Consider the following 70452-nt stretch of genomic DNA (forward strand, 5'->3'; position numbering starts at 1 on the left):
GTCCCAGACAGAGGTCTGTTTGGGAAATGAGAGCTGCCACGGGCCCAGTCTCACAAGAGGGTGCTCGCTGGAGGCTTTCAAGAAGGACATGGCCCCCGCTGAGGGGTGCGATTCATGGTCACCCTAAAGAAGAACCAGGCCCTGTACAAACAGTACAGTCACCCTAATTCTCGCAGTGCTTCTTAGCTACACCGCCACCATTAGAAGCAATCTTTATCTGGTAACTAATCAGCACCACAGTTGTGTCTGTGCTTCAAACAGGAAATTAAGAAAACACCACGCCGGGCTCTATGAACAAACAGTGACGTCTTCAGCAGCCGCTGCTGCTGGTGTTTTCACACCTCCCCTGGACTGCTCTTTTCCCTTGCTATTCTGCTAAATATTTCACCTGGGGAGATGGGTAGCACAGGAGATTTGAAACAGTTCCTCATAAAAACCACACGGTTCTGTAGTCCCTGCTCCAGCAGAGAAATTTCATCTGGTAGAGCTGAACAGACAGTTGCAGCTGGAGTGGGGTGAGCAATGGCTCCAACAGGATATGTTTTTACTGGCTTTGTCTCACTTGACAGCTACAGAAAGAAACCTAAGGGCTCTAGGCAAGGACCAGAGATCAAGTTTACTTCCCTTTCTTGCAGGGTTTAAAGCAAAAGAACGTTTCCATGCTCTGTCATGAAAACATATCAAGCATTTTTTTTCTTTTTGCATTAGCCATGCATGACTGCTCTGGATAAAGACCAGAGTCAGGGCCTGGTATCTGTCTGCATCATTGACATTACACGGGATGGGCTGAGCCACATCACAAAGTTCCAGAGATACATTAGAGGACACGTTCGCAGGAAAAATTTAACCAGCTCATTTATAATGTGCTTGGCCAGGGACCCTGTGAGAGGCCTCTAGGCCCCTTACAGAGCTGATGAAAGCTGCGTGTCTCAGCTTTACAACAGAGCCAGAACTGCGAGGTGCTTATCAAAGCAGTCAGATTGCGCAGCTCAAGGTCACAGCTTTGCACAGAGCAGCAGTCAGGTTGCAACCTCACACTATGGAAAGAGACCTCCCGCCTCAGTTATTTCACAGGACTAAGGAAAATAATCCTTTCAAAACCTCTATCTCCCCAGTCAATATTGCAGCAATGAAGCTCAGCCTGCCACACCATTTCACACAATTCCTGATCCCAAAAAGCTAAAAACAAGTGATTACTGAGTTTGCCAGATTGCCACTTCTCATGGAAAAATATGGTTTTAGGTAGCTGTTTTGATTTGTGCTACTCTTTACACTGGAAACATGAAAAGCAAGAAAGAGAACTCGTATTAAAATATTTTCTATATGGGCATAAGGGAAGTTGAAATACAAAGGGATACAGATAATCCAGGAATTGAATCGTTAGCTAGCAAGTTCCATCCTAAAAAAGGTTATTTATTCCCAGTACCATAGCAATGGAAAGTTAGTTTGTGTTGCTCTTCTTGCACTGCAGCCACACTTGCTGTTCTGTGCCCCGAGCAGAAAAATCAGGGAAGGAATTTTGATTACAAGTGATCACTGCTGAAGATGTGTATTTGGATAAAGAGACTTTTCATCCAGTTCCTTTTGTTTCTTGATTCGTAGTCAAGCTCTAATCCCATGCATATGGCCTGGCAAAGTTGAATTTCCATAGCAACTCTTTTTAAGCTAGCTTCAGGACAGCACACAAAGCTGGCAAAGGGAAAAGGTTGTTATTTAAATACCTTGTTACTGCTGCTACTACTACAAGAAATCTGATGCCAAACGTGCAAAACCGTGTTTTTTTTTTTTTTTTTTTTTTTTAAGATCAATATTTAAAAAGAGGAACTCCTCTAGCATGAAAACCCTTTCAGGATCTGCCCATTCTTGGTCTGCTCTCACTCTGTGAGAAACATTTCCATACATCACTTAAAGCGCTGTTTCCTGATGGAAGAGGCAAGCTTTCTGCTGAAAGTATATGGCAAGCTGGCTTTATTTTCAGTGGTGAGAAATCATGCATTAACATTTTAGCTAGTCTACTGTGCTGTAGCAGTTGTTTTATGGTCACACCACTCACCAGAGGAAGAGGCAGGACAGATGGCTGACACAGAAACTAATCTGCCTTTGATCAGCCCAGACTTTCTTCATTAGCTGGAGGACCAACATTTACACTGTTTAGAAATAGACAGAAAAGAAAACTTGCCCAGCATGCTACACACCTTCACTTCTTAGCTTCTGAAAAAGCACAGCCCCATCAGATGCTCCAGCTAAGACATAAGTAGGACTGAAGCAGGCCCCAAACAAATTTCACACCCCTTTGTCCCAAAATCAAAGGGAAAAAACAGCTCTAGAGAGCTCCCTGCTCTCCTGTGAGCTATTACAGGCTGAAAGAAGTGAGCTTTAGTTCAGGAGTCATGCAGAGATGCCCATTCCCTGCACACTGTATTACTGTATCTGAACTGAAGTGGTTTGCATAGGGTGTTTTTTCCACCAGCCATGGAAGTGAGACACAGTTTTTCCCTAAACACCAACAAAAAGAGCAACAAAAACCTGATTTTGGATTGTGCAGTCAAACCAAAAAAAAAAAACAAGGCATAGTCTAGGGTCTGCAAACTTACAGTTTGGACACCTGAAGCAGCAAACCACTGCCTGCACTAGCACAGGGCTTCATGCATGAGTGCTTCCATGGCCACCTCCTTCTCAGCTGAGTGCTGACAACATGGTTCTTCCCCCTGAAAACTCAACACAAACCTAGCAGCAGGAAGGAGGCAGCTGGGCATTATTTGGCTGTGAATATCCAGGTGTGCTGGGTTTCACTTCAGAGGGCCAGTCACCCTACCATGTCCATTAAACATGCCTAGCCATGTGATGCTAAAAACACTCTAAGCACTTTTCAGTGCTTAGAGCCTAAGGCAACAGCTACACAACTATTTCAAAATATCAAGACTTCGGTTTATAGACAATGCCAGTATTTCTCTTTGGTCTTTGAAGCACTTTGAAAGCTCATTTCAAGTGAGAGTTGAGGTTTGGATACTGACTGATACAAGGCCCAGGGACATTTCTAAGCGTGCTCCCATGCACCTTCCCCACTCTAAAGCATCACTGGGATAGCTCATTAGACACTGTGACAATTAAAAATGCAGATTATGCTGTCTCAGAGGACTATACAACAGAGCACCTTTTCTTTTCAGCTTTTGTGAGCATTAAAAGCATGGAGTATCTGAACAGGAGTGAGATCTGCACAGCCAGCCGCCGTCTCCTTACCTCTGATCCAAAGTCACGGTGCTCAGCAAGAAAGGGGGATGCGATCCTTGGGTGATGCTGGCTGCGGGCAGGCACAACTCTGCACACATCGCAGGACTGGTGAGACAGGGTCAGGTAGGACAGTCATCACAACACTTTTCTGCCCACCATCCAGAGGGGGAATCCTGAAACAGAACATGTTCATTAGCCACTTGCATCTGGACACTTGTCACTTTGCAGGCATAGAGATGCCAGCTACTCTCAGGCATGTGCTGCTTACAGCGTCTTAGGCCACCTGTGAAGGTAAATTCATCCCTGGTGCTGGCTTTGCAGCTTCCTGCCCTTGGAAATCCACCTGGATATTGCCTGGCAACTTGTGCTCCCCAAATGCATCTCCTCAAGCTGCCTCTTAGCCCCCTAACCTTGATGTTACCTAATTAAATGTATTACCCTGCAGTAAGGGATCAGAACTGAGGCTTGGATCAACTAACTGCCTGCTGTAACAAACCGCTATCTGTTTTAGGGGCTTAATGCAAGTCGGGCTGGACTAGAATCATACCCTCAAACAGAGGCAGCAGCAAAAGATAAGCAACGTGAAACAAAATGCACGGTAACTCCAGGCTGAAGCCTGCAAGCCATGCAGCTCCCCAGCAGCAGGACCAGCCCGTTAGGAGCCTCAGCACCACCGGGCGGCAGCCGTGGGACACAGAACACGACCAGGAGCTCACAGGAGCCGCTAAAACACAGTGGGGTCAGGGTTTCCTTCCATAAACCCACCTCCTGATAGGAAATTGAGGGTATCCTTGAAAGAAAAAATTTGTTAGCACCTATGTGACCCTGTAAGTAAAGGAAAGGTAAGGGAAAAAAATAATGACAGTCCTTCAAAAAGCTTAACTCATCTGAAATCTTCTCCAGGACAGGCTAAGACACTTCAAATCCTTATGACATCCACAGCCAGAATTCATTTCCCTACAGCTGTTAGGGTGAAGGTCCTCATTCCCCAAGCTGCTGTCTTTGTCCCACCATTGGTAGATCCCTTGGATGAAATGTTTGCTACTCCAGAGTGAGAAATTGCTTTTCCCACTGCAGCATTTCTTACACGCCATTGTAAAGAAAAGGATTAGAAGCTCACTCTCAGTTATTTTAAAAATTAAGTATTTTAACTGCTGCTTAAGGCATATACTGCCACCGTGTGTTCAGAAGGGAAACACAGAGAAAGCACTGACCTACACAGCTCCGTAGGTGAGAAACCACTGCTTGGCTAGATTCTCAAGCCATCACGTATCATCTACTCCGAGATATTAGTGCTTAGCTCTCATTCACCACTCCAAGTGGATCAGCTCATTTTCCCAACTAAGCTCTAAACTACTGCTGTAGAAATAACACTTACCAACAACACTGTATACACTTCCTCAGCATACTTACTGGCATGCAATAGAACATTCTCCTCAAACAGGAATTGAGATAAACAAAACAAAAGTAAGAATATCAGGAAAAAAGTGCTAATCTAAATCAAACTATCCAAGCAGCTCCTCACACAGGCTTGCCCTCTCGTGGCTTCCCCATGTTGGTTCAGACCTTGGAACAAGGCTCAGGTGTGAAACAAACTCCAGCTGTGCCCACTTTTTTTCTTTTGATCATGGGTTATTGAATTGAAATTACAGTTCAGAGCCATCATCTGATAATACTCATTATGATGGCAGAGACAATTCTGCAGGCAGTGACCTCTAAGTGCTGGGAAATAGCAGTATGAGGCTCTTTAAATAGAGGTACTGAATATGTTTTTAGGTGGCTCTCCTTATTAATCCCCTGATCCAGAGTGTCATTGCCATGAAAGGGAATTTGGTCATTACAGGAGATTTTTCAAACAATTATAAAAGGCTTATTGCAACAAGATGGACAACAGTGGTGATGACCCAAAAGGCTAAACCACTTATCTTTATCTTGAAGAAAGATGATCAGGAATATTAATAGGAGAGGCAATCTGAAAGAACCCTAGATTTGAGAAAAAAAAAAACAAAACTGATGTGAAACTGAGCTTCCAAACAGACACAGAAGTGGTTAAAACTGAGAGAAGAACCATCTGTTAAAATGTAAACCTAAACCAAATTATTTTGGTTCTTATAAACCTCAAAGGTTTATAAGAACAAAGCTCTTTTTGTCCCCCACTTTCACACCTCTTAGAAAGTTATGTTACTCCAAATTGAAAGCACTGGTGGTTCGTGTGGACCCCCACAACGACACCGTCAGATGGTAGGCTTTTTCTTTTCCTAATGAAGCACAGGCACAGCCCTGAGCACCTACCAGCAGTGACCCAGCTTGTCTCCATCCTGTTCTACTCATACACATGCTGAAATGCTTTTGTGGTTTACTGGAAACTTCAGGGACAAGATTAGCTTGCATGGTTCTTTCCAGGGAAGCAGGAGCTACACATTAGCAGCCAGAAGTCTTTTGTGGTAACAAAGCTGGGTGTTTTAGATAAGACCATCTCGAGGTGAGGAAGGTGAAAAACTGGGAAATTACTTGCTTGGAGGTCAGTCAGTCATTACCATCAGCTAATTACTAATGAGTCTCCATTCCTTCAACAACCCAACAGAAAAAGGCCCTGCTTTTACTCAGGCATGTGAAAACCCTAATGAAGAGATGGCCAGCTCACTGCTTTCCATAGACAGTAGGACTCATCATGGACTTCCAACAAGCTTGCTAAGTGATGTGACAGCTACAGCCATATCAGATGATAGATAAAACCACCTGTGCTACCTCCTGTGACAAAAAAAGGATGCAGTGATGAGTTTGAAAAGGCAGTGCAAGGACAACACTGAGTTGAATGGGCACCTGAGGTGCTAATTCAGATGAGTGGAGTCAGGCCAAAAACACTAGAGGGGTTTGGTCTGTACATTGCTCAGCATAGAGAAAGATTTTATATTTCTAAGTGAGATTATCTGCAAGAGACTGAAGAACAGACAAAGATGCATTCAGAACGACTGGAGACATAGAAGAAACCCACATAACTACGCAGTTCTGGCTAAGGGAAGACAAAATTCAGGCAGAGCACAGCTGGAAGCACTGGCTGATGGGGCAAACCAAGACAGAAGACAGGATGGTAGTTAAAGATATATGGCACTTGGAATAGAATATTATCATGAGCAAAGGAAGGGTTAGAGTACGTAATAAGGCAGAACTGAACAGGCAAGGTAGTCTCAGCTGGTAGTCACATTTTACAAGGGAAAAATAGAAATGTCTGAAGGCAGGAAGAGGCTAGAGTTTGCAGGATAAATCAATGTGACAAGCAGCAGTCAGAACTGTGCATTTGGGATTTGATTAACCCAGAGAAGATTCACTATATACATCAGAATTTCTGAGAAAGAAACCACAAAATGCAGTGGAGAAAGGCAATGAGATTCTTCTCAGGTATACATGAAAGCAGAAGAAGGGGATGGGATGAAGGGCAGAGCCTGGAGCTGTCAAACTGGACTATGCAGCATGGAAGGAGCCAAAGTGCAAGACAAATCTTTGAGGTCATGAAGCACAGGAGGAGGAAACTGCAGAGAAGACAAAAATATGAACTGACATCAGAGAACACAGCTGGTGAGGAAAAGCTAAGTGAAGATCCCTGTCAACAACCAGCGGGTGGAGGAGGAGAAAGGGTGTGTGTGGGCTGAGCAGAGGTGTGTGAAGGTGGGGTGGGAAGCAGCAGCGAGGAGGTGAAAATGAACCTTATCGAGGGCAGAAACAGCCTGGAGGACTGAAATTTGAAGTGGCTGTGAGGGAGGATGACTTTATCTAGAGACAGATTAAAGATTTCAGAGACAAAAGGAAAAGGTAGGGGAGAGGTAAAGGAAACGAAGCAGGAAATGAACAAAACAAGAACCAAGTTTGCAAAAATGGTAGTGGAAACAAGTGTGGGAGATGACCTGCCTACATAAGAAAAGAGTCTTCAGAACCAAGAAGGACAGGGAGACAAAACTATTGGCTAAAAAGAAAAAAAAAAAATAGAACCAATGGGAGGCTTTTATGAGGCTTGGACATTGATGGCAGGGGGGAACAGTAGAGAATGAAAGGAGAGAGGCAGAAAAAAACATCTTTATTGTCAGGAAGTGTGTACAGAAGGCAAAAGCAACACATGGGGCTGTTACACTAGTGGAGACAGAAATGAGAAGTGTTTCTGGGTTCAGTTAACAAACAGACACCTTCCCTCAGCAACCGTTGCTGAAGCACAGGGGCTGCTGGCAAGGATGAGACCACTGGCAGCCCACACCACAGACACCCAGCTGCTTCCCCTCTGCCACCACAGTGCTGCCAAGACGTTTCTGCCCCAAAAGAGCCCCCCACAGGGGAGCACCAGGGCTCACGGCAGCATGAAAGCATGAAGTCAGTGTGCTGTGCACCAGTGGTCACAGCACCTGCGGGGAAGTGAGCAGGGACAGAGGGCACACCACCCGCCTGCACTCCCTGTGCCTGGGGGATGGCAAGCAGCACAGCTCAGCCCACCACTTTTGGTCCAGTCTACACAGGAGAAAAAAAAAAAAAGCCAAAAATAAGAAAAGTAGTAACAGTTTGGAAAAAAAAACGAGGAGGATAACCAAAGAATAAGTCCTCGCAACATCACCCACCATGTGTGTCAACAGCCTGCAGCTCATTCATGAGAGGCCACTAGGCTCCAGCACAGCTGTGGTTCCTGGGACCAAGCAGCACCTGAGGGAGGACACACAGTCCCAGGACAGTGAGTGGCATGCACAGAGAAGGCAGTGACTTCTCTCTTGCTGCTGGAGGCAGCTGGGAGCCCCACCACTGCCACAGCTAACAGTGCTGCCAGCCCCTCAGCTGCTGTTCCCTGAGAGGGAGAGGCCAGGCAGCATGGAGGCACCACACTGCATCAGCAGCAGGAAGAGCTTGTTCTCAGTGCCCACCTGGTTATACTTTTAATTAAAATAACAGCAGCTGCACAGAGCAAGAAATAAGGGGAAATGAAGCACCAGGGAGATGCAGCTCTTTGTGAAGTGAATTTTGTTTAAAACCTTCAAGTACATATTTACTGCTAAAAGCAAGTTCAGGTTGATGGAAATGGCTCTAATATCTGTAAGAAAATGGTTCAAGTACCTTGTACCAAAAATTCATAAGGGTCTTTGTTTCAAAGTGACGTCTTTTCCTCATTTTACATTTAATGAACAGTGGAATAATTCTCTGCTTTCCCTACACATCTACAAGAGTTTTTTTTTTTTTCCCCACTCATCTTCATTTCAGTCAGAAAACATTTAAAGGTAATTTTTAATTACCATAAATGATTTTTAGAAATGAACTTTTTTGTATAATTCCACATGCATTTTATTTCCCACTCCTTAGATTTCTCAAGGAATTAATGGCAGGGCCCAGTCTTTAATAATAGATTTTCAATGTTATATGTTTAAATTTCTTCATTTCACTGCATTTCAATAGTAGATACCTTATAGCCTGAGGCAAATAACTGCCTACAGAAGAAATTTTAGTATCTGGAGTGGAACTGAAGCTTATTGTTACAAATAGTCATATAATTAGGTTAAAGGGGAAATAAATCTTTACAAAGTCAGGCTCCATCCTGTTCTGAATGCACATTTTCAGTAAAGGAAAGTCTATTTAGCCAGGGTTTGAAGCTGCTGAAAAATAATCTTAAAATAGCAAGAAGCTAATAAGCCATTTATAAAATAATTTACCCTGTAAATACATTGTATGAAATTGAAATGAACTCCACAGCCTTAGTGCCACAGAGCAAGAAATGGGTCAGAGGTTGGCAGGGAAGGTGCCTGCACAGCCCCATTAGCAGTGGTTTCATAGATGAAAGGAAGAAAAAGCAGTTCAGCAGCTGGAAAGGCGCTAGGTTAAAGGAGAACAAGACCCATGTCTTGCTCTGACCTTTAAACCAGGTATGCCAGGGTAGATCCAAAACAGGATTGTGGCAGCTCACACAGGTAGAGCCTCTAATCCTAAACTGAGATCCTGCAGTTTCTTGTACTTGTACTGCCTGAACTCTATAGACATTTCTGATCTTAACATTTTAGTAGTTCTAGACAGGGAATGGGGCACAACTTGCTTAATCTTAAATATTAATTAGTCATGTAGACTTCCCTTTAGTCACTGTAGGAAAAATAGGCACTTACAATAGCAAAGTTTTATCTTCTAGAACAAGCATCTAAAACTATCACACCCTGACCACACATTTCTTCTTGGTAGCCAAACAAGGATCCTAAAGCCCTGCTGCATGCCTCAGGTCACAGGAGATGACCCACTCAGCATTGCCTAAAGCACGGTTATCCTGATCTAGGGCAGATTGTTCCTTTGGGCTCCAGAAAGATCTCTAAAGACCCTTTAGAGATCCAAGCCCAACAGACATGCTTTGTTTATACCCTCCTGATGGCAAGAGCCATCAGACCTTCAACACAGCAACACAGGCAGTGTTTTCTTTAGAAGTAAAATTTGAAAAAGGCCTCTAGCCTAAGTGCTCTTTACAGCCTCATCTCAGTCTGCTATCTGCACAGGGTGCTGGCTGCTCCAGATGCTATCATGCGATGCTTTGCTTTTGCCAGGGACTATTTAAGAAGATCCAACACCTTATTCAGTTCTGCATCCACTCCAAAAACAGAAAAAAAAAAACAACCACAAGCTAGCCACTCTAACATTGAGATTTAAAGCCTGTAAGCCTTTTGTTTGCTCTAGCTCCTTTATTTGAGGAGCAGGAGACATTCAGGCATTCTCAGGGAGTTGTACAACCTCAGGCTACAGAGGACACAAGGGTAGCTATTCCTTAAGGTCAGCTGAGCCAGGGGTGACCCCAGCAGAGGGGGTGCCCTCACCCACAGGGTGCAGCCCCCCAGGGCAGGCACAGAGGGATGCTGGCAATGCAGCTCAACTCATCCACAGTCCCAGACAAGGCAAGCACTGAGCCAAGCCTGAAGTCTATTCAGCAGGCCCAGACAGGAACAAAGGGAACCAGGGCCAGGGCTGGAGACCAGGCTACAGCCTGGGTACAAAGCCCTCCCTCAGGAGCTCCGGCCAAAGACAGGGCTCAAGACAAGCCACAACATGCATCCAAGGGCCCTCCTCAGAGAGGAATTACCTGCACAGCATAGCTGGTGTCCACCCTAGAGGCACAGCCAGAGGCAGGGCTGGAGGCAGGCATGCCTGCACTGAGCACAGGAAAGAGTAGAGGGTGCTGGCCTGAGCTTAAATGGAGCTGTGGGCAGGTGTGGGGAGCCCAGGTGAAACTGTTCCAGAGCTGTTAAGGAGTATTGACGTTGTGTAATGATTTAGTAACTGCATGTAGCTGCTGCCAAATAATGCTTCTCTGAGGTTGTTGCATGTGGAGCCCTGCAGCCTTCCAGACTTATAGTAAGACACTGAGTCACCCTCGCAGCAAGCTTCCTTTCAGCAGGCCCCTGAAAACCCTTCTTCCTTTACCAGTAAACCAATGCTCTGTCTGCACAGCAGAGGCCTCTTCCCTCTCGTCACCACCACCGTAACTGGTGACCGCAGTGTGGGAATGTGGTCTTGCAAATCCTGGTCTGATCTTCACCCCTCAGCAGGTCTCTGCTGGACTTATCCAAGTATGGGGACAGGACATAGCAGCTGATGGTCTTCACCTCCCGTCCCTGTGTCTCTGCAGCCCATCTGCATGCTATTGTGCACCCTGTGGCCCTATGGTGTTGAGGAGGGCCTAGAAAAGCGGAGAGAGGATTTCCACTGCAGGAGCCATCAACCACAGCTTTGGCAAAGGCAAGAGCCAAGGCCCCAGCAGCGCCTGAAAGAGCGGTGAGGTTGGTGTGAGGAGCAGGTCCACGTGAGGTGGCTGGCTTGGTTTCCTTGGCCATCCCGCTTCTTCCTGGCCAATGCATCTGTGCCAGGGCTGGCCTCTGGGCAACTCCCAAATTCAGTGGTTCTCGGCACAAGTCTTTCCTCCACCTCATCTGTAGCCCTTTCTCACATGGACTGCTTGAAAAGTCAGGTCCTAGGTGATGGGAGCAGCCTCGTCTGATGTGACAAAAGTTCACCCTGCTGAACTCAAGGCCCTGGATGTGAGCAACACAGTGCACTGAGTGTTCATCACAGCTCTCCATCCAGCTGCCTTTGCTGGCCTTACCCCTCTCCAGGACTGCTTAGAAAAAACAAAGCTCTAGGCAGAGTGCTGCGTCAAAAAGTAAGCAGGAAAAAGATGGCACAGACTAGGAGCCAGCCCTAGTGATTGTGAGGTTTGGGGCAGAAAGCACAGAAATGGCACGCCAGCTGTCTCTCTCTGGGTGGAACAGTGAATGGATTGAGAACAAGCTGCAGTTTCAGAAGTGTTTGATTTGAGACTGCCATGGTGTGCAGGACACCATGTCTTTACAAATTCTTTACAAAGAGTAAAAGGCCCTAAAATCTGTGAGGATCTTTTTGGAGGGCAGTAGGCTGATTCGCCCATCAGCAATGCTGCAGAGCAAATGGATTTCTCTGGCTAGGGCAGGCAGCTACAGAGGCAGAGCTGAATAAACACTGACATGAAGGGCTGTGCAGGTAAAGGGACCAAGACCAACATGAGAAATCAGAAGCCTTTTTTTCTGATTCCTGGTCCCTCTTCTATAAAACAGAGCTAATAACACTGACCTGCCTAATGCTGAACATGTTAAAGGCCACAGGGTGCTCAAATAAGTCATCAGTGAAGTTGCATAAATATACAATCGTGTCTCTGCTTCATCTCATACCTCAGGAGCCTTTAGACCTGCTGTCTGGGGAACTAATAACGGTCTAGTCACAGCTGCACGAAACAGTGTGGGCTATAAAACCTGCCCACAAAGCTGTGTAAATATTAAGACAGCTCATGCAAGGAACTACGCTGTTACAACCACACTGCTCTCCATGCTGGAGCTAAGAGGTCTGAAGGTAATGCATGCTGCAGTGACCGTGTGAAGGAAGACGAAGGGACTTGGACACCATGGGATTATCCAGCGAGCCAGGGTTGGTTCGGATTCTGCCTGGGGTAGTCACACCTCAGTCAAATAAATCAGGATGTGCAGTGGGGAGTAGAGGACAAGTTTATACAAGAGGACAGACAGCTCCCAACCATGTTGCTCCAAAGTGAAAATTTCAAGAATGTGAAACCTCAGTGAATTGGTACTGGGTAGTGCTGCATGTCATGCAGCTGCCTGGTTGGTATTCTAGTATTAGCAGCCTTTTGTCCAAATTTACTCTTTTGATCAGAAATAGATTGAGATCTTGATGAGAAATAGATTGATTTTCTTGATCTCTTGATTTTCTTCACCGGGGATCAGCTTTCCATCAGCAACCACTCCCAAACACTCGAAGATGAGCTTGAACAAAGGATTTGGGCTTCTTTAGAGTGGGTTTGGTAGAACAAAGGTACCAAAACTGCAGTCTCATGCAGGCACCACTTCCCTGGATCAGACCAAGTGCTGCAGCCACTTTGCAATCCACTTGTGCTACCAAATGGCCCTGGAACTGTATCACAGGCCTGGAGCTGACCCTGTCCAGCTCAACTCCTGCCTCAGTGCAGCTGGAATCCAGAAAAGAGCTGCTCCGTCAAGCCTCACAAAGAGCGAAGAGCTTAGGCAGCCCAGTCTCTGTGCTCACAGTACACTGACGGGAGCAGGCTATTCTCAAGCAGCAGCTGCAGAGGTGCTTAAAATAAACAAACAGAAACCAAATGCATGCACGGCTGTGGTAGTGCTACTGCTGCCCCTTGTCTGTAATGTCCCTGTGGCTGGAGGCCCTGCTCCAGCTCTGAGCAGGCATTTAATGTGAGTTCCCACCCATGTCTCATACCTCAGGGGAAACTGCCCCAACTACTGTGCTTGTCAATTATTCCTTGTAAAAATGAAAGGTGCCTTCTCCACCCTTCCTTTCTCAGCTCTTCCACTTGTGCAGCCAAGAATACGAGACACTCTGAGTTGAAGGAAGGAGGGAAAGATCACATCATGGACTCAGCTTTTCCCCTGAGCTCCTCCCTGCTTGCAGCGCCTGCTCTCCTGCAGAGCCTACTGCCCCGGGGCAGGAGGAGAACCCATGAGCCACAACGGAGCTTCTGCATTTGCTTCAGTGTTCTGACATAAGGCAATGCCTATGGCCCAAGGATATTAGATGCATTGGCTTTAGCCCCAGCATGCTTGAGCAGGAAGCAGTCATATATGCTCTAGCCTGGTTTCAGAAGAAAGTTATATATAGCCATGTCTGAAGACAGAGCTACGAGATGAAGGATAGCTGAGTTTTGGCATTAGACACGTAATTTTCAACATACAGATGTAACAGAAGAGGCTGTTGGATATGTGAGGAGATGAGTTCAGAGCTCAATGAGAAAAGGCTCACATTTTAGCAGCACAGCAGTGGAATTTAAATGCCCTCCCTCCATATTTTGGTAATCTTTTCTCAACAGAGATGATTAAATTAGGACAGAAAAACAATGAGTTCCCACAACTGCAGAGCTCCTCTGGCTTCTGCAGTAGCTTTAATCTATGTTTCAGGAAGCAAAAATATTATTTTTGCCATTGCCCACTCACCACCCAGGAGAGTAGGTTTAATTACTTCTGCCAGTTTTAACAAGAAAACATATTGCCAGCAAATAGCGAGCATTTCGTGCCTGCAGATTTGGCCGGACAGTGCATGAAGTCAGTCCTGTTGCTCTCTCCCTGCTCTGCATGCCTGTTCTGTGGTTCGCCTATCTCAGCACCAGGCGCTATGTGGTCACCATCCCTCCCTCCTCCTGCAAGCTGGTCCATGAACTGCTCAGGATGTGCTTACCCCTTTCTGTTTCCTACACCTCTCCCACAGCACCACCTTTCAGGGCACAGCACTTCTTGTCTGAGTTGTCTAAACATGCACTGGCCACCGCACGGCTGCAGCAGGAGCAGTGAAACCCTCCCCAGCCCTCGCAACATCCCTCTCATGCTCTCATTGGAATTTTCCCCCCACTTTAACGCATGCAGTCTTGCAGCGCACACGCTGAGGAAGGTGTTTCTTTCCTTCCTCTGAAGCATCTGTTCAGACTGCTGACAAAAGGCAGGATATTGCTCTGAGGAAGGCTGATGTCTTCTGCTCCATGTCAATCTAATAAATACATAATAATGGAGCTAACTTGTAATTCATGATACAGTGACTGTTCCGTGCTTCTTCCAGTTATTACTCTCCTTCCAGTTAGAAAGAACGGAAGAAAAAAGAATCACCAGGGCAGATCTTTGCACCCTGACACCTTTGTTCTATTGAGAAAGGTTCTCATATCACTGTGCATGCCTTGACCACAAACCAGTGTTGTTTTTTTAACCGTCTAATAGTTCTCAGAATAAAAAATGGCTGCACAATGAGTTTATGAGATGCAGCTGTACAAGACAATATATTGTAACATCTACTGTGGCTAAATAAATAAATATCTAGATGCAAAGATGCTAAGAAGCCCTGGGAGAAATAGAGATGGGGGTGATGTCGATCTGGAAGAGGAACCTGAGAACTGCTAACAGATCTGTGAAATGTCCATGTTCTGCTTACAGAGAGTAAACAGAAAAAACAACACAGCCCCAAGTATTTCAAGAAAGCTCAGTAAGCCAAACAAACAAACAAACAAAACCCCACAACCAAACACACCAACTGCACTTTCCCAGCCTGAAATGAGAAAGTGTAAATGGTCTTGTTCAAAGCCAATTATTGTTCTCAGTCAGAGCCCAGAGCAAACTGTTGTTCCCTCGGGTTGCTTTATGGAGCATTGCAGGACTGATGTGCTTCTTGGAAATGTGGAGCTAAGGCAGTGTCCCCATGACCACAAGGCATTCTCCCACTGATTTCAGGGAGGAGAGGAAATAAGAATGTTTGCTTTCAGTCTGGAATTATATTTAAGAAGCCAGTTCTGATTTTTTTTCTCTCTTTGCCTATTTTTTGGGATGTTCTACACGTGGAGCCTCCCTGACTATATTCTTCGGTTTCTCAACAGGTTTTAAATGAAGAGGGATTATTCCAGTCTCAAAGGCTTTCTTTCAAATCTCCCAAACATTCTCAAAAGTTTCAATTTTAAAGCAGCATAAACTGAATGTTATAATTAAGTTAGAAATTTGTAGGACACTCGGTTCCTCAAGGGGACGTAGAACTGTTGTGATCTGACTCCCTAATCTTAGCTAAATGTGCGCAGTGTGTGTGGGAAGTTGTTTGCAAGACATGTTTGTGGTAAATGCTCTTAATATTTGCACACGCAGCTCAGACGCACTTCAAGCAGACCTGATTTCTGTGCAAAAATGTAAACACTGTACCAGCCCTGGAACCTGTGTGGAGTGTTTGCATGGTATTTTGGCAGTTAAAGCTTGTCTTTAAACCCTAGGATAAGGGTTTTGAGATAGTGGTTCAGGTATAATGCAACTGATAGTTACACTTTCCCTTTCCAGACACAACTGTAATGCAGAGGGAAAAATAAACTTAGGCTGACTTAAAGGCAACAAATATCCCACCTTCAGCAATACTATTTAAGGAATTAGTAGCTTAATAAAAGGTGAGAAACAAAAAAGTGAGAAAATAGAGATGAAATTTTAGAAAAATAGGATGTATCTGTGTTACTGTATCATCCCAGCATCTGAAGGATGCTCCCTGTTAGCTCAAGACATGGCAAAACTGCGGAATACTGCTGATGTAATTAAGATATTATTGTGCTGCGTTTCCTCCCCAAGTGTCACAGAAAAGCAGTGCCTGGTGAGTGAAAGACAAATTAAAACAAGAAAAAAAATAAAATGGAGACAACTTAAATATAGAGATACTGGAGAAATAATCAAAAGTTGAAGTAGTGACTGAAAAAAAAAATCAACAGGGCCAATGAATTGTCATTGCCAAGGAAATCTTGACTCCTCTATCCATATGAAACTGCTTGTAATAGCACTGGCTTATTCATTCCTTCCAAAACACAGCTGGAGTTATTAACAGCCCTCCTGAGATGGAGGCGAAGGACAGCGTTTGCCAGAACAGGAAGCAGGCCCCAGGTCCAACATGCATTCATTCCCCCTGGCTCCTGCTCTGCTCCCTCCCACCATTTTCAGAAGATCAAATTCACCTTCTTGTGGGATGCCACAGCCCCTTTCCAAGCCTCTCCCAGCCCTCCTTTGCCTAGCTACCTACAACTTGATGTACCGTAGCTCTTCAACTGGAGCTCGCTCCGTACCCACAGGGAGGAGCAACCTTGGCATTCCCAGTGGCCGTACTCAGCGTCAGCGGAGTCCAAGCACAGCGAGGCAGCCTGCTAGTCTGCTACACATAGAGTGATAGCTTATGTCAGTTCTTTATAAGCAAAAACACCATCAGAGCACGCTTAGATAATATAATGCTTCTCAGGAAGCGCTGAGGTAAAGCCACTCTGTCTTTGTGTCCACACATCCCTGCACCTCTACCTTTGGAAATTAAACAAGCTCCCAAGACTTTATCCTGCTCTGTTGGAATCATTGAAAACAGAGATAGGAACAAAAACATCTCAAACCTTTCATTTTCATTCTTCCCACCCACCAGTGAAATCCTTCTGGTAGATGCTTTGTTTTGTAGGTGTTGTCAGTGCTGTTTCTGATCTTAAAGAAATGACAAATTAGTTGTTTCATGAACCTGTTTTCTCTTGTGAATTACTCTCCTTGGAGCCCTTCACCAGACAGCAGCTGCTCAAAGCAGAGCTGAAGTATGACTTCTGCTGCTGATGTCTTTGTGGTAGCTGCTGATGTCACTGAGCTTTTTAAACTTTTTTTTTTTTTTTTTTTCTCTGAAGAGGTTTACATCTTGATAGCTAGGCACATGCTTAGATGTGTGTTCATGTTCTCAATACATATCTTTCGTCTTACACCTCACCCGACAGCCCTGTCACTGCACAAACCCAGCATGATGCTGCCAGCTCTGCACAGTGCCTGGGGATGCAGGGATCTGCTAGCCTCCCTTGGAAAATAACTCATTTGTAGCTCAGCCTTGTCCCACAGAGCATGAAGGCAAGGTGACTCCATTGCAGCCCTACCCTTCTCCATCCATGTATATGCTCGCCCTTCTGCACGCCATCAGCCCCTTTTCTGCTGGACCCTGGGGAGAGCGTTCCAGGCTGGACTCCTGCAGGTCCTATGCAGGAGTACGTATGGCTGCTGGGGCCTTAGCCCATGCACCGCTGGCTGCACACACTTGAATATTACTTTGAAGGACAGTCAGTGGGGTTAGGATGAAATCCTTCCTTCAGCTGCAGCTGGTGTTGGTTTAGGGCAGAAGATATGAACGGTTCTTACAGGGGATTAGCTTTAGTGTCATGTCCCTACCATCAATATATTCCATTTAGTTGGCTTGCTTTGACTTTTGCTCTTGTATGGTTTGATTTGCGTACTGACCTCATTTGTGTATGTTAGCAGTCTGACCTCATTCTCATCAAGTTATTCCTGTTTTTTAAAATGTATTCGAGTTCTCTGCTGAAACCCTTGCTGCTTTCTACCCAGCTGAAGTGAAAGGGGAAGCACAGCCTTACGTGATGAAGTACATGAGTGGATGTGGCTCATATTTGTTAGGAGGGTGTTTTCCAGCCTCAGGAATCCCCCGTGGAGCGCATTGTTTTTGTGTTCCAGTTCACATGAAAATGCTTGCCCTTCACCTTGCAGCTGTCCTGTGTGGGGTGCAGCAGCCTGCAGCATCACAGATAATATATGGGACAACGGCTTTTGAAGCAGCACCATTTTCCTTCCAGCCTTTTTGGTGCTCACTCCTATTGCCATGCATACCAAAACCATCATGTATGCTCTTCTAGGCAGTGTCACATAAAGGATGGGAACTTTGGCCTGCTTTGCTGAGAGGAAGTAATGCAAGCATGCAAATACCTGAACTCAGAGCCGTGGATCTTCCCACACTGGTTTCGTGAGCTTTCCACAAGAGACCCAGGCACTATCTCTCTTTACAGTTATTACACCTGCTGGCTTGGGCAGAGTATGAGCTGTGGGCATGGGAATGTCCCAGAGGTTCCAACACAGGTTGAAAGACTCATTTTCTGAAAGCCATCTACTATTTTCATATAAATTCCCAATGGCAACAACCTGGGGGCATGCAACTGCACACCAGCATCGCAGAAGTTCATTACCACTCTTCTTACAATTAGCTTACCAACACAAAACTGGTATGTAAGAGTTGACACAACTCTAGCAGATGATTGCTTCAAAGTTGGTTTGGCTCCCTTGGCATGATGACTTGGTACTAAAAAAATAGGAAAATCTCCTTGCAGAAGTCCCTGAAGAGCTGAATCCTCGTGCAGAGATCTCTAAAGCCTCTTAGCTGTGTAACATTTACAGTTAGCTGGATCTCACCAGACTATGCCAGTCTTCCTCCTGGCCGGTGAGTGATGGCAGGTAGCTCAATGCTCCGAAAGACACGTTCAGGATGTGTTCAGTACATCGGGCGGATAAGGAAAAGGGGTTGCACGTGCAGGCTTTCTGGAGCTGCTCCAGAGCATGGGCTACTGACTGCTATGTAGACACCTTCGGAAAGAGAATTTCGGCAATCCTCTTGGACAAATTCGGCAAAGCAATTAAAATCACCATGTTGTGAAAAATAAGCAAGCATTCCTCCCCCCAGGTCCCTCCAACATATAAATTTTCTCTCACCCATTCCAAAAACCCAGTGGTTACTGGATTCTACACATTGAGGGATTCTGAATTGTGAAGGATGGCAAAGAAGTTTTAGCACAGACAACGGATGAACCTATTTTTAGTATCAGCTGCATGGAAAATACTTCTCAGAGGCTGTGGTGTGTTAGATTATAAGACATGTTTCCTCCTTTTTAGTTTCTGCTGAAAAAAAAAACACAGAACTTTAGAATCAAATGACAATAATAAAAAAACAACTGTTCTGATAGGTAACTATTTGTGGCTGGTACTGGCAAACCCCAAATTTGTCATGAGAAAATCTTCCCAGTTTCGTTCAGTTCCAGAGATTCAAGGTACTCAGCTGCTCTGAATTAAACCTGGGGTGAGCTTCCAAGGTTGTGCGTCTCCAAGATGTTACAAGATTTTATTTCTGCTATTGGAAAAGATTTTTTTTTGTTACTGTAGAAACTCTTGAAATATGAACCTTTTCAGTTCATCATCTATTTACAATTTCAATATTCTACAGAAGGGAACGAGTGCTGTGGGATGTTGTAAGTGATGAACTAAGACAGAGCTAGCAGGCTTCTCTATTAACAAATGCTCCTTTTTTGAATTAAAAACCTATTTCCAACAGAATCTGCTTTCCTTTGGGACTGAAGTAGCATGTGTGCTGGTACCAGGACCAGGGGAAATTATTAACTACATGATGTAACTGTGCTATGTAATTTAGCTCTGTAACAGCAAAGGAGTCAATAATGAGCAATCGTGTTTGAGTTGCTGTAAAAATACAGTCAGGCAGTTAGAAGTTGTTTCTCACAGTACACCCAGTTTTTACCTTCTTTTATACTTTTTTTTTCTTCTTCTTCTTCTTCAAAGGAAAAATTATCATCATCGGGAGGGGGAGGAAGGGAGGAGGGGGAGTAGAAAATTTTGAAATGTTTGTCGTTCCGTGTTCCTCTTTTTGTTATCTGATTCAGAGCATGAGAGAGGGTTTTAGAATAGTCAACACATTTATGTACTTCAGTGTCCACGTATGCTTTTCACTTCCTAAGTGATTACTTTCTTAAAAAAAATCTTTATAATATATAAGGATTATATATAGATAAAATATAAGCTATATAATGTTATGTACAATATATACAAATATTATGCACTATATATTAAATAGTAAATGTTGTATATTGCATGTTAAGTATCACATACATTATATATATTCTATATACTATATATAAATACATACATAAGGATATTATAACCTTTATAATTAATATATAAAACATTGATTATGTAAAATAATTATAATGGTCTGTTATAATTATTATAATTTAATATTATGTATTAAAATTATTATAATAGTAATAATCATTTAGACATGTTTTTACTTTTTGCCTTGGCTCCCACTAAAGGGCTGTAATCTGTTTTATCAGAGACTGATTTTTTTCCTTGTGTGCAGAAAGCATGCTTATCTTAAAAAACCTGCTTCAGATGTTCTGTGAAGTAAAATGCCTGAATGCTGTTCCTGCCCAGTAAGACACACAGTAGCAGCTTTATTTTGGATTTTGGAAAGGAGCTCAGAAAGGAAGGAGAAGCATGGAGAAGGTGTGGTAGCATGCTTCCACATGCGGTCATTCTTGCATGTTGAAACAAGCTTCCCAGTAGCCAAACAGGCAAATTTGAAAGTAGTTTTTGCCTCAAGCAGTAAGAGCAGGTATTGCTCAACTCTTCCTGAAGCAGCGTGTGGCGGCGGAGGCGCAGGCACGTACTGCTGCAGCCTCTAACGTCCAGGCTGGTTCTGTGGTTAAACCCCAGCAGGCAGGTAGCTCCAGGGCTGCAGCACCCTAGGGTATCCTCTCGTCAGGGACCTTGCTCCACACACAGGTTTCTCATCTCTAAAGTGGAGGACACAGAAGTCAGCCGTGCTGCAGAGCACCCTGCACCACCAGTAACCGGCCCCAGGAGGCACAGATATGGCTGAGGCTGAGCCGCTGGTCAGAATTCCTGCAGCTATTGCTCGTGCCATTTTGCAGGAACTGAGCTCTCTTCTCATGTAGGTACTTCTGAGAGCGAATGTTTCTGGTAAACACATCATTCTGGTAAGCAAAAACCAAGAGCAGGAACAATTTTAGGCATGGTATGCAAATTGAAATTTTAACAATATAATTAGGACAAATAGATCTATGGGGAAAGTACATCTGTAACCAGTGCAACTGTCTGCAAAATCCCTAGTGTATCAGCAAAAACCCCAGTTCCTCAATCCTTGCCTGCAGGATAACATGCCTAGGAAATGGATATGCAATACAGGCAAGCAATACTTGAATCCTCCAGGCTGCTTATGCCACAGTCCTCTTCTAGCGCCAAACATACCTTAGGGGTGATAGTTTGGTACTGGACAGGTGACTTAGGAGTTTTTTGGCTGTATATATTATTTTAGCCAGCTCTTCCAAAAGCCCAGACAACAAACAGCCTCGTGGTTCAGACAGGAAAATGTTGTCCCCGTTTGCAGATGGGTAAACTCAAGCACGAAGAATTTGGCAGAACTATTTATTCTGCAGGGGCTGTGATTTGCGCCTTTAGATCTGTCTTGTTACCAGGCTTTTTGTATAACTGTCCGCACAAAACTTAGAACAAGCTGTGTGCGTAGGCAAAGCGCAGCAACGTGGCTGCACTATTTTGTAAGCAGAGCTGTTCACAAGTATGCAGTGCATTTTGACCAGGTTTTGTATCATTAGGGCTTACTCGTCAATGTGTTCCACATACCAACATGTACAAGCACAGCTATGGTTAACTTCATCTCTCCGTTGTCCAAAGAATATGGCTTTTGCTCCAATTGATCAAGCCCATTAGTGGCAACGGAATGAGGGGTGAAAGAGTTGTATGCAGAAGCTCCTGCAGACCAGAGAACATCTGCAGAAGAGAGAACATTTCTTTTCATAAATGTTACTCGGGTCAATCGCTGACCTGTTTCTGAATTGCTGTTCCCAAGTCAGGCTCCGCGTAGCTCGCTGGGCTGCCGTGAGGTGACTGAATGTAACAGACAGCTCTGTGACTGGTAACTTCCAGTAAATACGTTCCCACTGCTGACGAACGACTTAAAAATCAGCTAAACAGGATGTACTGATAAACACTGCAATATTGGCCAGAAGCTCACTATTGCTTTTCATGAGGCCCATTTAAATGGTTTTAAAATAAACACCTGACAATCTCCCAGCTTCTAGCAAGTTCCTTTGACAATTCGTGGAAGCAGGGCGGCCTGTGAAGTGCAGCAGTGCATTTTAAGGGGTGTTCATTGTGGGTCATTCTTCTTTGAATTAGAGCCATTAGTTTTTGAACCTGTGATGCCCAGAGGGCCACAGTAGTGGTAATGAAATTGAAAAGTCCTGATAGAGAATTTATTGCCCACGCCGGACTCCAAGGCATGGCCATCAAACCAAAGGGCTTGCTAGGGGCTGGCCCCATTTTCCCCGCTTCTGGGATGTGGAGAGGACCGAGCAGGGGGCTGGTGGATTTTTGAAAATCTGGACCCCTTCGGAGGGGTGAGGTCCGAGCCTCACTAAAGCGTTTGACCCCTGGAATAAAGGTGAGGCCAGACTTAACCCCATTGCTTGAAACATTTTAAGAAGTGCCACCATATGACATTGCTGGCAGCAGCCCCAGCATCTGTAATCTGAGCAGCCTGCGTACTAAGTGCAGGAGAAATGTCAAGCAAGGCTCAAAAGAGCGCTATAAAAAGCCATTGGGAAGCTGGACTCCGTTGGCAACAGGAGTTAGCAGGTGGTGCGAGAGAGCAACCACCAGCGGAGGCTGACACCCAGCAATGCATGTGCGCAGCCCCTTGGTCGGGAGGCGAGGGCAAAGCAGAGAGCAGAAACCTCTGAGGGTTTCCGTGGTTAGCCTGGAGTCGTGCTTGGAGGGAGGAAGGGTGCAGAGCAGGGCGGCTGGCAGAGGAGGAAGGGGAGCCCTGCACGGCTCCGCTCAGGACCCTTTCCTGCAGAATCCTGTAGGTGCCGAGCCATCCTGCTGGAGCAGCAGCAGACAAAACCCCAAGGACAAAGGCACACGGACCTGATTTGGGGACAACATTGCGTGCGCCTGCCCGGGGCTCGGCTCAGCGGGGCTGGGAGTTTGAGCAAGCAAATCCCACCCCAGCGGAGACGTGCGCCAGCGGGCGCAGTCACAGCAGCACCTTGCAGCACCCAGCGATGTCATGCAGGCTTCCACGCTGGTGTAAACAAGGCTGGTGCGGAGCTGTCAAGCCAGCACACTTCCTCCTGCCTGCAGGGCTGCACTCCGCTGGGGTTCTGCCCGACAAGGTAAGGCTGATTTTAAGCTCTCTTTTTCTGATCTAGAACAAGCATTAACGAGCCTTTACTGTCTCCTATGAACGCGTTGCCCTTCTTGGGCTTTTCCTTAGGGCTTAGGAGCCAGGAGGAGATCTGTGGAGCTTTGTATGCCGAAACAGCAGATCTCCTTCCTTGCCAGTCCTCTGTGTGAACACATGGAGGAGTGAGAAGTGGCTGCATGAAGTTGCTGTCACTAGATGAAGCAAAATTTTATAGCGTGGGCCATTACTGGTTCTCTGACTGTTCTCCAGTGTCACTGTAGGCACAGATTCTTTTTCATGATTTCTCAGAGGGTATCTTTTACTTCAAAGTCATACTGACAGTAAGACTTAATTGTTACTTGAAAGTAAGATTTACTTTAAGTAAATCATACTTAACAGCCAAGTAAACAACTTCACTGTTGAAAATCTGTTTTGTTTTTTGTCTGTTTGTTTGTTCTTCCTAACAGCAATTTATACTGCCACCAAAAATAAATAAATATTTTACACAGTCTTGTGCCATCCGCTCTGCTCTTAGACAGAATTGCAATAGCAGGACATTACTGTTAGAGTCAGTATGACAATATAAGAAGGTGGCTTGGATGTGGTTTTGTCCTGAGGCAGATCTGAATCGTAATTCAGGCTGCAGTCACTGGCTAAAGCGTAGCTTACTTCATTGACTGACGCTTTTAAACCCTATTTTGTAAAAGGTGGTTTACCGGTGGGATAGCGTGCACCCGCTCTCACAGCTCGGCTCTGAAGGGAGCACAGCAAAACAGCTCAGAGGCAGTTTGGTGGTTATAGACAAGGTCCATCTTGGGTGGACCCTAAACCTGAGATTTCTTAAAGCAAATCAGAAGGGAATAGCACCGAGGGTGAGTCAGTGCCAAAACCAGCCTGCCACAGGGTTGTGTAGGAGAGGAGTTCAGCTGGAGCACTGGGCTGTGTGAAATAAGGAGAACGTTGCTCAAGGACAGGTTTTCTGCTGTCAGGTTATGTGTCAAAGAGAGCGCTGGGACTGGTGCAAGCATCAGCAGCCCAGGGAGCAGCATCCGTGCTGCTGGTCCACACGTGGGACAGCCCTTGTCCCCAGCCCTGACCCGGCTGCCAGCCTCCTGCTGCCGGGGCATGCCCAGCTTCTTCAGCTGCCAGGGCTGGAGAAGTGAGAATTGAAATGAAACGAAACATCGAAACGAAAACATCGCAGATCACACAACCCAGATTTTTTTTTTTTTTTTCTGTGGAAGGAGAAAAACGGAAAAAGCACCCATAACTGTAGAACTTTCCACTTCAGACTTCAGAGGTTTCAGATTGAAGCATGAGTGCAAAAGCCTTAGATATTCACAGCCATGCAACGAGGGCAGAGTTTGGAGGCTTTTATGTCTTAAACAAATCAACCTGCCTGCTGAAGGAGGCATCAGAAAGACACAGGGCTCTGCAATGACATTCCTGTGCTTCTCAGTTCTACCAAGATGAACATCTTTTTTTCCTGGAAATGCCTCGTTTGGTTTCCAAACATCCAGCTACAAGTAATTATGTGCATGCTTCATTCATTCCTTATTGCAACAGCCTCAGAAGTACAGACTCTGATTTAAGTGTACAAAGCTGTAGTTAGGCAATACTGTATTTATTTACTACCATTTTTTTAAATGGCATATTCTGAATACAATATTACACTACGAGCTGTGTCCCTGCAGCATGGAAACAAGAACAATAATGATAAAGAATTTAATGATAAAATGTGATTGAGGATTTCAGCCTTATACCTGTGCTGTACATACATCATGCAGCAAATACCTTTGCCTTCTTAACAGCTTTGCAGGTAGAAAATCTAGTTTCAGACATTCAGTGGCATCTCTGCGCGTCTGCTTTTGTGCTCAGACAGAAAGATAAGGGGGACAGGGCAGGACTTATCTCCCATCTGAACGAGGGGGAGGAAGTGCAGCCATACAGACATTTTATGGTCCCCTGTGCATGTGCCTGGATGCAATTCAGTTAAAGGGAAGGATTAATATCATTATATTTTTATGACTTTGTAATGAAGTCACCATTCTCAGAAAGCACCATGTGCTGATGAGCAGCAGACATCGCCCATGTGTATATTAATTGCATTAATGCTTTTGCACTCAGCCAGGTCATCCTGCTCAGCCCACTTTGTTGTAAATGCCCTGACCCAGAGGTCGCTGAAGGCAGAGGAGAGGTTTTTAATGCCTCCACGGGCCCTGCTTCTGGCCCATCCATCCCCTGCCCACCAGTCACTGTTATATTTGCTCGGGGTGGTGGGGCTGGGCTCTCCTGCCTTTCCATGGGGTGGCTTCTGTAACCTTTTGGCTCGGGGTTCAAAGCAGCCTGCTGGTCTCCAGCTTCTCAGAACCCTCCTCCATGTAAACACCAGGAATATGAGGACTATTCCTGGGAGCATTTTTTCACTAACAGCAGCAACACACGTGCTTTTCAGTTTGGGATCACTCCAGAAGATAGCAGCACAAAATCATGAGAACGTGGCCACACCACCTCCACCTCCAGCCCCAGCCCCTTCATCTCTCCCTGCAGGGGTTAGAAAGCTGCATTGAAGAGGAGGCCACAGGCGTAAACTCTTGATTAACTCTGACACCTTGTGGACAATTAGCAGATGAAGATGAAGCCTGAGGGGGAATGTCTCCGTGCCGTGGACTCCGCCGTGGGCCCAGGCACGCTGTAGTCTTTGCTGCTCAAGCTTGTGCCCATCTGCAGGCCTGGGTGCAGTAACCTGCCATCAAAACGAAGGCTGAGTGATGAGGTCAAACGTGTGCACACAGCATCAGCTTCATGTTACAGCAGATACTTCCTGGACACGTGTGTTGACCCTAAAGATCTTCATTCAGAGCCCAGTTTGAGTCAGCAGCCTGAGCCTGCTTATTCTGAGAGCTGATGCTGCAGTCTTGTCCTGACTTGTCACATGAAATGTAAAAAAGGACAAATGTATTTGGGAACCCCTATAGGCAAACTGTTATGACTCATTTGAACTCAGGCTCACTGAAGAACACGTGTCTGCTGGCCAGCATTTGAATATGAGCATGTCCTTAAAATGGAATTTTTTGCAAATGCACCTAGCCCTCTGTGGTCTCAATGGTCAACTGGTGCTTGTGCTTTGGAGGACAGGACAGCCTAACCTTGCCATCCAGAGGAATCCAGGCAGCTAGGAACTTTGAAAGTGACTGCTTAATTCCCTCTTGGTAGGTAGGAGATCACCTGAAGGGAGAGAAGTTGGGCGTAGCGAGCAGTGCTCTCACCAGAGACAGGGGCAGCAGGCAGCGTGTCCAGGTAGAGCTGCTGATGAACCAGGAGGAAAGGGATCCCAAACCTCCAGAGCTCTAGAAATTCACAGCACTCTCAAGAAATGGGATGTAACCCAAATTTACTGCTCTGAGAAGCAATACTCTGAGCGAACACCACAGTGCTCGTCTCCTGCCCCATCCACTCCCTGTCTCAGTCCTCTGAGAAGCACCAGAAAGGAGAGTGGGAGGCCCCCGGCATTGCTTCTCAGACTGGTGGAGATGCATCCTTCCCCCTCCTTTTCAGAGTCCTTTGAGCCCTCTTCCCTCCTCATGGACATATCCTGGCCTTGTGATAGGGGCAAGGTCTTGGGCTGGGGGCAGCTGGGGACATCCCACTGCAGGGCAGGGCATCTCGTCCCAGAGCCACCTCAGGAGGAGGGTTACTGGGAGTGAACTGCAGACTGGAGAGATTGCCTGAGAGGGACAAACCAGCCTGGGAGGTGTGCCTTGGGATGCCTTGGTGCACTCATGCTGCCTTGGTGAAGGAGACAAAAAGAAAAGCAAGAAAGTTGTCAGCAGTGCCTGCTTGGAAAGCCTGCAGATGGCAAGATTAAGTGGTGGCCCTGCTCACCATCAGTGTGTGAGCCAGAGCCACCTGCAGCGACGGTGGCCTTTGTCCCCTGCTGGGATCTTGCCACGTCTGGGAGTTTTGGGGGTCTGAATTAAAACACTTCCAGAGCAGCCTTAAACAGTGTCTGTGCAAGCAGCCAGGTCCAGTTACTGCTGTGATTAACAAGCTGAGAACAAAAAGCTTTTTGTGTTCTTTGTCATTTGAGGGCTCTAACTTCTCTCTCTCTCTCTCTTCATAACATGAAGAAAGGAACCATTAGTAACAGGGGTGAGTTACTAATATCTACCTACAGAAACACTTCTTCTGGCAAATGCCCCTCGCAAGTGGTGCTGTGAGGAAATGAGTCAGAAGCAGTGAATCAGTGTCTGCAGTACCACATGAAATAGGAAGCTGATATTCAATTTTAACCATCATATTAGACATAGAAGTAAATCACTATACTAAGAACGGTAACCCTATGGGGAAATACCCTATAAAACCAAACTCCTGCCTGTGTTGTGAAGAGAAGTCCCAGTTAAAAAAGCTGGCAAAAGAAAAATGGCTTAGATTGTGGCACACCTCTGCTCATCTGAACTAAAGAGCCAGAAATTAGAAGTAGCTAAGAATAAAATTATTTGATAAGAAAAAGTGTTGGTCTGAGGCTGGTGAGAAATGGAAGCTGGTGATCGGATTAGGTCCCTGCCTGTGGCAGCACACTTCAGGAGCAGCAGTTGCATTCATACCAGTCAAACTTTTCAAGCCTGCTATCCTTTTCCACATGGAATTTGGAGAGCATGGCAAGGGGACTGACACCATGGGGACAGCCCCACCTCCTCTGCACGAATAAGAGGAGACCTCTGCGGGGGCAGCTTAGAAGAAGATAGTGGGATGTTTCACAGAGGACATTTCTGAGCCTCTGCTTCATTCTGAATAGTCAAATAAGAAATGGAAACGTGAATAGTGACAACTTTTGCAGTGCCTTTGCTGTTACAGCTCTCATTTTTGTTCTCTACAGGAATGACCTACACTCCTTTTCCTGTGCCAAATGTTTCCAGCAGCCCCAACATGACGCAGAGCAACTGGACCTGCTCTGATTCCAATGTAACATACAAATCCACGCTGTACGCAGCCACCTACACCATGATCTTCATCCCTGGCCTCCTGGCCAACAGCGCTGCCCTGTGGGTCCTGTGCCGCTTCATCAGCAAGAAGAGCAAAGCCGTCATCTTCATGATCAACCTGGCCGTGGCCGACCTGGCCCACGTCCTCTCGCTGCCGCTGCGAATATACTACTACATCAACCGCATGTGGCCTTTTGGGAAATTCCTTTGCTTACTGTGCTTCTACCTGAAGTACCTCAACATGTACGCCAGCATTTGCTTCCTCACCTGCATCAGCATCCAGCGGTATTTTTTCCTGTACCAGCCGTTCAGAGCCAAGGACTGGAAGCGGCGCTATGATGTAGCCATCAGCGCGGCTGTCTGGCTCTTCGTCGGGGCGGCGTGCTCTCCGTTCCCCATCATGCGGAGCTATGTAAACAACTCCGAAACCTGCTTTGCGGACCTTGAAGTTCGAAAGATTCAAAGCAATGTGGCCACTGTGGCGATGACAGTCACAGCGGAGCTCTTTGGGTTCATTGGCCCCCTCATAATTATTTTGTTCTGTACTTGGAAAACAAAGGACTCTCTTCGGGACTTTCAGATACCACTGCAAAACAACACCGAGAAGCGGAAAGCTTTAAGGATGGTTTCCATGTGTGCCACTGTGTTCTTTGTGTGTTTTGCACCGTATCACATCAACTTCTTTTTCTACATGATGGTGAAAGAGAATGTTATTACAGATTGCCTCCTGCGTAGCATCACGCTCCACACCCAACCCTTTTGCTTAGCTCTTGCAAGCCTGGACTGCTGTTTGGATCCAATCCTGTATTTTTTTATGACTTCAGAGTTTCAGGACCAGATATCAAGACATAGCAGCATGGTCATCAGGAGTCGGCTCATGAGCAAAGAGAGTGCCTCATCAATTAAGGAATGAAAGGAAAGACAGCTTAAAGCAATTAAGATATTTCATCTGAAATCCAGGACTGTTCTGTGATACTCAATTACCAACTCCAGTGCCAAAATCCTGCATGTGTATTTAGGGGAGTTTTGTGGCAGTGGAAATCTTTTGATACACACAAGATAAAACTTTAAGACCAATGTGTTGGAAGGCGATGAGTGAGCCAATGGGTGTGACTACACCTATTACTGTGATGCCCATGCCTGACCTAGCAGGACCAGAAAACCTACAGAAGGGAGTGACAAAGATTTTGCTGGGAAATGGTGGAAAAATACAAGGAACTTTTTTTTTTTTTTTTTTTTTTTTTTTCCCATTTCTCCAACTCCACTGACTCTATGGTCAAACCAAAGACAATCATTCATCCATACAGTGACATCTGTTGAAATATCTTCTCTGCTAAAAATACACAGTGTATGCAAGAACATGAAGGTGACCAGCAGTTAAAAATGGAAGTTTTGGTCTCCCCACTCAGGGACGCACACAAGTGAAGGGTGGCTGTTTGCTTTGGCCCAGCAGCCCCAGATTGCTGCTGCCTGCTCCTGGCTTTTAGTGAATTCCACTGGTCACCATGCTTACCTCTGCTTTGCTCTTTCTCACTCTTGTCCATCAATTCCTCCTCCTCACCCAGCTCTAAGTTTGCTCCTTAATTATGGACACATCCTGTACCTTACACCTGCAGCGGTTACTGCGGTGGGGGGCCACCCTCTACAAGTTCTCCTGATGGCTCCTCAAACACTCTGTAGAGTGGGACTTTTCCTTGCTCCAAGTGACCGTCTTCACCTCCAAGCTGTCCCCATCAGCAATGGGGGCTTCAGAACCCAGCCTTCACCTTCAGACCCCAAGGAGCAGCACTGTCACTACCATGGGTTGTGTGCAGCTGGACTCAGCACCGGTTCCCATTAGATTCGTTGCCCCCAGTGGTGCCATGTAGGTCCTCGCCCTCTTTGGTGTGTGGCTTCTTCAGCCCAGAGGTACCTGTGATGGAACCACGCTGTGAAATCTCTTCTCGATGGGTTCTGCTGACACATCTTTTAAGAGAGAAAGGTGCCCTTGCTGAGGTGGTTTCACGAAGAGACAGCAAAGGCTAATTTCTTCAGCAGTTCGTTGTGATTTTTCCCATCAGCTCCTCTGCTGATCTTAATGTTTACATTTTTATAATTTCATCAGCTATAAAGATATTAAAAGCAGTGACAAGAAACAATGTCATTTACCCCTTATTTTAATAAGTGGCAGCTCTTAGGCCGAATTCACCCACTTCGTATAACTTCAGTGGTTTCCTCATGATATCTAGGGACACATAGGCAACTGATTTATTCCCTTTGAAACTGGTGACTTTCCAAAGCAAGCATGTAAAATTCTTGGTAAGCACCAGTGGCAGCATCTTACATGTCAGTACAAAATAGAAAAAAAATACCAGAAACATGCTGGATATATTTGAAATTTACTACTCAATTCCACTTAATTACATTTTGACTTAATCAGAAATTTTTAAAATATTACTGTTTTTTACTTGACTGTTTCACAATAAAGTGGGAAAAAACAAACAGACAGGTTTAAATAACCATTATGCTGGACTTCCTCGAAAAGGCAGTGAAAACCCATTAATTAAATACAATACGCTATCACAGTTCTCCTCCCATTTGTGAAAAGATAATTATGGTCTACAGTATGATGAACTTAATCTTGCATACAGATAAGTGAGAATACCAAAACATGCCATTCTGAATAAAGTACCTTTTGTGAAGAGAGTATGCTGCAGGCTTCTCTAGTTTTCTAATGAGAAAGCTGCAGAGTAAGCAAACAGTCCATCTGCTGTTGAAGTCAATGGAAATGTTTTCACCAATTTAACTGGCAGTGATTATGGCAATGATATACATACACGTTTACATGTTGCAAGTGGTCCGTCAAAAAGTGTGAGCAGGGGTTGACTCAGGAACACAGTCAAGCATGCATAATGATTTTTTTGTCAAGGTAACAATTGTCTCATAAGCTAGGCACTGTACAATGTCATCAGTGAAGGAGAATTTACTTGCAACTGTTGTTTTGAAGATGCTTGTAGGCTTTGATCAGCTAGCACGTGATGGAGCTGTTTACTGTGATTTCACTCTCATGCCATTCATCTCCATCTATCAGGTGAAAAAAAGTTGAAGTTACTGTTATGGCAACTGTGTAGCTTGTCCTACATTGTTCTTTCCCCAAAGTGATGCTTAAAAAATAAACCTGTTTTTGCAAGTGTAAGCTGAGTTTCATAGTTGTCACACCTACAGAACAGAATGGGATCGCTTCCTCCTTCCCATGGATCAGAGTTCACGTGGTGAAGCGCATTGATTACTACCAACTTTTGTAATTCTTAAATACAAAACAGAAAGGTGTTCCCCCCTTGTCTGTGGTTAATTACTATTTTTTTTTAATTACACTTACACTGGATTTAAGTGTGTTTTGAGGACAGGAGGGTGCAATGCAGAGGACAGCCCATCCTTGGTGGGAGTAGCTTTGTTGTAGCTTTGTTGCCTGATGTACCTGGGTAAGGAGGAGTGGCTGCTCTCGCCTTTATGTGCAGGCAGGACCACAGAAACCAGCTCTATGAATCGCATCCAGCAATCACTTTGCAGACCCAGATCTGTGCAGCTTGAAGAAGCACTCACATCATTTAAGATGGGATTGGTACTTTACCAAAGTAAAAAATTGGTTACCAAAAAATCGGTAACAATAGTTCTCTATGTACTGCAAGTTGTAGGGTGGAGCTGGCAGGGGAATGCTTGCTCCAGCCTCTGCGTTTCTGAAGCATGAGGGTGGCTCTCCCATCATTAACCTTGCATCTCAGGAGGAAAGGCTTGTTTGGGGAATGCCACGGGAAATACAAGACCTGAGGTTCCCAACAGGAGGACAGCCCTGCAGGGAGCAGCACACACTCTCCTTTCTCGTTTGCTCTGAGGCCACTTTGCATTTATCTCCCCTGACTTCTGTGATGAGTGAGTCAGTGCTGACAGCAGCGAAAAGTTCGGTAGGTCTGTAAGAGATAACGTTCCCTGTCACCACAGTGACATCCCCGAGCACCTCAGCCTCAACTGCTCATGCTGTCACCCTGTCCCGCTGCCTTGCTCTCTCTGAGCCCCCCCATACCCTCACAAAACCAGTCCCTGTGACATAATGCAGCCCTGTACAGAAATGTCACACGCTCAACACTTGCAACCATTCAAGTCAAGGCCTCTTTGGTTTCCTATCTGCTTTCAGAAAATTACAAGTTCTCCTTAAACTCTTTTCACTTTGAACTGTTGCTCTCTAGGCTGCCATGACCTTCTTGGCTACCTTTCCTACACACCAATGCCAGAAGAGACCATTTAACCACATTGTCCAATCTGCACACCAAAGACGATCAGTGTGTCCTCCGCATACTCATATGGGAAATTCAAAGCTTTTAGTTCAAGCCCTCCGAACTCTCAGAAGCGTCTTTCAAGAGAAGAAGAGGCAGCGTTGAGGAGGACAGCATTTCAGCTGCCCTCAGGCTGGGAGGTGCTGCAGGGGCTGGCTTTGCCTGCCAGCGCTCTCACACGACCCAAGGCACAATGTGCCCAGCTCCAGTTCCTGTAATTCAGCCCGTTTCCTGTGACCATACAATGTGCTTGTTATTTTGGCAGGAAGAAATATCATTTCATGATGTTGCTCCTGGATTATCTCCTGTGCTGGTCCCGCTGCCCTGACTTGACAGCAAGTGAGAAAGATGTCTTCATGCTTCTTGTGCAAACACAAGAAAATTCTTTCAACAGAGATGCCGCAAAGGCAGAAATTTAGCGGATGAAGAAGTTGGATGCACCTATGCAGGCTTTTGAAGGCTGGATCTGAAGGTCTCCACCAGGACCTAGTGCTGGAGCCACCTGAACGTGAGGCCTCATCGTGAAGGGCAGCTGCCCAGGGTGGAAATGCGGTGAGGTCTCCAAGCCACCCGCATCAAGATCTGAGCCCAAGATTCACACCATGCCTTATGCCATCCCTTCCCTGCTGGATTTCCCCTGGATGAGAGCAGACCCAGCCAGCAGCAGCGTGGCTTGAACCGGGTCTTAGGTGAGCGGTGATGGGGAAAGGCTCCTTCACCCCTCCTCGGTGGTTTGTGTCCCAGCTGAGAGGGCAAAGCAGAAGGGCTCCTTCTCTCCAGCCTCTCTGTGGGCAGAGAAAACTGGGAATCACCAGAGCATGGCATGCTCCTCCCCTAGAGCATGAGCAATTCACCCGTGAGCAAAAGAAAATGTGTTTCTCTGTAGGGCAAGCAAATGGACTCGCCCAGCCCCAGGGACCCCGAGCTGATGGCCCAGGGCACGCTGCAGCACAGGGCGAGGTGCCCTTTGTGTGAGTAAAGACTCCTCCTCCTCCTCTTCCTCCTCCTCCTCCTCCCGAATGGCCCACGCTTGTTTTTCATACATCCTTCAGGTGCATCCTGTCAGATATTTCTACGCGCCGAGTGCTCAAAGAGATGCTGATTATCTGCGCTTGGCCTTCTGCCCACAGGATACCAGTCTAAAGGTGAAGACAGCCTTTATCTGGAGGCCTTAGATAAAGTCTCACAGTTATTTAAAAGTTCCTTTGTGCCTGCTGCCTTTAAAAACATCGATGTGCGTAGTGTAGAAGGCATGCTTGGTATTGTTAATGAGCCAGAAAGGCAGAAACGCTAGACAAAACTATACGTGCAGCTGAAAGACGAGCGGAGAGGGGCAGTAGATGCTCGAGGCAGAGGCTCGAGGCTTGCCAACCCACCAGCGCTGGCGAGCAGGGAGGAAGGCTGCTGTCTCCTGCAGGAGCACCGAGCGATGAGCAGGGGAAGGCCCCGACATGCCTGGCCCTTGCTCTGGTCGGGAGCCAGTGACCCCCTGCAGGAACCTTCCTAAAAATAGGGCCGCGGAGGCTGGGTGCGGGGCTGGCTGTGCGCCTTGGAGGATGTCCTAGGCAGGATATCCTGGTAAAGCAGCCGCTTCACTTCGGGATAAACCTTTCACCTCCGGAGAGAGATGCACTGGCGGAAGGCCAGCTTCCCTTTTACAAATCTGCCAGCGTTTTGCAGACGCTCGTGCATCAGTATTTCTTCCTAGGATCAGCATCAGCTGCTGCAAAAAGATGCATGGGAATTGAAAACAAATGATAAGCAGCTCTTGCATTTTCTGAGTCACTTTGCTCTCACCTGAGACAATGAACATGGAGCTTCTCAGGTGCTTATTTGTTGGTAGGGTTTCTTCAAAGGTTAGGAAAGCAAGCAAGTAATGAAGAAGCCCATAGACATGTCTGCAAAGGCTGGTGTAGAAAGTGGCCTTGCTTTTTGCCTTCCCGAGGACGTTGGCTAATGGATTTAAGTGCACGTCCACCAGCTGAAGGCAGCTCCAGGTGAAGGATCCTCTTCTCCCTTTGCTACGTTGCTGTAGCAAAGCGAAGCTTCGTGGCAGGGCTCAGACACCATGAGGAAAGTTCACCACCCCTGGACTTACACTGCAGTTGTGTGTTAGGATAGCTCCCTTTTTCACTTCTCTTCCACAGTTATCTTCTAGTTAATTGTGCAGGGTCATGGGACCAATTAAAGAAAAAAAAAAAAATATATATATATACATAGGATAGGATAGGATAGGATAGGATAAGATAGAATACTTGAAAGGGACTGATTAAAATTATCTAAGAATACTTACATTCTACTGTACATTATGTACAACAAGAAAGGGAAGCATGCCAGCAGCCCTATCATCTTCCCAAACCCTGGACCGTAAGCTGCAGCACTGTATATCATGTAAAATCAGTCAGCTGGAAATGAGGCAGCTCGTAAGAAGTCTCACTGTGCTGTAGGCAGGCTGGTTTGCAGCAATCCAAAAGAGGAAGGTCATCCTCAGCAGGCAGTACAAGAATTAAAATATATATATATGTATGTGTGTGTGTGTATATATACATATATACTTACACATATGGGAAAGGAATTAAAGGACGCAAAAAGAAAAAAGGAATTGGGAATTATGGACATTATGTTTTTATAAAAAATATAGTTTGGGGAAAATTTCAACCTTAAACCGTTATATTATTTCAGAAACAAAGTCCAAACCCTTAGAAAATTTAGCCTTGTAGGCTGAATAGTCTGAGGTTAACAAAACTTCCAAGAAAATGCAAGAAAATTACTACCTTCCAGTAAGTTTCTACTGATACAGCTTTTGGTTTTCCTTTAGTGAGTACTTACTGGAAAAAATAATGTTTCTATATTTTATAGTTTTTTTGCAAGTGGTGACAGCAGGGAAAAGGAGAAGCAGCTTGACTGAAGGGCACGTTCGTGCAACACAACTTCTGAGCAGGCAGAAAGAAATCCCTGTCCGCGGGCTCGGTCCCGCGGCACTGGAGGCACTGATGTCATCGTCCTTCCAGCTGTTTTAACGTCACTGCCGTACACATTTTGTGTGGCGAAGAGAAACAAACTACAGGATTTCCTGCTCTGCAGCCACTGTGCTGGGCTGCAGATGCCGGCAGGATTCCAGCCCTCCGAAAACATGTGGAAGATCAGAGGGGAGCCTCTGGGGCTGGGACTGCCGCAAAAGCCAGCAGGGAACAGCAGCAGAAGGCTCGCTCCTCCTGCTCTCTAGCATGGGTGTCTTCCCCCTGAAGGATGGGAGCTACAGGGAGGTAAGCTTGGTTTCTGCTACGTGCTTTCTTCAGCAGATAGAAGCTATTGCCGTTTTGAGCAACGTTGTCACGGTGGGCTTTTTTTTCTTTTCATGAGATCTTTTCAGACAGGCTGGTGCAACATCCTCAGCAGCGGCGGTGTGTCTGTGTCCTTGCCTTGCAGGGGGTGTGCATGCGGGCAGGAGGCTGCTGTGTGTGGCAGTGCGGGGGCAAAGCCGCTTTTGCAGAAAATGCCAAAACTTTGTCGTTACGGACAGAAGCGGCTGTAACCCATCAGCTCTGTTTATGCGTTTCCTATCAGTGCCTGGATTACACAAACAAAACTACTGCTTAAAGCACAAGTTCCAAAAAGCCTCCACTACTTGAAATCTGAATCTTCAAGCTAAGTAATTGTGGAGCTTATTGTTGTTGGTATTTTATTTTATTTTATTTTTGGACTTGGTTGCATTTCCCTCCAGCATCCCAGCACTGAACAGACCAGAGCGGGGCTCTGCTGTCCCATCCTGTCCCATCCCGTCCTCCGTGGCTAAAGCCCTGTCCAGCACTGTCTGTCCAAAAAACCTGTGGAAAAGATGAGGGTGCCTTTGCCAGTGGCTGTGGGAGCAGTAAATGCAGGACCGCAGAAATGTAGGGCTGGGTGGGGCATGCAGTGATTCAGAGTAGCCAGGCAGTTTCCAATAATGACAGCCATGTACACGGCCAGAAAAATATACTGCTAACACGCTCAGAAACGGCAACGTGGGTGTTGCAATAGCTGCCTTAGTGTCCTAAAGAACTGCAAGGTTAACTGATGCTAACGACCGCAGTGCTGCATCCACGAGTAACGGCTTTGCCCCTCTCTCTCTGTGTTTCCAGCCCGTAAACCCTCCAGGACAGGAATTAATTTCAGCACGCAGCTGGATAAAAGTCAGCTTTGCTGCTTAAAAAAAGCCCCCCAGCTCCTGGCTGTGTGGAAATGGGGGCTGGGAGAGGGCTTTACCCGTCACCCCAGTAGCAATAAATGAATAAATACAGAATAGCAAAACAATGAAGGAATCGCAGGGAATATTTTGTGAAAGCGTGGTGCTGAGGCACAGCCCTGCCAAAGCGTGGGAGCACTTCTGCCCTGACGCTGGCATCACCGATGGCAAAAGGAGGGCCGGAGGGGCCTGGGGCAAGGTGCAGTGAACGCTCCTCGTACAGGGAAAACAGAAAACCAGCACCAATGAATTAAAATCCCCGCTCTGCCAGGAAGTGTCGCGCTGGAGGAGCTCTGGCTGGGACCCGAGGTGGCGGTGCCTTGCAGAAAGCTCCCCGCTGCTTCTTGCCAGGTGCTGACAGGCATCACCCAAACACTGAGACAGCAACGTCCTGGACCTCTGCTGAGAAACACGCACTGCTGGGCTCCCAGGGAAAGCCAAAAAATGGAGAAAATGGGTGAGATGGCTCCCTACATCTCAGGATTTGGGCTGGATGTTTGTGGCTGGAGAGGGGAACCCTTTGGACAAGTCTGGGAGTGGGGCTGGCATCAAGCACGAGCCTCCTGTGGGTTTCCAGGCAGTTGAGGATGCTGCAGGGACTGCATGGAAGAGGCTTTGCTGCCCACTGTCCCCTCGTGCCTGACGCCCCCATTCCTTGCCACAGCTCGGCAGAGAAAGCAGAAACATCTCTGTTTCTCTGGCCGGGGCTGCTGGGTCAAGTGTGGTCAGCAGCCAAAAAGTGCACGAGCGCAGCAGCCGCCTGCCACCAGGCTTTCACTTCAGCCTCGTGTTCTTGCAGCCGAACCCTGGAGAAAGCAAAGAGCGGCCGGACCACGGCCAGGTCCGGCTCAGAGGTGGGTGAATGCCCCGACCCTCCTGGCAGAGGTGCAGGCGGCAGGCAGCTCAGCCAAGAGGCTGCTGCCTGCATGCTCTGTAAGATATAGAGCCTTTTAGATACAAACATATAGATATGGGATATATATATAGCATCCGACGTATCTTTATAGAGCATCCTATATATATAATCATCCTATATATCTAGAGAGAGAGAGCATCCGCTGTGTATATATATCATCCTATAAATCTAGAAAGAGAGAACACCCTATATGTATTTATATAGAGATAATCTGACATATCTAGAGAGGGAGCATCCTCTCTCTCTCTCTGTCTCTCCCCGTATATCTATAGAGGGAGCAAAATGTACGCAGCTGGAGCACCCTCTCTCTGCAGCACCCTCCTCCTGCACACGAGGCACGCCAGCCCCCTGCAGAGCTGCCTCCCGAGGAGGAGCAGGGTCAGAGCCTTCACCCTGACGCCTCGTGTGCAGGAGCTGCTCCCCGCTGCGGGTGCTTTAGCCTTGGGAAACCCGTCCTTGTGTCAAACACCAGGCGTGGGGCTGTGGGAAGCTGCTTCCTAATTAAATGCCACTGCTGAGGGGCTTGGTGGCAATGGCAGAGCTGCTGGGGCTGTACCAAAGCAGGCTCTGGGCTGCTGGAAGGAAGCCACAGGCGTCCCGACACCCTGCAGGCTGCCCGAGGCTCTGTTTCCAGCACCACATCTCCCGGAGGCAAATTGCACGGCATGGGGCTTTGCTCCCAGATGGCCAAATCCATCCCCCTCCGGAGACCCACACATACCCGTGAGCCCCGCACGACCCGCCAATGCCCTTGTGCTGGCGGTGAGAGGTGAAGCAGGCAAATGGGGGGAAAAATAGCCTGCTGGAGCTCTGAGACAAGCATATTTGTCTTCCTGCAGGGCCTGGGCTGCTGCTAGCAGATCCTGCCTGTTGCTACAACACGATGCCTGCACAATGTGCCGTGAGCGCCCAAATTGAGTTAGCAGGACCGACAGAGGGACTGGCGTGCGTTCGGCTGGCTATTAGCTTAGGAGAGCAGCCTTGGATCTGGAGCCAGGGCTGTGATAGATCTGTCTGCACCTCCCTGGCTGGCCTCTGCTCCGCTCTGCTGCCAGCACCATCGTCTGCTGAGGCTAATTACAGTGAACCTCTGCGCGGATCCAAAAGGACAATTCTATCAGCCCGCTCAAAGCCCCTCTTTATTTGCAGCCCCACTGAAATCCCTTGTATATATGCAGCTTGTTCTTCCACCCTGAAGCGCATTTATTCCATGTGTGGCAATATTGAGAGGTTTGGGGCATCACAGCACTTGTCTTTGCTCCCCGCAGAAAGCCTCCACCCGCCTGAATCCACTGCGGAGCGAGGAGACTCGGCCGAGATGGAGAGCAACGCGTCCTCTGGGAACTGCACCCACCCGCAGATGGCCTTCCAGTCCACGCTGTACGCAGCCACCTACACCATCATCTTCATCCCCGGCCTCCTGGCCAACAGCGCTGCCCTGTGGGTCCTGTGCCGCTTCATCAGCAAGAAGAGCAAAGCCGTCATCTTCATGATCAACCTGGCCGTGGCCGACCTGGCCCACGTCCTCTCGCTGCCGCTGCGGATGTATTACTACATCAACCACACGTGGCCCTTCGGGAGCTTCCTCTGCCAGGTGTGCTTCTACCTGAAGTACCTCAACATGTACGCCAGCATTTGCTTCCTCACCTGCATCAGCATCCAGCGGTACCTCTTCCTCCTCCACCCCTTCAGAGCCAAGGACTGGAAGCGGCGCTACGACGCGGCCATCAGCGCGGCCGTCTGGCTCTTCGTGGGGGCCGCGTGCCTGCCCCTGCCCATCGTGAGGAGCCCGGCCCTGTCCAACAGCACCAACACCTGCTTTTCGGACCTGGCCGTGAAGCAGCTGGCGCCGGGAGCCTCCATCGCGCTGGTGACGGTGGCGGAGCTCTTTGGCTTCGTCATCCCCTTCGGCATCATCGCCTGCTGCACGTGGAAGATGAGGCAGTCGCTGCGGGAGTGCCAAACGCAGCTGCAAAACGCCAGCGAGAAGCAGAGAGCGCTGCGGATGGTCCTGATGTGCGCGGCTGTCTTCTTCATCTGCTTCACCCCCTACCACATCAACTTCCCCCTCTTCATGATGGTGATAGAGAACATCATCACGGACTGCGCCGTGCACAGGAGCACGCTCCGCTTCCACCCCATCTCCCTCTGCCTCGCCAGCCTCAACTGCTGCCTGGATCCCGTCCTCTACTACTTCATGACCTCCGAGTTCCAGGACCAGCTGCTGCGGCACGGCTGTGCCGCCCTGCGGGCTCGCCTCGCGCGCAGCCGCAGCAGCTTCTCCGTGGCGGACGCCGGCCACGACATCCGCACCAGGCCGAGAAACCTGCCGCGCTTCGGGCTTTGGTCCCTCCCCAAGCTCTTTGGCCGGATAAACAGCATGGAAATTCCCCCGGCGCCACCCGACGAGCTCCTCCTGGAGTCCATCTCTTGAAAAGAAGACATTCCCCCCTGCGTAGGTGCTCCCCGTAGCTTCAGTGACGATCGTGCTGGGTCTCCACATACGTGCTGAATTCCCCCTGTGCGCAGCAGGTGCTGGGATCGGGCCCAGGAGGACGTTCTGATGAAGGAGGTTTGGGTGCTGTGTTGTAGGTGTCAGGGACCGTTCGCCTTACAGTGTTCTCCGTCGTGTTATCGCTAGAATATCGCAAACAGCCACCACAACCATCAGTGTTTCTCCCCTGCTGGACTGCAGCCAGGTGTGGTGCCCTGCCTGTGCTGTTTTCTCAGTGTTTGTACCCATTTGTCGTGTTTGGCAGCCCTTCTGCATCCTGCTGGGGGTGGCGCGGGGCGGGCCTGTGCCCTCCGCACCGCGGGCTCCGGATCAGGACGGGTAACGGCGTGCATGCAGAGCAAAACTCTCCCTCCGAGAAAATCAACACTAAATCTGGACCTTGGGACTGCAGCAGAGAGGATGAGAAGTTTTCGTTGCCATCTCTTGTGCCATTGCTAGGAGCCTGTGTTATTTGGGGTGTTGCTAAAGCCTCTGCTCATCGATGCAGATGTCACAGAAGCCCCTCGGGTCTGCTTCATAAACCAGAAGTGGGTCCAGCCCTCGCTGGGACCGAGAAATGTTTACAAACCTGACCCAAATGCATCCTCTGGGCTTCAAACTCGGGAGGAAATAAAATGTTCTCAACACGTCTTTGGGCACTGTGGGTGTTATTTCAAGGGCTGCCCCTCACAAACCCTCCCACGGCTGTAGGGACCAGCTCGAGCCTCTCCCAAAGAGCCCCATGGCCACTCCTGGGCAGCGTTTCCATAGCACCTTTTCTTGGGCAGCTGCATTTTTTTCGATTTATCAGCTAATTCTGTACTGGCATCACTCTCAAAGCAATGGCTCAATGTGCAGGGGGGTGCAGGGGGTGCCCGTCCCAGTCCTGCCCCCCCTTGGGCTGCCAGCGGCTCCGAAAAGCCCCCCCCACCCCTCACGGCCCCCTGGGCTGTGGGGTTTGCTCTCGTGCACTAAGGCATTGGCGACTGCAGTGCCAAAAACCCTCAGAGGATGACATAAGTAAACGTAGGCAGAGGATTTTTTTAATAGAGAACAGATTTATCGATAATTGGCTGCACATGTCCAGCCCATGTGGCGTTCCTGGCGAGGTGCATGCGGGCGGTGCAGTTCGCTGCTCGCCGGTCGAAGGCAGACGAGGGGAGACCCGCACAAGCTGGGGAAAGGCGTTCTGGGGCTTACCGTGCTCCAGCTCACACCGTCCCCTGCTGGCCCGAGCCTCCTCCTCTCGCAAAAGAAGAGAATAACTAAGGGATGTGGTTTCCTTGCTTGATTGAGGGTTGGGGAAAAAAGCTTTTTAGGGCTGCAAAGAGCCGCTTCAGAGCGGCATGTTGGCGTGCCGGGGGTGGACATCCAGGTCGACCTCGGTGACCACTCAGGGCATTTACGACGTCCTGCTGAGCGAAGGCAAAGCCCGTACGGCAGCTCTGACCTTCCTGGAAGTACCAGTGTACTTCCCCAGCAGCTCCAGTCACCGCCAGGACTCCACCAGTCTGTTTGCAGACCGCGCAGCTTCACGGCAGCTTCTGCAACACAGCCCTGCCTCCGAGAGGAAAACAGGAAAAAGAAAGCAAAATAAAAACTCACGGCAAGCTGTCACGTGCAGATAACAGCAGCCATTCCTGCGGGCAGCCCTGCCTGCACCGCAGCTTGCAGTGGAAATAGAGCAGAACCCCCCTTCTGGGGGTTACCCGCACAGGATAGCAATGATTTTGCTGTTGAATTACAGCTTTATTACCTCCCTGACCAGAGCTCTGCCAGGAGAGGACTTTGTTCTCATCCCTAACTTGAACTGAGTGAAAGTTTTCTTGTTGCTCTTGTTGGTTCTGCTTTGGCAGATAAGGCTGTGCTGGGTTTTACCCAAACCCGGCCCAAACCCAAGGAAATTCCCTTCTTGTGCAGGCTGCTGCCTCCTGCCTGCCGGAGCCCGGCTGGCTGCCTGCCCTCCGCGTCCCACTGCCGGCAGCGCTGCGGCTCCCCCAGCAAGAAATCTCACCTGAAATCTCACCTGAAATGTCCTGAAATCTCATCTGCAATTAGTCATTCCATTCACATGCAATTAATTAAACACACAAAATTCCCCAGTACCTAAATAAAGGCTCTCCAAGATGACGCCCCTCATGCACAACGCTTTCTAGGGCACTACAGGACGGGAAGGAAGGCTGCTCTGCTAAAAATACCTTGTCCTGCCTCCGGGGCTGTGTGCCTCCCAACTTCACTTCTGCAAAACCACCTCGCTGGGGGCAGAGCCTGCCCGCACACCCAGGAAGGATTGATCCCCAGGCTCGGTGAGCGCCGGCTCGGTGAGTGCTGGCTCGGTGCATTTTGGCACGCTGCTCCCTGCCGCCACTCCCGGCCACTTGGTGATCCTCCCGTCCTTGCTCTGCAGCAAGGGGAAAGTGCCGCGGCTGGCACATGAACAGACACAGCCAGGCTTGAACGCCGAGGGTAGCCTAGATGCACAGAAAGCAAATGTTGTTGCCAGGGAGTGGCTTCCCAGGCAGCGGTGATTTCATCCCACCCAAGGCCAATTTCTTAATTCACGGCTCCACCAGCAGCTGAAGATCGGGTCACTGATGGTTATCGGGGTGGCACCGTTTTAGAAATATGGGGCTGTTTGTCAGCTCCGGGGCTGAAGTGATGCAGTGCAAACCACAAATGCCTGCTCACAGCAGAAAGGAAAGGGCCTGGAAGATGCCTTGTTGCCCACCCAGCCTGGGCTGTGCCAGCAGCACTGGCAAGCCCGGGGCTGCCGGGGTCGGCTCTGCTGCGGCGCGGTCACAGCCCTGCCAGCTCCATGTGGGTGCCCTTCCTTGGGCTCCTCCTTGGGCGTGTGGGGCCAGCACCGAGGCAAACTGGCAGGCAGCCACCCTGATTTCCAGCCTTGCATTCGGCTGCCGGTAAAGGTGAGGCTGTGCCAGCTGCAGCGTGACATCAAGTGGGAAGGACGACCGCAGCGCGGCGCCGCGCGAGCACCAGCTGTGCGCAGAGCGGGGCGCTGGCAAAACAGGATATGGTTACGCTCCGAAAGGTGTTTTTGAATCAAGCAGCCTATCTGTACAGTAAGCACTCTTGCCACCCCAAAGGCAGGCCATGCTTTCTTATAAACGGGCCGGCTTCCACAGAAATGAAAGTGCAAACTTGAGCACCCGCTGCGCATCTGAGCAGGAAAAGGAAAGGTAACATTTTCAGAAGCCGGCCACTGTTCAGGAATTGGGAGGGTTTTGGTGCTGCCTCTGTTCCTGGAGCTTTGTCGTCTGTTGCAGCAGCAGCAAACCCCACAGCACGAGGCGGCAGAGGCGCGCTGTGACCTCGGGCAGGCTCCGCAGGGCGTGCAGCTCTGCTGAGATGCGGCCGCAGGCTGGCTCCCGCTTTGCCCAGCTAGCCCCTCTTTCAGGCAGCTATTTGGCAAGCCCTATGATTCAGAAGCCTGGGGACTGCCCGGTTTTACATCACGTGATTTTGGGGAGGGAAAAAGGGTTTTCTTGCAACTGCGAAGGTGAAAGCCCTTTGCAAAGAGCACCGTGCGCAGGCAGCTGCCAGGAGGCGCAGCGCGCTCGGGGAAGCCTCCCATGGCTCGATGCAATCACAGAAACCCTGCGGGAGCAGCGTAAATGAGCCGGCATCTCAGCCGGGTCTCGGGGCACTGCCACAAGGCCACCAGCCCTGCTGAAGCACCAACCCCCCGGGTGCTTTTATTCTAAAAGAAGCAGCAGATTGATCCGTCCCAGAGCCCAAGAGAACAACTCTGTGGTGAAGATAGCACGGTGCTGAAAGCAGCGGCTCCCACACAAGATTAATTACCACACATTAAGCAGTCACCAGGCTTCCGAAACAACGGCTGTAGGCTTTATGTAGCAGGAGCGTGAGCTGCTCAAACGGGCAAGTGCCTCTGTGCTTTGGGAGATGCTCCCCAGCAAGGAGCTGTGCCACTGCAGGGACCGGAGCATTGTCCCTGTGTCCTCGTGTCCCTGTATCACTGTGTCCCTGAGGCTGCTCTCAGCACAGAGCAGAGCAGAGCAATGACTGCGGAGAACCTCCTTTTTTTGGGAAGCCCAAATGGGCTGTGATAAGCTCCAGAAGGATTTTGTGAAGCATCCCCCGATGCAGGGGGTGTGGGGTCCTGCAGCGGGGGTCTCCTGCCCCAGCAGCCCCTCTCCTTCCACCTCCATGGACAGCACTGTCCTCTCTGGTGAGACCATGGGTGACAGGGGCTCCGCCACCTTTCTGCTTTGGGAGATGGACAGGGAAGAGCTGGCGGCCACCCCAGTATTGGCAGATCCCTGCAAAGCGGCAGCTATCTGGACTCACAGCCTCCCAGAATGACGTCCCGTGTAGCTCGTGTACAGGGTTCCTGAGTGCCCTGCACCAGAAGCAGAGGCAGAACAGGAGGGCACAGGGGTGGCACAGACTTTACCCCCTCGTGCACCAGGCTGTGGTTTCGCGACAGGATCTGGCGCTGGCACTGCTTGCCCCAGGGCAGGGTTCCCTTTGCCAACGCTGAGTTTCCATAAGGAGATCTTATTCCCATCGCACCCTTAGCCACTGGCCCTCTGCCCACTGACCCCAACGTGCGCCCACCCAGGGCCAAGAAGACGTCAATTAGCACACATGCTCGTTTTTCTCATGGCCTTTCAGATCTTCCATTTCTGTATTTGTCATCAGCAGGGGGGGAGAAGCACTAAATACAGAGATGAGCAAGTGTTTCTGCGTTCTGCGTTAGAAATGTGTGAATCCACAGGTCTTGTCCCTGGCCAGGCGGGTTTGTGCTGGGCACCGGCGAGCAGAGTGGTGCTGGGAGCCCACAGGGACAGCAGCCCTGGCCTGCGCCCATGGCCCCTGTGGTGGGGAATGAAGAAAGGGTGAAATAATCTCCTTCAGCAGAGGAGAGAATGAGGAAAGAGGAAAGAAACTGAGTGATGAAACATCTAGCACAGCTTTCAGTCTCATCAGATCCGTGTCCTTGCAGAAGGGGTGTTCTGCAAGGAGGAGCTGGCCCAGAGACCCTGCTGGTGCCCACGGGTGCCTGCACGATGCCACCAGGGTGCTGCTGGGGCTATTCAAGCCCTTGGGGTCCCCTCAGCCCCACTGGAGCCAAAGCCCCACTGCACTGAGCAGGAACCGCCGTGCCGCCGCGGCAGTTTCCAAAACACACCAAACCCAGCAGCGCCTCGGTATCTCTCTTCACCACAAAAAAAAAGAAAAAAAAAAAAAAAAAAAAAAAGCAGGTCCAGCTCTGACCTGCTGGCACAATGAGCAGAAATAAACCAGGGCTGGCGGGGAGGGCCCCGCGCCGGCGCAGGCTGCGCACTCGCAGCAGTTGCACTTTTGCTTTGTGTGCCGGGAGGGGTGGAAGCGCGCACCCGCAGCGGGGCTCCACGGGCACAGCCAGCCGAGCCTGCCAAGGTAGGAGCACGTTTCTTATCCCTTGTTGTCTTCAGTTCAAGGTTTAGATTGTGCTTTCTTCAGTAATTATCGCCATGTGGGTTTTGTGCCTCCTGCATTAAGAGAGGTCCGGGGGTGCCCAGCGGAGAGGCGGGTGGGGCGCCAAATTAACCACCATGGGTCCTCAAAATTAAGTGATGAAAAGCAAGGAGACCGGGCTCGGCAGGTCGAGCTGGTGCTCAGGAAATGACCCGGGGCAGGGCGAGGAGCCGCTCGCTGTCTCCATGTTTCAGAAGTTCCTGCAAGTGCTGCCCAGAGGCCCCGAGCGCGGCAGCAAGAGGGGCACGGCTCCAGCCCAGCCTCCGGGTCTCCAGCCCCGTTCCTCAGCGCTGCCCAGGAGCACCCCGAGGCCCCGTGCCCGGTGTGGGCGATCCCCAGCCTGGGCAGAGCCGGTGGCTGTCAGGAGGGGACGGGGCACTGGGGCAGAGATGTGGCTCGAGGGGGCCTTTTGGGGACCGTGCTGTGTGGGCTCCACCAGCACGTGCATACAACCGGTGTATTTACCCCTTGCTTCACGTCCCACTTCAGCATGTCTGAGTGTCACTAAATGGGCTGCTCTTTGCAGAAGGCAGTGTGCTGACTTTCCACCAGCAATTTTTGCCACTCAATGGCAAAAACTCGTGGAAAAGGAAGAAGGGTTCCTGTCCCTGCTGGTGCCTCGGCAAACCTGGTGCGTGGGCTGGGATGGAGCCGGCACCGTGGGAGCGCTGGCTCCGCTTGCCCCAGCTCCATGCCACGGGCTTGTGGCTGTGCCCCGAGGGCGCACACCAACAGTTTGGGTGGAAAGTTCAAGGTTTTGGTGTTCGGTGCTGCTCCTTCCTACCAGGGCCATCGGCGTGTGCCAGGGAAGGGACACAAGGGTGTGGGCACCAGGCTGACAGCCTGTTCTGCTGCTCAGGTGCATTTTCCATTTTTAGCTGGGATAAATACCAACAAGAGAGGAGAAGAGCTTGGGCAGATGGTTCAAAGACAAAAGCAGTATATGTCACCAGGAATTAAACCAGAGTGTTTACGTTTTCTTGCACATTTGTGGGATTTACCCAACTGAAATCCCCCTGCTGGCCTGGCCGACTGTCCCACGGCAGACCCACGGCTCCAGCCGGCTCTCTGGGGGCAGAAGAAATGCCCGACCCCTCCCAGAAGGAGTCCCAGGAGTGCGTGGTGGGGTGTTTATGGTCACCCAGGGTTTTTTTTGGCACCTTGCTGGCTTACCTGACAGCCAAAACCTCTCCATCCCCCCACACCCAGCCAGCATGGACACAGGCTGGGAACGCGGGGAGCGCAGGCAAGGCTGGAAGCACCGACACCCTGAGCAGGAGCAAACAAGAGGTGAAGGACGAACAACAAAGAAACCTCTTCATCCTGCTGTGTCAATGCCCCACAGCCCCAGCCTGTGACATCTTGGCTGTTTCCCTGCTTTTTCCCCGTAATGAGCATTCAGCACTTCAGTGACTCATGTTTCGAGTAACCACGGACGATGATGAACAGGCACCTGCTCGGGTTCTCTGCAACTGAAGCAAAACAAGCTGGCAGTGCTGGTACTGCCTCGCAAACACGGCGTTGGCAAATTTATTCTGGCAACCCAAGGTGTGGCTGGTGCTCGGTGCAGAGCGGATGGATGCTCGCGAGGCCACCGGTACCCAGGGCTGGGAGGCAGCGCACAGCTCCTGGTGTCCAGCTCCTGGTGTAACCCTGGAGGTGTCTGCTCTGGGTCAGGGCAGCCAGAGATGCAGAAAGGCAGGGTCTGTGCTGCTTCGGGCCAGGCACGGTGAAGTTTCAGAAGTGGCAAAGTACACGAGGCCATGAGGATGGCCAACAAAAACGCACTGTGGCTTCTGCGGGCAGGTGCTACCAAAGAAGTAAAGAGAGAAATTTCCACAGTTAACACAACAAGAGGTAAAGCTGCCCCTGGGGAAGAAGGTAGAAACCCAAATGTCTACCAGAAAGCTGCTTCAGGAGAGAGAAGACTTTTTTTTTTTTTTTTTTTTTTAAACCTAAAAGCAGCCCCATGTAATTATCGGTTTATATTTGCATACCTTCAACTTTTATTACGTATTATTCTGATGATGATTATTTAGACTATTTTAACTGTTGTTACTGATAATTACTGCTGCCACAACAGGACAGCAACAGTTCCTGGGCCGTACAAAGCCCGGGCACCGGGCAGTGACGCTGTGCCCCCTTGCTGGTACCCGTGGGAGGGACGCACACACCCCAACATCTCCACCCACGCGGCTTCAGTGGGACCCCGAGCTTCCAGCTGGAATCCCCGCTGTGCTGGGCTTTAGGAGCTGCAGCGTCTTTGCTTTTTGGGGTGAAGGCTGCAGGGCTCGATGGTGGAGCTTGCAGAAGCATGTGCCCAGCTCTACCAAGTCCCGGCCCTTAAACTGCTGCAAGCCTCCCCTGGTGTTCGTGGCTCATTAAGTGCCAACGAACCTTCTTCATCAAGCACCCTAAAGTGACTGGCTATGGGGTCTCCATGGCAAAATGAAGAGGGGAAAAAAGGTCAGGAGGCAGAAGGAAGTCGTGCCTGGGGAGAGCCTCACCCCCCCCCAACACGCGCCTTGAGCCGGCGAGAGACGAGTGCGGATGACGTGAAACAAAATTTCCTCTTTCTGAAGCTTTTTTTAGCCTCCTGCTGGTTTTTACGCAGCGCTTTTGGCTGAACCACGGTGCTGTGCAATGTGACTGCCTGGGATTTCCAAAGTGCACTTTCTCACCGCCACGGGGCGGGTGATGCTGCCCCCTGCACTGGGGCTCTCAGGGTACCCAGGGCCGCAGCAGCATCCGTGCCCGGGCGGGGGTAGCAGGAAAGTCCCTGGGCAGTGGGGACGGCGAAACACGGGCAGCTACAGAGGCAGCTTGTGTACCCAGTGATGGGTTGTCCCAGAGGGGTCTTCACCCATGCTGCACGATGTTGAACACCCCCCAGGAAGCTCACGGGAGTGCACCAGGCGCTGCCAAAACCCTGTCCCACCTGCACGCCCCTCGGTTACTGGTGCCAGTAAAGCAAATGGAAACTGAAGCCCTCAGCCCCAGTTCCCACCCATGACTGATAAGCCAACGAGGAGGTAAGCACCAGTTTTCCTATGTGACTGAGAGATTACTCACATTTCTAGAATTAATCGTGCAGGTTTTTGCCCTGGAGGTCAGCCTCAGAATTAATAGCAGGACTGGAAAGTCTTCGCAGAGGAGGCTAGCTGACCCCACAGCTCGTTAATGGGCGCCTCTGGGGTTGAATGAGATTATTTCTCGAGCCCTTTTGCTCTACTAGCTGAGCTGGATGTGGGCTCCCTGGAAAAAGGAAAACATCTCAGTCAGTCTCTTTGGACTCATCACTCAATGGTATGGCAAGAGAGACTGAAGGAATGGGCACATAAAAGCTGCCCCAAGAACAGTTTCCTTTGGCAGATTTTGCAGTTTCACAGAAAGCTACTCCAAAGCTTCAGTGCAATCACACTGACAAGTGCTGAACATCAGCCTCACTAAAAGGTTCATATTTTAGCACCTGTGCCTCAAAGTGCAGGAAGAAGCATCACGGATTGCAGCACGATGAAGTTTTTCATTATAAATGTGCCTTGTGCGCATCATGTGGTAGCACACCTTCCTCACATGGACCTGTAGGTTTGGTTCTTCAGGCTGAAGCAAAAGGTGACCTGGAGAAAGCTTGATCAGAGACCTGAATTCCCTCTGTATTTATTAGGTCTGGTTCTTGTCTGTCTGTTTGTTTGTTTGTTTTTGGTCTGACCGATTCAGATATAATCAGCTGCCCACTGTGCAAACAATTTTCAACCAAAGTCACCCTACAGTCAGCTTAGTTTGCGGGGAAATGACACCTGGTATTTCCGATGGCCACAGCAGACATGCTGCAAGGTGGCTAATGGAAAGGCTCAGAAAAAGTCCTTGGGAGAAAGTGTGTGTTGTTCTGTGGCAAAAAGCATTTAATAAACAGGCCACTTGTTCCTGCTTGCAGTACGGATGTCTTATTTTTAAAAGATAAATGAAAAAGTTGACCCCTCCCAAAAATCATGCACTGCTTAGTGGCAGCACCTGTGCTGATGCACCTTATGAGTGGCAGAGGCTGAGCCTTTTCTCTGCCTTTCCAAGAGAAAGCCCTGGCAGGCAGCTGACAGCCACCGTCCGCGCCGCCCACGCTGCCCTTTTGCCTACAAATGCTGACGGTTTGGTGAAAGCCGCCGTCCTGGGGCTCCCACGCCAAGGTGCAGCACCGGCGTCTGTGCTGATGGAAGATTTACATGAAAATGCACAGGGCCATTTACATGAGCAGCGCATTTCTTTCCGTCATCTTCTCGATTCTTGGTAGCCGTGGTGAATGTGGGAAGTTTCTGAAGGACTTTCCCGGAGCCCACGGGAGCGTCGAACCCATGGGAAGGATGGTCCTGGGGCCGTGGGCTGCAGAAAGCAGGCACAAGCTGAATCTGCCCCATGATGGAGCTGCTGCAGGGTGGGCTGTTTGCAGCAGCCATTAAACCCAGTTTCTATCTGTTCCTCCGTGGTTTGGCACCAACTTCCCCTGAGCGAGGGGTGGAGGTGGGTAGAGGGGTGAAGAGCTGACCACCGCAGTGCTGCTAGCAAGGGGGTGCTGTTAAAGAGAGATGTTTCTCCCTCTCCCGCAGTCCTCCTGCAGACTGATGCGTGTGAGCCGTGGCTCCGTGCGGCGCTGTAACTGCACCTCTCTGTCTTTCAGCTGCGGGGCCGTGCCTGTCAGACTCCTGCGCTGAGGGAAGGGGCTGAAATGCCACCCAAAAGGTGACCGAAGGTGCAGACCTGGCTCTGGACAGTTGTCTGCTTCAGCACGTAAAGATGGATTTCTCCGTGGGGATCCCAGCTCTGCCAGCACTGCAAGCTGCTGCATTAAGGTCTGGTCACTTCTGAAAAAGCAGGAAGGACACGTACAATACAAGCAGGACTTGAATGAATCCAGAGCAGAGCTCCTCACCAGATGGGACAGGATCGCCTAGCTGAAGCCTCGTGCACAAACACCAGGGCTGAAGGAGGTTTACACCTGATTATTTAAGCACCAACAACCTCAGGACAACCTGGCTGCCGGGTGCTGGTGAGGACCATGTTATTATGCCGGAGTGCTAACCGCACATGCCTGCGTTGGCACAGCAGAAGACTTCATGAAGAGCAAAGGTGACCGGTGCCCAAAAGGCAGGAAGGCAACGGCTTGGGACAGAGGTGCCACTGAGCTCACAGCTCTTCTGCTCGCCATCCACACAGCCCCTGGGGGCTCTGGGGGAAGGAACCAGAGCTGAGCGCGAATCTAGAGCCCAGCCATGGAGAACAGCTCAACCTGCTCCAATAGCACCAACCTCAAGCCCTACTATGCAGCTACATACACTTTCATCCTCGTCCCTGGACTAATAGGAAATGTATTGGCTTTGTGGGTCTTTTACGGGTACATGAAAGAGACTAAACGGGCCGTAATATTTATGATCAATTTAGCCATCGCTGACTTATCGCAGGTTTTATCCTTGCCTCTGAGGATTTTCTACTACTTGACCGGGACGTGGGAGTTTGGATCAGGCCTCTGCATGCTGTGTTTCTACCTGAAGTATGTCAATATGTACGCCAGCATCTACTTCTTGGTTTGCATCAGCGTGAGGCGGCTTTTGTTTCTTATGTACCCATTCAGGTTCAGCGACTGCAAACGCATTTGTGATGTGTACATCAGCATAGCTGGGTGGATCGTGGTCTGCATTGGCTGTTTGCCTTTCCCTCTGCTGAGAAGCGAAGAAGCAAAAATTGCAAACAAGTGCTTTGTGGACCTCCCCGTACGGGAAGTTGACCTTCCCACCGCCACTGCAATGATGACGCTAGGTGAATTGGTGGGATTCATAACACCCCTTTTTATCATCGTATACTGCTCGTGGAAGACTATCTTATCATTAAAAGAAAAAAATGTCGCTTCGCCTGATCTTGGAGAGAAAAAAAAGGCTTTGAAGATGATTCTCACCTGCGCTCTGGTATTTCTGATTTGCTTTGTGCCTTATCATATCAGCTTTCCACTGGATTTCTTTGTCAAAACCAAGAAGATTAAAAACTGCCACGTCCAGGAGGTGATCTCCCTGTTTCACGCCGTAGCCTTGTGCCTTGCCAGCCTCAACTCCTGCGTGGACCCCATCCTCTACTACTTCACTACGGACGAGTTCCGGAGGCGGCTGTCCCGGCAGGAGCTGCAGGACAGCGTGCAGCTGCACAGCCATGGCTGCAGCAAGAAGCACTCCCAGGCCACGCTGCAGGAGGAGGCCACCGACTGCTAGCGCTGGCTGCCCCGGGCACGGCCCCGGACCGCAGGTGCTCGTGTGGATCTGGCTTCTGGCCGATCTGCTTCCCCAGGACACGTGCTCTAGGTGACCCTGCTCGAGCAGGACTCGATGAGCTCTGGAGGTCCCTTCCAACCTCAACCATCCTGTGATTCTGTGACACCGAGAGATGCTCCTCAGGCACGCTTCTGCTGGCTCCAGGGAGGATTCGAGCTAAAAATACAACAACAAAAAAGCCTGACCAACCCCCTGATGACTTAATACTTTGGCTGCAAATGTTCCCTGTGTAAGCACCACCACGTAATTCCCACGGGCCCCGCTCCTGAGCCGGGCAGCCAGGAGCAGGCTGGCATTGGCAGGATCAGGCCGCGCAGCCCTGCCCCGCTGCCACCCACCCGCATCGCGGTCACACACCCTGGCACCAGGCGAGAGGCTGCCAAGACTTTGGGGTTTCCTTATCCAGCAAGAATTCAGTCCTAAAGTTAGCACGTGGCTCAGTATTAAATTATTCTGAAGCAACGGGTGATGGCACAGCAACTTTAATGTCTACATGTGCCTGAGGCCTCAGGCGTCCCCAAAGGCCTGGCTGCATCCGTAAACACCCAGGGCTCGACTCTGGGGGCGCATCAGTTGACAGCTCCCCAAATCACAATGCCAATCAAGTGCCCAGACACTATTTTTTTTCTACCATCAGCCGTTTTTTTTACCATCAGGTCATTTCTGGATCAGGGTAAGAAGTAGAATGCCACGAGTGGCCCTTTCTGATGCTTGTGATAAGCCTTAAACACAGGGCTCTGCTTTGAGGACATTTAGTCAGGTTAAAGATCCAGTGAGCCTCTCGGGTCCTTTTTTTTTCTCCAAAAATGGGGTAAATGGTTCCCCTTTCACTGACAAGAGACTCTGCACCATAACACCTGCTGTGGTGTTATCATCAGTATTATGGTGAACTGCCCCTGAGTCCAGGAGTCGATGATTTTGGGGTTGGGATAACTTCCCGTAGTTGTGAAAAAGCCACCTTAGTGAAGTTCATTCATTAGCACCAGCTTCGTTAAGACGGGCAAAGGAAGCTGAGCTTTCTGAAGTTTACTGTGATGAGAACTCACTGTATGCCGAGTCCAAGGAGCTACCTCACAGGTGGCTTTAAAAATCTGAGAGAAATATTCAAATGTGGATGTATTTTTAATAGTAAGTTCTTTAAAATCAAACAACAGAAGCTTCGTGCTCCACTGATACTTTATTTGCACCTTCTTGTATAATCTGTTGTTATGTGAACGTTTGAAATGTTACATTTTGAAATGTAAAAATACTGTGATATTAGATTTTATTTAATGCAAATACTGTTTTATAGATTTTATTTATGAAAACATTTTGTAGAAAAATGATGTGAATTCCAGAGACTGTTGGAACTCAGAAAGACCTTTTTTAAAAAACTTTTAAAATCCCTCTATCTAACAAACCACCCCGCCCACACTGCCAGCCTGTGTCTGTACATGCGTTCAGCTGAGTATGCACCACTAATTTGCAGAAACCGAGCAGCACACTGTAATTTGTTCACAACAATAAAAAACAACTATTTATTTTCCAGTATCTGCTTGCATTTCCTGTTGTATATAATTAAAAAAAAAATATTTTTCTTTTTTTTTTTCTTTTTTTTTTTGTTTTTCCAATTTTAAATGCAGTTCTTGGCTTGCCCTCAAACATTCAACTGCCTGCATCAGCAGTAAGTTCCTGCTTACAGACCATGCAGGGCAGCTCCTGGAGCACTGCTGCCTCCCAAGAACCTGGAGAAAGCACAGCCGAGCACACACAACAGCTCCCAGCTGGCCGAGGCACATCAGGAATGCATCAGTTCAGAGCTCATATTTTAAGATAATGCACAATTTTAAGCTTTTTTGCCATTTTATGAACACCTACACGTTTCAGACCCACCCCAAATGGAGTGTTTTCCCTTAGGTCCATCAGGCTGTGATTTGGGTGGTATTTTCTTTGGGATGGGAATGAAGCCCCCAGCACCAGAGGGCGAGTCCCTGACCTCCGCTGTGCCAGCCGCATGCGCACCCACCACTGGCCTCCTTCCCCCGGCCGCGTGGGAGGCAGCAGGATGGCCCAGCACGACCCCACGGAGCCACTTTTAGCTTCGGAGCGGGGACAGAAATCACATGAAAGAGTGTCAGAAGTTCAGAAATAATCAGACAAGAAAAACTCAACATGCTTCAATTTTCCCACTTAGAAAATGCCGTAGGCGCAAGAGCAGCCATTTCCTCCGCAGTGCGGTTTATTCATATTACTATTAACGGTCTCTTTTTACAGGAAGTCTGCTGCAATGGTCGCGGTAGCTCGCGTGAGCCGGGCTCAGGTGCTCTGCCTGCCTTGCCCTGCCATCCATGGCAGCTCTGCACCAGGCAGGGTTTGCTTCAGCTGCCCTCACCTCGTAGCACTTGGCCAACATTGTTGCAGACACCTGGGGAACAAAGATGTTGCCTTGCTTAGGTGAGCAGAAGGCATATGTCATGCCTGGGGGTGGCTTGGAGCCGAGGGATGCTCCAGTGTCCTCCCAACACCCTGCTTAGGTGCAGCTCATGCTAGGCCCAAAGGAAAGGAGCATTCTCTTCTTATTTCCAGCAGTTACATCTCAGGGGAGTTTTTCTTCCTCTGGCAATGGAAGAAGACTCCTCCAAGGACTTACCCCGAGGCTGGAAGGCATGCTTACTGCCACACACTTTATCTTTTTCTTCAGATTGCTGAATTAAGTTTATTCTCAACTTTGAAGCTTTGCAGCCTTAACCATCACCGTGAAAAAAATCAAACCCTCCACAAGCGAAGGCAAAGCATTTCTCCCGGAAAACTAGGATACGCTTGGGGACCTTTGAGTGTTAGGAGCAGCACCAAGGCAGGTTTTTTTTTGGGGGGGGGAAACCCAGCATGAGAAGAACATGGCAGGGTCGTGGGTTGAAGCGAAGCTCTCGGCTCCGGCCGTGCTGGTCTGTGAACATCTCGTCACCCCGTTTCCACCAGCTCCCCCGCAGCCGCGCGCCTCCGAGCCCACGCACCGCCAGCCCCAGCCGTGGCCCGTTTCATCACAGCCCAGTGCCGCCTCGCACAGCTTCCCCTGCTAACAATGACACAAAGGAAGAGACGTGACAGGGCTTCTGCATGTTGAGACTTAAAGCTGCACTTGCGAGCCAGGGCTGCTGCAGAAGCGGGGGAGCGTGCGCCCTCCCCTCTTCCTGTCCTCCTTTTCAGACCTCCACGAGACGGCTGAGCCAGGTCAGAGGCCACAGGGGCCAGGAGCCCGCTGCTGATGGTGGGCTTGAAGAATGCACCGTGAGCTCTCCACATAACTCAAAGATTCCCTTCCTTACAGTTCTTTTCCTAAGCATGGTTTATGTGCCCTATGTGCTTCTCTCCATTTATTCGTTATTCTCTGCATTTATTCGTTATTTTGCCGTCTCACTGTCAGTGCCCAGCGAACGCTCCCCATTTCTCCATACTCAGTGTTAGTTTTTTTCTGATGTAATCAAGCAAGCACCAGCAGCAAGTTCCGACACCTCGCTGTTCGCTTCCTTTTTTGCTTTGCTGTTACAGGCCAAAAGTCAGCATCGCCCCCGGTGTCCCCAGAACAGCTCGGCACCCGCGCAGAAAGCCCACACTGCTGGCCGGGCAGCCTGGAACACAGCTCGCGGCCGTACCCTAAAACCGCAGTGGCTGAGCCGGATACAAATCAACCCTATCCAACACAAAAACAAGCAAGAAGATAAACTATCATCAGAGATGGTTTGGTGAATACCCTGACAAAGAACAGAGAAGTTGGAGTGGTCACAGCAGTGCCTGGGTTCACGCTGCCAGCTAATACCCAGAGTGGCAGGGCTCTAGATTTTGGGCTGATAAAACTAGCTCTATGCACATACAAGCCATATGCTATACACCAGGGCCCAAAAGATAGAATTTCTAGATCCAGTTTTTAAAAAAGTTCTTTTAGTTAAAGCCATCCAGAACAAAACAGCCCCAAAAAACACATTCTCGCCAGCAGTTTTGGTAGCACCACTTGCTGCTGCAATGAATTTGTTGGGACCAACAGCTCCCGCCAAAGAAAAGTGCTTTATTCACCCTTCTCTATAGTGATTTGCACTAATGAATTTAGTTGCAGGGGTAACGTTGCTGATATAAAGCAGAAGACCCCAGGGATTTCTCAAAATTTAAAAAATGTGCCACAAAGGGGATCATTTGGGAAGCTAGGCAGCCCTAGGAGGAACTCGGGATTAAAACCTGACATCCCAGTTGAAATAAGCAGTCAGAGATGGGGATCATTGTTTTTCTTATCACATCTTTCCTCTGGTATTCATTGTTTTCTGCTCTATTAAAGCCTTGCACAGCATGTAGGAATAGTCTCCAGCTGTAACAGACTGCTTTTGGGCTCTGGTACACCTTCCTTCGTGGCTGTCATCCTCCTCCTGCTCAGAGAGCAATCTTCAGGCAGGAGAAGGTGGTGCCTACCGGGGCCAGGCATATCCATCTGATACACTCAGGCCTAGATTTAAGTGTAATGGGGTTTTAGCATCACCTGAATCTCACTGGCAGGAGCAGATCCTGGTCCCAAAACACGGAGAAGGGATAAAGCTGTCACTGCCCCTCCTTGTACGTACAGGAAGAGGAATGGTCAAAATTCCTCCTCAGTCCAAGACTGGATTTTAATTCCTTTTTCCTCTTGCGATGAAAATGCTCTTGGTGATTCAAAGCGGTGGAAAAAAGAAACGGTGACAGACCAGAAGCTGGTGCTGGGTACAGGGAACAGACCCAAACATGACTTTCAGTGGTTACTGCTGTCTCCTCAAAGGGGAAGGTGCTTGTTCCTGCTGCACGCTCTATTTTTGTACCTTGCGTCAAACCAACACTGGATACAATCCGTAAACACCACCAGCTGCTGGGAGGCTGATGTGGGGGTTTTTTGGTGGCAGTTGGCACTCCCCGATAAGGGAACTCCACCCTGCCCTGGGGGCGTGAAGACCGAGCGGTGGCTACCCAAGGAAGCCAGTCTGGCAACACGCGCACGTCCCCAGAGCCCGTTCAGGCTGCGGCACCAGGAGACGTCAAGGAGCTCTCAACCTGGTCACAACTCGTGCTCAGTTCTGGGCAGACACAGAGGTGGCGGCACCAAGTTAAAGTGAGGGGGAGAATGAAGGCTCTTGGAGATCAGCTACCTCCACGGTACGCAAGTGGTTGAGCTACAGGTGTCGGGATTATAATTTTCAGTGCAGGCCTGATGAAGTTTTTTCCCCTTGCCTTTATTTTCCCCCTAAACCTAGAATTCAGGGAGGGGAAAACATGCAAGAAGGAAATATATCGGTGGGGCCCCAGGTAAGGAAAGGTCATGGCTTTTACCAGCTACGGCGTGCAGTCATCGGTGGTCTGCTGCAAGCACCCAACGCCCGGCTTCATCTCCCTGCTTCCCTTCCAGACATCCTAAAGGAAGAAATCTATCTCAAACTCTCAAGTCCCCTACGATCTGTTTTGCTGACTAGGTTCTCTAATCTGCTGGAAGTCTGCACAACGGCACTGAATCACAGGGCTGATACGTTGCCCAAACCCCACTATTACATGACATGGCTGATATTTAAAGAAATGGTAACTCCTTGTGGTCAGACAGAGGGCTGTGCAGCTAGAAAGAGTTCCCAGGAGACCTATGTAAAACAGAAGCTAAAAATCACATGGCGTTGAGTTTCTAGTTTAATGAGAGGTTTCTTATTTGAGTTAACACCAACCATCAAAGCCTCCATCCCAGCCTGGTCCCGTCGGCGAGCAGTCCAGCGCAGCACCATCACAAGGACACAAGGACAGGGCCAGGTTCTCTCTGTAGGACAGTAAAGGAGGCATTTACCCTCCACCCTGCCATTACGTTGCTATCTTTAAAGCAAGCCACAGGCTACAAAAGGTTCCAGGGGACACACCAGCCACAGGATAGGGATGTCCTTAGAAATAACGCTACAAATTCCAGGAAATCTTTTACAAGCAAGGGTCAAACAGTTCCCTTTTACCATTAAAAGGGATGTGGGGCAGCTGGTGTGCCTACCCGGGGAGCAGAGGACCCCTCTGTGTCTCAGCCCCAGGGCCAGAGGCACCACCTTGAATTTCTGCCTGTCACAGAGGCAGGAGACAACCACCAGAGCTGCCCTGGATGTTTGGTGTGGGGCAAACAGGCCTGCTACTCACCAGGCTACAGGACAGCCCAGTGAGCAGCAGGGAAACAAATGAGCTGGATTTGGCACATGAACACTGAACTAAACGCACAAGAATCCTGTTGGCAAGCTCTGCCAATGACTTCATTACTGACGGGGTTTGCCCTCAGATTCCCGTTGAACATCCACACACCTCTGAAGCTTACTCTGGATCGTATTTTGCAACGGGAACATACTTCTGTGCCGGCTCAAGGCCACGTCTGAGCCCAGCGCAGGGCCCTGATGAGCATAGTGCCAACCCTCTGGGTGAGCACGCCAGGGATTTGTTAGCATTTGGAAGGGCCACGTGAAGGCAACTTTGCCTGCATTTGCATGCATTCAGCAGAATGAGTTCACTTCGGGGACTCAAGCGTTTGTTCTCAGAGATGTGCTTGTAATGTGAAGGCCGCGTCAGGTTACCCACTGCCTGATCAGCGCTTCAGATGTGGCCATTGCCAGGCTGGGTTTTCATGGAGACCCTTCCAGAGATCCTGTGCCACCCTCCAAGCAAAGCTCCAGATTAACACTACGTAAATCCCAGGACCTCACATCACAATAGGCGTGCAGTTTAACTCTTTGGGCTCCTAGTGATAAAGATGTCAGGCACCTGCAGACAAAACTCAGCCCTGAACCCCCACGGTGGGGCAGCACCCACTGCCTGGAACCAAAGACTCACCTCCAAGGGCATCCTGCCTGGCGGTGTGGGCACCTGGCAGCTGGGCAGCCTGGCACCAGCTCTGCCCTCAGCCTCTGGTTTAAGCGACTGCTTCCAAGAGATATTGACTGAAAACAGGCCTGACCCTTCTCTTAACTTTCTCCTTCCTCTGATCAGCCCCAGACATGATGAGCACCCAGCGCTCAGCCCACCAGCTCTGGAGCAAGGCAGCCCAAAGCAAGAACAAAAAGGACAAGCCCTTGGTAGGATTAGCAAGTGGGGACTACAACACCACCCATCCAAGGGCAAAAGGATGAACACAGAAGCAACACGGCAAGGCTGAGATAGTAGGGCTTTGAAGCACACATCCATGCTCCCCAGTGCAATGGCACAGCCAGTGCAGCCTCTTCCACGGGTGAAAACACAGAAGAGGAGGAAAATCAAGCAAAAAAAGAAAAAAAAGTCTTTTATCGGGAAACCATCAGCTCCATTAAGGAGCAATGATTTTTTTGAGTCTAGGATACGAAAATACCCAGTGTATCTGCAAACTGGGTGTTTATAAATGAGAGATACAGAAGCTGTTGAGATACGGAGCTCCTCTCACACTCGAGGTGCTCAGCCAGACACTTTGTTTTCCCTCCTGTTAGCATGAGTCACTTCCCTTCCAAAAATCTAGGGTTGTAATCTACCACGAAAACAGGGCCCCAGAAATACAGTGGCAGTCAGCGTCGCCAGATGGAAGCTCCTCTCAGCCCGTAGACATTTCTACCTCCGAGTCACCTCTAGCCAAGCAAACCCATACCACAGATCACGCCTTCAGCAGTGGAAGGAGGTGGCATCTTTGGAGGGCCACCTCTGCTTCTCAGCTATCCACCTGCTTCAGCCCTGGCTTGTAAACTGTCCAAATTGATAATACCGGAGTCTTGACAAGAGCAGAAAGAACTCAGGACATCAAGGAAAACAGCTTATACTGCAGCGCAGATGTACAAGATAAGGGTGAATGCTTTCATTGCTTTTCAGAGTGCAAACTTATGTGAAAAACAGCAGTTAGAGCTCAGATCATAAACGCAGATCACAGCCACGGAAGCGCTGTCACTTACTTCGTGTGAAAAAGTCTGACTTCCTCTTCTACTAGGCGAGGAGGCAAAGCCCTGACTGCTGCCAGCTTCACGCTGCACCGGGGATAAGGCACGCCGGCAGGGACAGGGCAGCCTGAATGGCGGCTCCTACCTCTCTCTTATTTGTCTGAGCATTAAGAATTGACTACTGAGAGGGGCTCCTGAGAATCTGAGGTGACAAAGCCGCTGTCACTGTCAAGCCCAGGGAAGCCAAAGTACTGAATTACTGATCTTCACATCAGAATGTAGAGTTAAAACTGGTATCATCCCACAAAAAAGGTGTATAAATAAATAAAATAAAAGGCCCCGCCTCCCTAAAGAAAGCAAGCACACACATGCCACCGACCCAAAACAGGGACTGATCCCCAAACAGACTGCAGGTCTACCTTTCGGTGGAGCTGTTCCTGATGGATCCCACAGGCAGGCACTCTAACGCCAGCAGAGGAGCTCCTGGCTCCGCTCCAGCAAGGGATTAGGCTCACAGGAAGGAAGGTCTTGTTCCAGAATAAGGCGTCCACACACGGGCTTATCCTGGAACAACATCAGATGTCAACATGCCCTAAAATGGAACAGCTCAAGAGAAGCTGAACACGTCTGTGACACACAGATCACCCACATCCACAGGCAGAAGGGTTCCTAGGACAGCGAATTCACTTGTACATTTGTCAGTGCGCAGCCTGGGAGAGGAGCCGCCACACAAAATGTCAGAAAACAAGCTTAAGTAAACAAAATAGCTGGAGCTATAAGAAATGATTTCCTTTGGAGGTGGAGTGCTAGGTGGCAAGGCTTTAATTATTCTCAAGACAGGAAATACACCCGTTCCTATTGCCTAGGCAATATAATGAAGATAAACACATAATAAAGAAATCATTCTAATGAAATAGTGTGACTATAATTATATATACGTGTAATTATTTTGCTTAGAGTCTCAAAGCTTCAATCAGTGCTAGCACCTGGGCACCGTGCCATAGCTGGCAGCCAAGCCATCCCCCATCCAGCTTAAAATGAGGACAGTCAGAGCAGCTTTAATTCCTCCAAGCCTTACCTCGAGCGCAGTCTTCCCAGAAGTGGTAATTCAGCCACACGGCTAGCATGGACCCTGCAGGGGCTCCACGGACTGACCGCACTGTGTGTGTCTGGCCCTACACGTGTTCTTTTCTGCTCTAGGATTTTTAGTCTGGGGCATGTTAGGAGAATGTGAGATTAAACACAACAGATTGGGCATGTTTTCACCTAAAAACCATAATGTTTTCTTTCTTTCTAGCCTTCCTGAGTACTTTGGAAAGGGACAAGAACTGAAATTGTCTGCCTACAAAAACTAAAGCTGGCACCTGCTCTGCCATTAGAAGAGGACTGTCCAATGTAGCCCCAATGCTGCAAGCAGAGCCAGAACAACCGGGGAAGAACGAATCCCAAGCATACTAGGAGGATTAAAAATATAGTAAAAAAAACTTCCTCAGGGAAATTCAGTGCTGATTTCAGAGCTGGGTTATTTCTGCCATCACCCACCATAAACTCCTCTGAGCACGCCTGTGTTTTTGGTAGCTTTTCCTGTGTTGCAAAGAACTAGTAAAGTCCACAGAAGTCAGCCCCATCTTGCTGAAGTCCTAGCAAGTTCCTTTTCTTCTGGGTGTCTACGTACACACCGTGACTTTCGATATAGCTGTGAGGTTGAATCTTTCACACCCATGCTAGCAAGGCTGTGCTGAAACAGCCCATGGTTTAGAGCCGAGCTTATGGTGAAATATGTCCCACGTTTAGCCAAACAGCTTAACAAATCTGAGGTGCTAAAGCTCTAATTTCATATCACGTTGAGGCCTCTGTATGTCTTTTGAATGTTTCATCACTGTCCCCCTTTTTCCTTACCTGGATCTTCATCTCAAGGTACTTATACAAGCAAACAACAACTTAATTCCTATTTTTTTTCCTTTTTAACCACAAAATCAGGCTGGAGAAAAACCTGAAGTTCTAGTGCAGGGTAGCATCTCCTCTAATGGCAATGTCTGCCTGCCACTCACACCACCACCAGCCGCCTGCGTTTAAGGGCCACATTCAAACAGAAAGCCTTCAGGCTTCTGCAATGGTCAACAGCATCTGCTCTGACTAACAAACTCATTTGCTCTCACTTGCCATTTTCTCCTGTCTTCCCGATCAGAGTTACAAATAAACTTGAAGAAACTCATAGGTAGTGCTGGAAGCCGAATCATCCAAAGCACTGGAATCCATTTTAACATTCGTAAAGGTATTTAAAACCTCAGTTTAAAAACAGAATCATAAAAGATTACCTGCAAGCTAGCCTAAAGACAATTGCCTGTACACAAACGCACAGTGGCTGCTGATTGTCCTGTGCACGCTGATTACTTTTTGAGTCAGCACACTTGTAACAACAAGCCACTACTATAAATGAGTTTGCATTTGCATCTTGGCAATATTATCCCTTCAGCTACAATACTCATGTTTGAAGCACAGTCCTACTCAGATATTAAGTAGTATTTCACACGTTCACACGTTCACAGTTACTGTTATGCTATAAAGTTGTTCTTCAGTAAAGATGAGCTATGCCTAAAAGCAAAGACTCGACACCAGGTGAAGGAAGCCTGCACCAAACCACGTTTATGTTTAGGTACAGAAGTTACTTGGAAACCTCTATTTCAGTCTAAATAGGTACAGTGTCAGTTTGAGTCACCTACCAGTACCAGCTCGAGTTTTTATCAGTTACGTGTACCTCACAGCCAGCCCCGGGCAGCTCAGAAGCACAAGGGCTTGCTGACTGTGCCACCTACTGGTGCAAGGCAGCCTTCTGACTCCTGCAGACCAGATAGACGAACGCAGGAGCTCGTCAAAGACACAGGATCTGAAAATAACCCGCATTCCCAGGATCTTCTTAGAAGCCGCCTTGCCGCGGCAGCCCGTTGATCTGAATGCCTGTCCAGAGCACAAAGCGCTTAGGGCCAGACCATGAGCCCAGCACACCACGCGCGCGGCTGAAACTGCAGCTACTCTCTCAAAGACAGAGCATTGAGGAGGTAAGGAGAACAATGTGTTCCTTTCAATACGCTGGCTCATTGCCTAGAACATCTAATAGGTTTTTAAGGAACTGACCTCATTCTTTTAAAGTCTTTACCAGGCACAGGTAAGCGTTGCAGCCTATCTGGAAGCATTTCTTGCATTCCTGCTACACGCCTGAAGATAGCCAGCAGGTTAAGGGCTTGTAAGAGCTCTCCCCGTACAGCTGCTCAGAGCTGGAAGGAAGAACCACCATCTCTGTTTTCAATAAAGCCAAAGCTTAATGCTGCAGTCAGATGCTCTTGCTCTCTGCAACTAACTCATTTCCAAATCTTCCCACTAGCAAACCAAGCCAGACAACCACCCCACCCTCGATATCCTCTCAGACGATCCGGAAATCTTCCCCACAGTAACTTGTCCAAGCACACAGCAAGTCTGCAGCCGCACTGACAAGTTTCTACTGCTTCCCCTGGTAAAACACACCTAGCACTCTAACAAATTAAGAGGTTTCTTCAGCACTGTAGTTCAGTGACAAAGTTAAGGACACAAAAATCGCGGTTACACTTGCTCTGATTACAGAGAGAGCATTTACATTTGAGAGAGATTACATTTGGCTTTGGGACATGTCCTCTGCATTGCCCTATGCCTTGGGAGAAGAGCTGTGTTCATTTCCAAGGCAAGACAACAAAAATCCCCACTGCCCCAGAGCTGGTTGACTCCTTCCCCCTGCGTGCTTTCACAATGACAGAGGAGCTTCTCCTACAGTGGCATTTCACTGGCTAGCTCTCAGCACAGAAAGCCTGCTTATTGTTTTACTTCCAGCTGTAGAAGTCACGGCTATTTTCCTGGAAAGCCAGAAGGGTTCAATACATTAGCTCTTTGAGCAGTCAGACTAATAGAAGTCTCACTGTCTCCTACCTCTGTGCTTAAAGCTGGAAGGCGCTCCAGTAACATGTTTGATTAATCCTCTGCTGTCTTGGAGTTATGATATGCTAAAAGGACTCATGAGCACGGCCCTAAATACAGTAACACAAGCATACTGTTGGCCACCAGCCTCCTCAACAACACTGAGATGTGTGCTATAATTCACCTTTTTTTGAAAAAGAACTATACCACAGCTGAGCTGCTGCCCTCACGCCAGGCAGCCTGCACACTGAATTCAACTCACAGTAGCACTAGCTTCACTGACAACTACACCATGGGGGATCAAGTTTGTAGTGATGTGTCTTTTCCTCCCTCTGTTCCTCATGTTTGTTTTGCACCACAAAGCATTTCCACAGTTAACAGGAAGAGGAAATCAGGCTTCACGGACTGAAGGAGGTAGGGGGAAGAAGGAAGAAAACTGAATGCTAGCCCAGACCCACAACCCTCGCTTCCCCCTCATGGCCCATATACCAGTGTAGTGCCCTCTGCTTCTGAGCACCAGGAAGTCACACAAACACCGAATTTTTAGAGAAACATTTATTACAGGGCTGCAGAATTTATGCCAATATAAAGTCCCTTAATAAAACTCTCATCAACTGCAGGATGCTGTGTCTTCGCTGTCTTTATGCTACAGCTTTCAAAAAAGGAACAATGCTCTGACTGCAGTAGTAATGCTACTTGCTCATAAAAAGTTGATCTAAAAAGCTTGTATAAGCCAGTAGTTTAAGTTTACAACTACAGTCACATTCACAAGTGAGCTATTGCCAGAACAGATTCTTGAAATAGAAAGTTACAGGATAAACCAACTCATAACCAAAATACTGACAAGCTTTAAGAGCAACTCGATCTGAATCTAAGAACTAAATACCACAAAACCAAACAAAAGGTAGAAGAATTAAGTGTAAGCTCAGGGAAGGTTCCAAATATACATACGAATTCAATACAGTAATTGCACAAAAAGAAAGGGTAGTGTTAGAGGTTTATGATCACTGAGGTTGGATTTTACATGCTTCACACATGGATGTTAAAATAAACCTTTAATGATGTGCATCAGGAGGTTTTTAGCCAGGAGACTGAGTGCAGAGCTACTCTACAGAACTACACAAGATGTGCAAACCACAGATTAATACATTAATCATCCCGTGAAAGTTAAGGTGAACAGAACTGGTTCCAGCCAAGGAGTCGGTTAACATTTCTGTATATGTTTTTCTGCCATTCCCAGGTTACTGTAGATCACACACATTCAATGGACAAACTGATGTTACCCTTCTGAGAAAAACAAACCCAACAAACAAAACCAAAACACCTTACTCAAATTTAAATTCTACAGAAAACTAAGAATAGGTATACCAAGGATCAAAGAAAGCTGAAATGGTGACTGTCTTTGAAATACAAGCAATACACAGAAAATGCATAAGGCTTTTGATTATCACTGCACATTTTAATTTAAGAAGTCGACGTCTAATGGTGAGACTTCTCAATGAAGGTGTGAACTAGTCACCTCCCATCCAACGCCTCTCACTGTTGACAGATCTTTGTTTCAACAACGAAAGAGTTTTCAAAGTGTCTGATTGAGTGACAGTTCTCCGCTGAACGTTTCTGCAGACCTGGGGACGAGACCAGATGAGAGCCTAAGTAAAGCAAGAGACCTGTAACTTTGCAGCAAGTATTTACAGGTTTTGTTTAAGTCATTACAAACAACAATGAAATACAATCATTCTGTGCATAGTGTTTTTACAGCCATGAATTACCATTTGAGCTGGATAAGGGCTGGTTTTCCATCAGGAAACCTCCCCCGTTCTTGGAACAGTGACAACTTAAGAGGGGGCTAGATACAGGCGGAGGATAAAGCAAGATACTGTCATTTTACCTAGCATCCTGTAATTACTTCAGTGACAGAATAGAACACTGAACAGATTGTTTCTCATAGCCCTTCCTAGCCACAAAGGAAAGTAAGGCAAAGAAGACTGAAATTACAGGAAAACAGCAGAAAAACTCTAACAAGGTGCAGGAAAAAGTAAAAAATGAAAATAAAAAAATAGTTCTTTATCAGTACTTCTCTCCACCCTGGTATGCATTAACAAAGAGTAATTCTGTAATTCTGTAGCACAGTCTTCACCTGGGAAGAGAGATGAGGATTTACCACTCAGCTGATGATCTTACTAAGTTTTTTCCTACCACTGTTAAGGTGATTTTCTCTATTCTGGGACATGCCAGCACTGGATCTGATACAGGCAGTTTACCTCTATCAGCTGTGAAGCTTTAACAGGGGACAAGAATACAGCAGTCCTGCAGTCAAAACAGGCTGATCCACTAAAGCACACCGGTATACAAGAATTGGAGAAGAAAGCTTTAAGCTTGTTTAATAAGCACAGAATTGTTCAGAGTATGCAAGCAGAACTATCCATAGCAGTCTACAAGCATTCTCCTAAACCAAACACAGCAGGGTACTGTTTGATTTTGTAAACACTTCACAGCTGGACTATTAGCTCCTCAGTTCACCTCTACCTTAGCTATGTTTCCAACGGCTCTCCAACTGGACGCACACACCGGACAGTCAGAAGACCGGTCCAGTCTCTCACACCCTCACTTAGGCCTCCAGGGAACTGCCTGATCTAACAAACCACTCTACCAACGCCACAAAATCTGAGTGCAAATGCAGCGTCAGCTAAGTGAGCAGACTTCTCCACACGGTTTACAGGAGTTTATCCACTGCAGTCTAATTATTTAAGTTGGCCTGGTTTTGTGCACACTTGAAGAAAGGTGTGCTAGAAATCTGATCTGGAAAGCAAGAACAGTTTTCTCCTCAGCAGCAGTCCTCTATTTTAATAGAAGTTTCTCCCCCTACCAAGAGCAAAACAAGGTCAGTTACAAGAAAGAAACTGTACTAAGGGGCATTGTTCGCTTGCTAGAATCCTTTTGTGGAAGTATTCTGTGGAAGTCATTTACGGTGCAGCAGAGCTGCCAGCAACACGAATTGAAACATGCTAAAGCAAGATGATCTTAAGGAAACACTGTAAAACACCCTCTGCAGTACTGTCAGTAGGCTACAGTCTCAGACACAAGAGCAGTCAGTTCAGACTTGTTCACAACAGCTCTGACACATGCCTCTCCCTCCCATAAAAGGATCATTTACTGTTTCTTCATCTGCTTTTGCTATTTAGGACCACTGTTTTATGTTGCCACAAACAGAGCCTTCCGTCTTGTAGTAACAGGACGTAGTCTCTAGCAAACAGCAGATGTGGCTCCTGACGCTGCAAGCTGTAACTGGGGAGAGGAAAATCTTGCCCAAGAGTCTGGCAGGAAAACTAGAGCAGAGAGTTCTGACAAACCCATCATTTGCATTCTGAAAGGCAGTAACTGACAAAGGATTAGTTTGCTATGCATTTGATGAGAGCAGCAGACTAAGTGCTTTGAGAACTACAATGAACTAAAATCCATCGTGTCACATTTCTGTACTTCAGGCCTCCTTCCAATATGTCAAACCACTGACACAAACTCATTCCTTTTCACAGAATGGCTAGGGGTGGCACAAAGAGACACACGAAGTAGAAGTAGAGCTCAGAATTTCCCATGGTGTGCTCTTCCTCTTTCAGAGGAGAAGTCCGGGATGTCCAGATCTAGATGTTCAGTATTTCTCAGAGCAAATGAACAAGAAGATAATGTTGTTTGATGCTCCTGCAGCCCAGTTTCAGAAAGGACAGTGAAAGAGTAATCAACACCTACAGAGACCCACATAATCTGATGGACTGTATCAGATTTTAGGTCAAACTAATCTATGGCTTCAACCAGAAAAATGGAACAGATATGCTCACGTTCAAACCTGTTTTGGGCACGTAACTTGTAGCTCTGTAACCAAAAGCTTCTCTCACCACGCTTGACTGAAACTTAGACTTATATTTGAAAATAGGGAAAAAAACCATCCATCAGTTCTAACAGTAGCCTCAGTGCAGACGTTACGGTGAACATGCAGATTTTCAGGTCCAAAATCCCTGATGGTGTATTTACCCTTTTCCTACTCCAACAGGAGGGTTTGTTTGTTTTAAACAGAAGGAAAATTACCTGTTATCTGGTCTCTGCGCTGAAGTCTGAAAGTCTCTTTTCCAACGCAGAGTTGGTAAATGAAGATACCCAGATCGGATACGTTATCTATCTCCTCCGTAACCACCATTTCTTCACGGACTAGGTACGTCTGAGGCAGGTAAGAACCAGTCTGAAAAGAGAAAATACCTTGATTACATTGATACTATAACAGTATCAATGGACAAACATCACTACATTTTTTTTCTTTGCTTTGGGAGGACTTGAAGCCTGGATTTCAGCTTTCCATCTGTTTAATATTAAAGATAAGCTAGTCTTGAAGAGTTGCACACCAGGGAAGTTAAAAACTGACAAAGGCCACGTCAAACAGTTGCAATTACATTCAAGTAGAGTAGAGTTAATCTTAACTCTGCTTTCAAGTGCTTTGCAAATTGCTTGCTTCATATGAAGTAAACGTTAAGAGAACCTGTTCAAGTTTATTTGTTTACAACAAAGCTTGCAGTTAAAACAGGGAAACTTTCACAATACTTAACTTTTGTAGGTCATGCTGTTTTTTTTTTTTCTTTGTGTTAGGTATAATTGCCTCAAACACGAAAAATCGATCACCTCCTAAAAGCAGGGGCAAGGGGACACACAAAGCTGATCTTCATTAAGCCAAAAAAAATAAATGAGCTGAGCTACATCAGGTGGCACCTAGCTTTAGATGTTAAGGAGTCAATGACTTTTTTAAAAAGTGCATTTGACACATGATAGTTCAGTATCACATTTAATTTGGAAGTAGCAGCAAGCTCTATCAGCTTGACCCCCAAGATAAGCCTTCTTGGAAGAATACCACTTTTAGCCACTGGACAGTCAAAATGCTTGCGGTGAGCTCCTAACTACAGTGCCAGTAGAACAGAACAATTGTTCTTTTCATTAAAACTTGCAGGGCAAGTGAGCTTTCCAGCGGCAACTTTCAGGTTTGGGCTTTCAATGACACTTGGAGCTTCATCAAATTGCTTTATAATAGCTAAATTTATCCTTATTTACTAGTTGCTTTCAGCTTTCATAAAGCTATGTATTAATAAGAGCTTTACCCATGAATCTACTCAACATAATATACACTGACAGCTGGCCTTAACTTTAGTACAGCCACTGAGCCAGGGGGATTATGTACTTCGATGGCAAGAGGACTGTTCTAGCAAAAGATTGTAGTTCAGGAGCAACATCCAGTGTTCTTATCAGGAATTCTCTCATCAGCATAAGTGAACAATCCAGTCTCCACATACCGCCAGTTTTGCAAAGAGATCCATCAAATTCCTTGGTGGCATAACTATGGATGTGTTCAACGGAATCACATAGCAGTTACCCAGTTGCAAGTCAAGATAGGCCGTCAAAAGCTATTTTAGAGGAGGGAAAAAGGTTTTCAGCTGATTAATCATGGCTTTTTGATTATGACCACACAGTTCTACAAAGTCTAAGAAGTAACTTCAAAAAGATGAAGATCACGAACAGCTAGCTGAATGCACTGCTTTGATACGGGTCTCCAGCGTAAGAACTTAGCTATTATGATCACTTCTCCAAAGTTGTTAGTTGTACTTTACAACAGAACTGAGAGTTGACTAAGAGCTGATAAGTGATTGTTCTCTGCAAGTAATTGTCCAGAGAAAGCGTTAAGGTCTTCCTAGTCACTTCATCCTTACCACTGGGTGCAAAAAATGCAGAGACTAGAATTACCAACATTATCTGCCCCCCTCTCCCCCCTTTTTTTTTTAATATAACTTTGCAGAGCACTCAGCCAGAATCATTTACAGGTCCCAGGAATGAAAACCCTGGAGCTATCCTGACTACCATTCACTCCAGTTTCCCAGCGAGCTGTGAACTAGTTATTTCTTACTGCTGCACACGTACTTACCCTATCAAAGTCATGGACAATCGCGGCTGGATCACTGTCTGAGAATTTGGGGACAGGCACATCGATGATGGCTATGTTATCATCTTCCCGGATGTCAGCTTCTTCGGCAATAGGGAGGAAATACGGTTCCGCAGCACGATCCCGGTTTTCGTTTTCGAAGTAACACATTTCACCACGGTACAACTTATGCTGAAAGTAAGAGCAAGATTAGTTTTTTTTTAGTGAATATTGCTTTAAAACGACACTTCCAACATCTATGTTACAAAGAAGTGCAAGTCTGAGACCTAAAGCTTTTATAAAGGGTACAGAAGCCTCCAGGTCCCAGCTACCAAAAGACCTCTATTACAGAGGTAGCCCATTTATAACTGCACTTTTTGTTTAGCAGTGCTTAGAAAGAGCTTTCACTCTACCTTAGGCATGAAGTACTTGTAGATGCAGGCTCCGCCGACAACAACTCCTGCCAAGATGAACGCTAAGCCCAGCAGAGTCAACAGACATCTTCCAGATGAGTTTTCACCTCCGTGTGTGGCAACTTCCGGATCCTTTAAAGAGAGAAGGGTAAGAACTGAAGAAGTGTAGTCGCCCGTAATTAAAAGTAGACAGCTACCAAGTGCTTCACTTTGACCTACAATCCGACGATCCTTTTTCCTCTAGGTGTGTGCTGAGAAGTCAAGCATCACAAAGTAAGAACGCACCTCCATGAAATACTGCTGCATCATATCGAGATGAGCTTTCACACAGCACTGAAGAGAGGATATTTTCCTCATTACAGTAATCTTTCTAAACAAACCTCTGTCCAGAAAC

At 48.1% G+C, this 70452-nt stretch overlaps 4 protein-coding genes across 5 annotated transcripts in view; 3 read left to right on the plus strand and 1 right to left on the minus strand.

The window, feature by feature from the left end:
• Positions 1-22513: 22513 nt before the first annotated feature.
• On the plus strand, positions 22514-31275 carry LOC118166784 (putative P2Y purinoceptor 10). Its single transcript, XM_035325934.1, has 2 exons — positions 22514-23104; positions 27995-31275. Exon 2 carries the CDS (start codon positions 27997-27999, stop codon positions 29011-29013), a length of 1017 nt encoding a protein of 338 aa, XP_035181825.1. The 5' UTR covers positions 22514-23104; positions 27995-27996; the 3' UTR covers positions 29014-31275.
• Positions 31276-34617: 3342 nt separating this feature from the next.
• On the plus strand, positions 34618-40137 carry LOC118166783 (putative P2Y purinoceptor 10). 2 transcript variants are annotated; one of them, XM_035325932.1, is made up of 2 exons: positions 34618-35676; positions 38391-40137. In XM_035325932.1, the coding sequence occupies exon 2, from the start codon at positions 38435-38437 to the stop codon at positions 39983-39985; it is 1551 nt and encodes a 516-aa protein (XP_035181823.1). In that variant the 5' UTR covers positions 34618-35676; positions 38391-38434; the 3' UTR covers positions 39986-40137. The 2 variants fall into 2 exon arrangements, with proteins under 2 accessions (XP_035181823.1, XP_035181824.1); XM_035325933.1 differs by having other exon boundaries at positions 34619-35676; positions 38820-40137.
• A 5174-nt stretch (positions 40138-45311) lies between these two features.
• On the plus strand, positions 45312-53304 carry GPR174 (G protein-coupled receptor 174). The gene is made up of 2 exons (XM_035325936.1): positions 45312-45469; positions 50217-53304. The coding sequence occupies exon 2, from the start codon at positions 50809-50811 to the stop codon at positions 51793-51795; it is 987 nt and encodes a 328-aa protein (XP_035181827.1). The 5' UTR covers positions 45312-45469; positions 50217-50808; the 3' UTR covers positions 51796-53304.
• A 10931-nt stretch (positions 53305-64235) lies between these two features.
• The window catches only part of ITM2A (integral membrane protein 2A), a 9335-nt gene continuing 3118 nt past the window's right edge, over positions 64236-70452 (minus strand). The window contains exons 2-6 of the mRNA XM_035325199.1: positions 70059-70190; positions 69649-69837; positions 69023-69133; positions 67776-67926; positions 64236-65320 (exon numbers count right to left, since the gene is read on the minus strand). Of these exons, the coding sequence (XP_035181090.1) occupies positions 65232-65320; positions 67776-67926; positions 69023-69133; positions 69649-69837; positions 70059-70190 (672 nt within the window). The 3' untranslated portion in view covers positions 64236-65231. The remainder of the gene's footprint in view (positions 65321-67775; positions 67927-69022; positions 69134-69648; positions 69838-70058; positions 70191-70452) is intronic.

Source organism: Oxyura jamaicensis, chromosome 4, assembly GCF_011077185.1.
Source record: "Oxyura jamaicensis isolate SHBP4307 breed ruddy duck chromosome 4, BPBGC_Ojam_1.0, whole genome shotgun sequence".
NCBI lineage: Eukaryota > Metazoa > Chordata > Aves > Anseriformes > Anatidae > Oxyura > Oxyura jamaicensis.

What these genes read in the sequence shown, in the direction of transcription:
- LOC118166784 (XM_035325934.1), top strand. Translation starts at nt 27,997, where the DNA reads ATGACCTACACTCCTTTTCCTGTGCCAAATGTTTCCAGCAGCCCCAAC.
- LOC118166783 (XM_035325932.1), top strand. Translation starts at nt 38,435, where the DNA reads ATGCCTGCACAATGTGCCGTGAGCGCCCAAATTGAGTTAGCAGGACCG.
- GPR174 (XM_035325936.1), top strand. Translation starts at nt 50,809, where the DNA reads ATGGAGAACAGCTCAACCTGCTCCAATAGCACCAACCTCAAGCCCTAC.